The 67,076-nt window shown below is 57.5% G+C and overlaps 4 protein-coding genes across 5 annotated transcripts; 2 read left to right on the top strand and 2 right to left on the bottom strand.

The window, feature by feature from the left end:
* Positions 1 to 43,635: 43,635 nt before the first annotated feature.
* Positions 43,636 to 45,860, top strand: SYF2 (SYF2 pre-mRNA splicing factor). The gene is made up of 7 exons (XM_054171014.1): positions 43,636 to 43,732; positions 43,813 to 43,920; positions 44,273 to 44,398; positions 44,631 to 44,748; positions 44,862 to 44,952; positions 45,443 to 45,541; positions 45,627 to 45,860. The coding sequence occupies exons 1-7, from the start codon at positions 43,673 to 43,675 to the stop codon at positions 45,790 to 45,792; spliced, it is 768 nt and encodes a 255-aa protein (XP_054026989.1). The 5' UTR covers positions 43,636 to 43,672; the 3' UTR covers positions 45,793 to 45,860.
* Positions 45,861 to 46,866: 1,006 nt separating this feature from the next.
* Positions 46,867 to 52,437, bottom strand: RSRP1 (arginine and serine rich protein 1). Of its 2 annotated transcripts, none has more exons than XM_054171008.1 (6): positions 52,219 to 52,437; positions 51,945 to 52,000; positions 50,010 to 50,633; positions 49,145 to 49,299; positions 47,840 to 47,920; positions 46,867 to 47,400 (listed from the first exon to the last, which is right to left on the bottom strand). In XM_054171008.1, the coding sequence occupies exons 1-6, from the start codon at positions 52,305 to 52,307 to the stop codon at positions 47,212 to 47,214; spliced, it is 1,194 nt and encodes a 397-aa protein (XP_054026983.1). In that variant the 5' UTR covers positions 52,308 to 52,437; the 3' UTR covers positions 46,867 to 47,211. The 2 variants fall into 2 exon arrangements, with proteins under 2 accessions (XP_054026983.1, XP_054026982.1); XM_054171007.1 differs by having other exon boundaries at positions 47,840 to 47,923; positions 52,219 to 52,436.
* Positions 52,438 to 52,613: 176 nt separating this feature from the next.
* Positions 52,614 to 56,141, top strand: TMEM50A (transmembrane protein 50A). Its single transcript, XM_054171015.1, has 7 exons — positions 52,614 to 52,713; positions 53,052 to 53,163; positions 53,574 to 53,686; positions 54,009 to 54,076; positions 54,221 to 54,313; positions 54,946 to 55,006; positions 55,695 to 56,141. Exons 2-7 carry the CDS (start codon positions 53,071 to 53,073, stop codon positions 55,738 to 55,740), a joined length of 474 nt encoding a protein of 157 aa, XP_054026990.1. The 5' UTR covers positions 52,614 to 52,713; positions 53,052 to 53,070; the 3' UTR covers positions 55,741 to 56,141.
* A 1,862-nt stretch (positions 56,142 to 58,003) lies between these two features.
* On the bottom strand, positions 58,004 to 65,490 carry RHCE (Rh blood group CcEe antigens). Its single transcript, XM_009908456.2, has 10 exons — positions 65,358 to 65,490; positions 64,402 to 64,588; positions 63,816 to 63,966; positions 62,572 to 62,713; positions 61,612 to 61,772; positions 60,643 to 60,780; positions 59,725 to 59,855; positions 58,847 to 58,926; positions 58,385 to 58,458; positions 58,004 to 58,099 (listed from the first exon to the last, which is right to left on the bottom strand). The coding sequence occupies exons 1-10, from the start codon at positions 65,488 to 65,490 to the stop codon at positions 58,073 to 58,075; spliced, it is 1,224 nt and encodes a 407-aa protein (XP_009906758.1). The 3' UTR covers positions 58,004 to 58,072.
* Positions 65,491 to 67,076: the final 1,586 nt, after the last annotated feature.

Raw genomic sequence — 67,076 nt, 5'->3', positions numbered from 1 at the left:
CTGGATTCATCCCCTCCCATCTCCATTCCAGCCCTATGCAATGCCCATCCCTGGCTCTTCGTGGTGCCTCTCCAACACCTTCTGCTCACAAGACTCAAAGGCAGGGAGAAGCAGTGATGCAGGCTGACATCACTGATCCACCTCAGAAGGCCACAAAACCTTCTGAGTTCTCCAAACCAGGCCAAAAGCTGGTCTGAGGTGATGTGTCTCCAGATGACCTGTGGCATTTTGCTCTTTGGGTAGAGGTTGATGATCACCCTCCCTGCCAGCTGCTTGGGTTCAGGCCAAGCCATCTCTCAGGACCACAACCAGCTCAAGCTCTTGGTCCTGAACCACATCAGGAAGGGAAAATTCAGGGTGTGTAGAGCCCTGCCTGGCACCTCAGCAAGCATACAGCTCCTCCCCAAAAAGGTCTCAGCACACACCTGGGAGCTGTGGTCCCAGCAGCTCCAACCCACCCAGTTCACCCTGCCTCCAGGGAAGACACAAGAGGACAGCAGCTGTGGAATGAAGGTGGCTTCAGCTTTGGGCAGAGGAGATCCTGCTGGGGGTGGGGACCAAGCAGAGGAGAAATCTGAGGAGAAGCAGCCTGCTGTGATGGGTGGTTTGCCCATCCTGAGGCAACCAGGAGGGAAGAGAGTGTGGTGTGCTGGGTTGTGCAGAGAGAGCAGGAAGAGCAGGTTGAAGAATTCCCTCACCCAGTGGAGTGCTCTCTTTAGCAAAGCTCTCTGTGTGTTTGCATGGCTGGAGCACTACAGATCCACATCCACTGTAAGCCTGAATGCAGCTCTGGTCCCTCAGCTCTTCCCCCCTCGCAAACCAGTTTCGCTTTTCAGGAGCAGTTCACATTTCTGCTCCTCAGGCTGCACCCTCCCAGCACCCAGCTGCCAGCCTGGATCAACCACATCAAACCAACCCAACACCACTCAGCCCTGGCCCTTGCCAGCACTGCAACCACGTGGGGCAAGGGGACAAAAGAGAGGTAAGGAAGAAGCCATCCACCAAGCCTGGACCAACACAGAGCTGGCCTGGAGCACCTCAGAGCCAGCGGAGAACCCCAGCGGGGCAGTGCCAGCAAAGCCCCCTCAGAGCCAGCTGAGCCACCTCAGAGCCAGCTGAGCCACCTCAGAGCCAGCTGAGCCACCTCAGAGCCAGCTGCTGGTTTGCTGCTTGACAAGAAGGAGGAATAACACAAATGCAAACCCCAAGAACATTTCCTGCCCCCGAGGGACGGAAGAGCCTGGGCTCTACTCACCACGCAGCAAGGCGGAGGAGTAGGAGGCGAAGGAGGTGAAGATGCTCTTGGAGGCCATCCCCCGTCTCGTCCTGGCTCTTGTTCCCCTGGAGGAGCTGCTGACTGTTGGGAGGAGGAAGAGGAGGGATGGAAGAGGCAGCAGCAAAGGGGGAAGAGGGAAGCCCAGTGGGGGTGCAGGTAGCTGTGGCTGGCTGGTGGCTCTGTGGTCGGCGCAGCAGAGCCTCCGGCTCGGCATCTGCTGGCTGGGAGAGCAGCATCACCTGATCCGTGGCGTCAACAGCCCCAGCCCGAGCCCTGCAGCTTCGGGGTGCTGGCCCTGGGGGGGTTCTTTGTCTTCCAGCTGCCTTTTTTCTCCTTTAACTGGGAATCTTATGGTTTGGTAGCTGGTGGTTCACAGGAGGCTGGCTGGGAGTGGCGGCTGGGTGAGAGACAGGGGCGGAGGGGACATCGCTCTTGAAGTCATCACATTGGTGCCTTAGAAGACACCAAGAAAGGAGGGAGAGGAGGAGGATGAAGGCACTGGAGCACTGCCCTGTGAGGAGAGGCTTGGAGCCCTGGGGCTGTTCAGTCTGGAGAGGAGAAGGCTGAGAGGGGATTTAACAAATGTCTGTCGGTATCTGAGGGCTGGGGGTCAGGAGAGAGGGGACAGGGACAGGCTCTGCTCAGCTGCACCCTGGGACAGGACAAGGGCCAGGGGGTGGAAACTCCAGCACAGGAGGTTCCACCTTGCGCTGGGCTGAAGGTGGAGAGACTCTAGAACGCTTGGAAGGGACCTCCAAAAGTCCACACACCTCAGCATGAGGAGGGACTTCTGCACTGGGAGGGTCCCAGAGCCCTGCAGCAGGCTGCCCACAGAGGCTGTGGAGTCTCCTGCTCTGGAGCCTCTCCAGCCCTGTCTGGATGTGTTCCTGTGTGACCTGTGCTGGATTCTATGGTCCTGCGCTGGCAGGGGGGGGTTGGACTGGAAGATCTCCAGAGGTCCTTTCCAACCCCTAACATCCTGTGCTGCTGTGAGCCCTTAGGTCCCTAACTGGGTGACTGAAGCAATATCAATCTACAGGCAGTGGGTTTCTCCCTCCAGCTGCCTTTTCTCCCCCATTCTCCACTTGTCTGCCTCCTAAGGCTGAGCTGCACACAGCTCTCCAGCTCCCAGCCCACCACAGACCGAGACTGCTTCCATCTGTGTGGATGGGTGGCTCCTCTCCACAAGGATTTCATCTGCATTAGTATTAAGCAAAAATCTGAAGCACATGCAGCAGAATAAACACCACTGCCTGCCAAAGGGGGGACTGGGGAAGGTGGAGAGGCTCCTAGAACGCTCAGGCTTGGAAGGGACCTCCAAAAGTCATCCAGTTCCAACCCCCTGCCACGGGCAGGGACACCTCCAGCAGCCCAGGCTGCTCCTCATCCAGCCTGGTGCTGAACACCTCCAGGGAGGGGACAGCCACAGCCTCCCTGGGCAACCTGCTGCAGACCTCTCCATGACCCTCTCCAACACCCTAGGCTGAGGCTGGTGCCCGGCCAAGCCTGGCCAGGCCAGGGCTTGCTTGCCCCAGCCGCGAAGCCGCAGCAGCGCATCCCTGCTCCACCGCCAGCCCCAGCAGCCAGCCCCACGCTGGCTCAGCCCGGAGCCATGGGAAAGGAGGCATGTGATCAGCTCCAGAGAAACTGCCCTGGCCCGGGAACAACCCAGGGTTGTGTCCAAGCTTCACCCCAGCCCTTCCTTGCTGGCGCCAGGGCGCCCTGGGAACGCCCAGGGCTGGTGCCCAGCGCCCGGCTGCGCGGAGCCGCACGGGCAGGGGGGCACCACAATGCCACCCTTGTCACCCCTCTGCTGCTGCAGCAGTGCCTCCTGACCCCGGAGCGGGGATGGGCCATGGGAGCAGCCCTTCACCCCTGCCTTGTCCTTCCTGTGTGTCCCAGGCCGCCCAGGGGGGTGGTGGAGTCAGCACCCCGGAGGGATTCAAAGGCTGCCTGGATGTGGTGCTGAGGGATGTGGGTCAGTGGTGGTGGTGGTGGCTGAGCAGCAGGGGTAGGATTGTGAGCTCCAGGCAAGAGGTTGAACTTGGTGACCTCAAAGGGTTCTATGGTTCCCAGAGGGTGCAAGGGAGAGCAGCCCAGAGTGTGAGCCCTGAGTGCACCTGGGCTGGGGAGCAGCGGGAGCCAGCGTGGTGGAGCTGCTGTCCAGTGCCTGCAGGAGCAGCTGGGGAGGTGCAGGCAGAGCGATGCTGCACTGGGTCTGGGGACTGCCCACAGAGCTGCCCACAGCCCAGGGATGGAGCAGGAGGAAGGAGAAAAGGAAAAGCAAACTTAAAAAGGGACCAAGCATCTGAGGCAGCTCAGTGGTACCTTTGGGTGCAGACCCAGTGCCTGTCTGGACACCTCCAGAGTCCAGAGGGGCTTTGGGGGCAGAGCTGTTGGCAGGGGTAGAGGGACAGGACAGGCTGGGCAGGCTGTTGGCAGGGGTAGAGGGACAGGACAGGCTGGGCAGAGCTGTTGGCAGGGGTAGAGGGACAGGACAGGCTGGGCAGGCTGTTGGCAGGGGTAGAGGGACAGGACAGGCTGGGCAGGCTGTTGGCAGGGGTAGAGGGACAGGACAGGCTGGGCAGGCCCCTTCCCAGCCCTGTGTGCCCCCAGCTCTGGTGGTGCAATGCCAGCAGACCCACGGGGCAGGGAGCACCCAAGCTGTTGGCAACCCTCTGCCACTGCACCGCAGGCACCCAGCAGGTTCTGGGGTGCTTTATGGGGTGCAGGACATGCAGCCCCCCCCCAGAGAACAGCAGGAGAGAGGAGGGCTCAGGCAGGACGTTGGTGGAGGCCAGGGGACAGCCCGGCACGGGCTGGGGTTGCGCCACGGCTGGGTCACGCTGCAGTCACACACCAGCAGGGCTCGGCCACACCATGCCCTGCACCCGACCCTGGGGTCACAGACAGGCACTGGGCAGGGCTGCTGGGGCTCCAGGGAGTGACAGCTCCATCCCAGCACACTTCCCACCCCGGCAAGCCCCAGCCCCTGCCCATCATTGGAGCTAAAGGAGGATTGATGCAATTTCAATCAGGATGAGCCAAAAGAAGTGGGGGCTCAGCAGGGCCCCATGGGGCTGAAACCACTCTGCTGCCAGACCCACAGAGGGAGAGAAAGTCTAAACATCCCTCGAACCTCAACCCATCCACAGGGGCATGAGGGAATTCCCTTTCCTTTTGGGGTTCAAACACAGCTGCCCATTGCTGAGGCACCCAGGGGAGCCTGCAGAGGTCACCCACCCGTGCTGGCTGCACCTCTCACACAGGGTGATGCAAACCCCAGCAACAATTTGTGGCAGAGAAAGTGAATTCTGGTGTCTGCCCTGTGGGCCAGGAGCAGCCTGAGGTCCACTCCCAGCTGTTCTCAGTGCTGTGGTCCCACCAAGCCTTGCACCAAGAGCAGAGGGTGGTCCTACAGCAGGGGCCGGGGGGGCTCCATGCATTTCATTTTCAGAGTCTGTTTTGCAAGACTGGGCATTGACAAAGAAAAAAATGAATCATTTGGAGGGCTTGGGGGAGACTGCTGGCACCCTCCAGCCCCCACTGCCCTCCCCAGGGGACAGGGCTGGATTTTCCTCACTAATCAGCAGCAAGAATTCACCTGAGAAGCTCTGAGCAGGAGGCAGCTGGGGCTCAGCCAGGGGCAGGGATGAGAATGGAGGTTCCCAGCAGGTTCAGGGTGCCAGCAGGTTCAGGGTGCCAGCCTTACCCCCACGAGGGACCTGCTGCCCTCAGCAGGATGTGCTGGGCTTGCATTTGGTGGCCAAGTGCTGCTGGTCTCTGCGTGGGCTGCAGCTCGGCGCCGTGGAGCTTCTGAAGTGGTTAGGAAAGGCAGTGTGGTCCCCCCAGGCTGTGGGCTGGGAGGCATTTGGCACCTTGGAGAGGGAAGAAAAAGGAAAGAAACAGAGCAGAGCAAGACACTGAGATGTTGCCACCCCTGGAGGAGGTCAGCTTGGACTAGGGTAGCCTTGGTGGGTACCAAGCAGGGGTGATGGAAAGCCTCCTGCATGCCCAGACCTTGCCTTCCTAACCAGCTCTGAACACAGTGAGGCCAGGGGAGAAAAGCTCAGCCAGGGCAAAGAGCTGAGGCTGAGGCATGGCCTTCAGCTGCCCTGCAGCAGCAGGGGGAGGTGGTCTCTGCTTTGAGCTAAACCTGGGGGAATTTGGGGGGTCCAAAGTAGCAGTGGTGCAGCCAGCTGGGGTGAACTGTTGTTAGGGTGGTGGGTTGGGATTCAAGGAGCTGGGGGCTGACACCCAGCCCAGCCATGGCCTCAGGCATCTGCTCCCAGAAATAAGATCCTCCCCAACCCCACCCTGCAGAGAGCATCCCTGAGAGCAGCATGGGATGGAGACCAGGATGGGGTCAAAGCCCTGAGTCCCAGGAGGGTTTGACCATGACCCACTCCAGAATCCCAACACAAGCCTCCAGCACAGCCCCTGGTTCTGCTGGGGGTAGGAAAGGACCTGAGTCCCTCCTGGCTAGGGGGAAAATGCCAGTAACAGACAGAATTTCTCAGCAGCTGGTCACCAACCCTCCCCTGCCATCCCCATTTCAAGCACCAGGTTTCAGTTCAGAGAGGGAAATCTTTAGCAGGATTACTACTGAGTTACTCACTTTCCTCCAGAGAGGAGAGATTCAAACCAGAAGAGCTCCTGCTTGAAGGCCAGGGATGCATTTAAAAGGATCCAGCCCGTGCCTGGGGTCTGTTCCCACTCACACAGCACCTCCTTTGCTAAACAAAGCAGCACTGCCTCTGCTTCTTCCTTTCCCCCCTCCTCTTGTCCTTTCCCCCCCACCCCTCCTTGGCAGCTGTTTCTCTTGATCACATCTGTAGCAAATCTGCTGCTAATCCCCCACCAACGGTGCTGAAGAGGGTGGAAGAAATGGAAGAGCTGATCCCAGCCCCCGGGATGTGGCCGGGAGGGAGGGGAAGGTTCTAACAGGAGACCCTGCTTGGGGCAGGCTCATGGGAGAGACCCCAGCTCCAACCACCCCTTCCCATGACTCCAAGTCCGAGGGCCCATGGGATCCAGCTCCACCTGCCTCAGGGAGCCCTGGGGAGCTGGCTGCAAGCACACAGAGCTGCAGCTCCAGGCTTTGAGTCGTTGCTTTCATTCCGTTCCCCTCCATCCTGCCCCCGGTGGTCTGAGCCCTCAGGCACCCTGCTGCGGAGCAGGTCAGAGAGGGCTTCTGCATCCCTGCACCCCTGGCTGGGAGGGGATGGGGAGGTCCCACTGCCCTCCTGGCCACCCCTGGCTGGGAGGGGATGGGGAGGTCCCACTGCCCTCCTGGCCACCCCTGGGGTGTCCCCCGCTGCACCCCAGCTCACAGCCCTCCTGGGCAGGAAGCACAGGGCAGCTCCACATCCCACTGCTTCCAGGCTGTCACTGTGGCACCAAGGGAAGGTTTGGGGTTGGAAATGTGCTGCTTTGGGCCAGGCACCTGGCAGCAGTCGGGGGCAAGAAGGCAGCAGTGGGCAGGGGGCTCCTGGGGGCTGGTTGATTGGTGGCTGCTAGAGGAACTTCTTTGTTTGGCAGCAGGAAAACAAGGGTCAGACCTGCCTGCTCCTGGTGCCAAGCAGAAACAATCCTGCTGCAGGTGGCTGAGACCCACTGCTGTGGGTGACTCAAACCCTAAGGGCATCTTTCAACCTCAGGAAAAATGCTGGAGGACCAAGCTGGGGTGCCCAGGGGATGCCAAAGCTGCGTGAGGCTGGGCTGAGGACCTGCATTTACTGGGCAGTGGAATATCAGCCAGCTCCTGCTGGCCCCAGGGATCTGCCTGGAGCAAGGAGCATCCTTCCAGAGAGCAGCCAGGACATGAGGACAATGTCCTCCCTACAAGCTCTGGGGTTCCTGGGAAGGGTTTGAGGTCTCCATGAATGACTGAGGATCCCTTTGAAGGTCTGGGGGTCCCCAGGAAGGGATGAGGTGCCCAGGAAGGATTAGAGGTCCCCAGGGAGGGCTGAGGTCCCCAGGAAGGGCTGAGGTGCCCAGGAAGGGCTGAGGTGCCCAGGAAGGATTAGAGGTCCCCAGGAGGTGCTGCTGGTCCCCAGGAGCCACAGAGGTCACATCCAAACTTTGCCTTCCATGCCCAAAGTGCTTCACCAGAAGCAAGAGGCACGGTGGGGGTGGGTGACAGGCGGGGGGCAGCTCACCCACCCCTCAGCTCCCATCACTTCCCCACCAGCAGCAGCTTTCAGAGAAAGCCTCCAGCCCCCTGCTGCCTCCTCCGGCACCTTCTCAGAAGGGCCTCCCTGCACCGGCTGCTGTCGCTTACTGGAAGGAGGTGTGGAGAGGGCCCCTGGCAAGCTCCTTCCTTTCTCACCACTAGCTGAGGGCTTTGGGGGTTTTGTTTTTGCTTCTTTTCTTTCCTTTTTGTTTTCACTGTCGAAACCTTTCGAGCAAGGGCTCAGCAGTGTCACCAGAGAGCCCGGGGCGGAAGCAGCACCGCAGGGCTCCTGGCACGAAGGTGCTGCAGGTGATGGGGACAGAGGCAGAGCTGCAGGCAGCGCTCCAGAGAGCCCCAGAGTGGCCTGAGGTGGAAGGGACCATAAAGGTCATCTGGTTCCAGCTAGTCCCACGGGCAGGGACACCTCCTGCTAGTCCAGGTTGCTCAAAGCCTCCTCCTGCCTGGGCTGAAATGCTTCCAGGCATGAGGTGTCCACAGCTGCCCTGGGCAAGCTGCTCCAGTGTCTCACCAGCCTCACAGCAAGGGACTTCTTCCCAAAGTCTAATTTGACAGGGGGTGGTTGGAGTGAGGTGGAGCTTGGTCTCCTGTCCCTGGTATCAGCTGATAGAAGGAGAGGAAATGGCCTGAAATTGTGCCAGGGGAGGCTTAGGTTGGAGAGGAGGAAAGAGGTCTGTGCTGCAAAAGAGGTCAGGGATTGGCACAGGCTGCCCAGGGAGGTGGCAGTGTCCCCTTCAGGGAGGTGGTGGTGTCCCCTCCAGGGATGGTGACTGCACCACCTCCCTGGGCAGCCTGTTCCAAGGACCCTGTGGCCACCTGGGGCCATGGTGGTGCTGGGTCGATGTCTGGGACTTGATCTTGGAGACCTTTTCCAAGCAGAAGCCATTCTCTGCTTGCATGAGGCAGTGGTGAGCTCACACTGGGAGAAAAATCCCCCCCCTGAGGTGTAGTGAGGGGGAAGGGGGGAAAGGGGAAGGCGTGAGGGAGAGGAAGAGGCCGAGGGAAGCGATGCTCGAGCAGCAGCAGGCTCCAGCCACGGCTCACAGCAGCTATTTAAAGAGCAGACCGTGGGAACCTCCGTCAGACCTGTGGTTTCCCTCAGTGCAGGGACTTGAGTCTTCACTGCCACTGGGTGAGTCACAGGCAGAGCAAGAGAGAAGGGGAGAGAGAGAAAAAAAAAAGAGAGAAACATCAAAAAAAAAAAAGGCACAAAATCCAAAGCTCAAAGCCCAGCTCCCCAGCCCTGGCAGTTAGAGCTGCAGCCTCTGAGGACCCAGCACAATTAGCTCCAGCTCAGCAGTTCAAGGTCAGGTCTTTTAAAAGGAGGAAGTTCCAAAGAGGGAGGTTTGGGGTTGGTTTTGTTCTTTTTTTTCACCCTCCTCAAACAGGAAAATTGTTCCCTGCCTCGAAAAACCAAAGAGAGAAACCCCAAAGCTCTTATCTGGAACTGCATCGCATGGGGGGAGGGGCAGGAGGGATGCTAAGGGCTCCTCTGACCTGCTGAGGATCCTGGAGGGGACCCTGGGTGGCCCTGGGGCCTTGGGCAGATGGAGAGGTTGAGCATCCCAAGCCTCATCCCAAGGGAGGGACATCAAAGGTCCTGGCCACCAGCGTGGGGCTGAGTCGCCTCCCAGAGCCAGGAAGCCTGAGGTGGCCCTGGAGAAGCCCAGCTCTGCCCAGCTCTGCCCAGCTCTGCCCCCATGGGGAGCTGAGCAGGGTCGGGGGGGGCACGAAAATGGACCCCCAGGACTTCTGTGCCCTCCAGAAGCCCAGCTCTGCCCTGCTGAGGCTTCCAGCCACTGTCTTAGGAGCGAGGGAAACTGAGGCACCACCCAGCTGTGCTCAGCAGCATCTTTATAAACCTGGGTGGCTGTAGGCTGGAGCAGCCCAGGCTGCTGAAGAGGCTTTTGTCTGGGTGAAAAAATACACCTTTTGGCTCTCTCAGTGCCACTGTGTGAGAGATGTGAGAGGTGTGAGGTCCTTTGAGCTCTGGAGCCTAGGAGCAGGACCAAGCAGGTGGCTTTGAACAGTCAGGAGCCACAGAAGGGACTGGGAGATAGGGCAGGGACAGTGTGGAGACACCCATGGGGTCACAGGGACTTCAGTGGATGCTGCTGGCACACACAGGGGGCAGGGGCAGTGCTGGGGGGGCAGGGGGAGCATCTCTGGGTCTCCTCCTGCAATGAAACCTCTGGGAGGCTGAAGTGCTGAGTTCTGGTAAGTGGCTCTGAATCATCTGGGAAGGGCCTCTGCAGGTGACTCAACCTGGGAGGGGAAAAAAAAGCAACAAACAAATGACAAAGGCACAACTCAGTCAGGTCTGGGGGTACCAGGGGGGAGGTCAGGGCACCTGTGGCATCGTGCTGCTGGCAGGTGGTGGGGACTCCAGAGCCAAGCCAAGGCCAGGGCAGCAAACAGGAGCTGGCTTTTCCCCCACCTGCCTTAGGTGGAAGAATCCACACAGCCCCCAGCACAGACTCCTGACCACGAGTGAGAAGTGCAGGAGAAGACACTGAGGGTGCAGAGCCCAAGCAGCAGCTCAGAAAGGGGGTGGGGGAGGAATGCAGAGCAAGGTTTGCATTCAGCGTGGCAGGAAGAGCTCCACTCCAGGCACCCACTTCACTAAGGGGTTTCATTTCATTTCATTCCATTGAACACCTTGCAGGGCTGAGGCTCCTTCCCACCAGGCCAAGGAGAAACCCAAACCTCTCACTGCAAGCCCTCGGGGCTGGGCTTGGGCGTCCCTGTTGGCACAGGCGGCTGAGCCACCGCGGGATGCCGTGAGGGGACACTGGGGAGAGGGGCAGAGGGAGCTGTGGGTTCCAGGTGGGGACAGGGACAGCAGCTTTAGTTCTGCACCACCCAGGAGGGTTCAAAGCCCATCAGCCACAGAGGCTGCTGAGCTCTGCAGCAGCCCTGCGGTGACACCGAGGGAAGGGCTCAGAGCCACCTTATCTGTGACCCAGATAAGTGATGTGAAACCAGCCTGCTGCAGGGGACAGCCAGGTCACCCCAGGCACAGCCCTGCCACCCCTGGGCTGCAGCCATGCTCCCTGCAGCAGTACAGGTCTGTGGGGAGCCCCAGCCCTCACCTGGGGGGTCCCTCGGGGGGGACACCGGTGCCACTGACACCAGAGCAGCGTGGAGATGGCTTTGCACCACCTCTGCCCCCACACCACCCGGGGGGGGGGTTTGCTTGAGGAACCAGAGAGGGGGTGAAGGAGATGGAGGAGCACCCCCAGAACAGGGCCAGGCTGCGGGCAGGACCCCAGGGCTGAAGCATTCTCCCCCATCGAGAGTCCCAACCTCTGTCACCTGCTGTCCCCGCGGGCAGGAGGAAGCGGAGGAGGAGGTTTTCCCCCCCTGCTCCAGCAGACAGAGCCTCTTCTGCTCAGCGATGTGGCAGACACAACAGAGCAGCTTCCGGAGCCGGGGGGCAGGGGGGTGTCACAGCACGCACCCCCCCTGCCCCAGCAGAAGTCTGCATCCCGCTGGGGAAGTCGCCGGCGGCTGGTGGCCCTGGGGTGGTTTGCAGCCTCCGACACGCTGGGGTAGCCACATGGGAAAGGAAGATGCAGGCGGCAGGGAGGATGTGGCTTGCCACTGCCCCCTGTCCTGTCAGTGGCCGCCACCGGGAGGAGCCCAGCCCCAGGCTCCTGCCCCCAGCCCCTCAGCTCTTGCTGACCCCTGCTCAGCTCCCCTCTGGGGCTGTTCTCCTCCAGGCTCTCAGCCTTTCCTCCTCACAGAAACACTCCAGGCCCCTCAGCATCTCCACTGCAGGGCAGGATTTAGTGACAGCCTTGGTGGTGCTGGGTTGGACTTGACCATCCTGGAGGTCATTTCCAGCCTACACAAGTCTGTGTCTGTAAGAACCTCATCAATGCTTGCAGCCACCACCAGGGCAGCTCCTTGATCACCAGCTCAGAACTTTTCATTAGCAATGACTTATTGAAGAGGGATCCAACCCTTCTGCCTGGCAGTGCTTTATTAAGCCATCAGGAGCGAGCAGCAGCTAATGCAGGCTGCATCCACAGGGCTCAGGACTTCATTAGCCATGGATTATGATGCCACTGGTAATTAAATGCTCAGTGCTTTGAAATACAGCACAGCAAGCACTGGTGGCAGGCACTGAGCGGGAGGAAGGGATCAGGGAAGGCTCCTGTGAACCATCTGTGCCATGCTGCCCAGAACATCTTCCCATGGAGAAGAGAAAACTCCAGGGGGACCTTAGAGCTGTTTTCCAATGCCCAAAGGCATCCTCCAGGAAGGCTGCAGAGGGACTTTTCATCAGGGAGTCTGGAGACAGAGCAAGGGGGAAGGGTTTGAAGCTGAGGCAGAGCAGGGTCAGACTGGAGCTGAGGAAGAAGTTCTTCAGCAGGAGGGTGGTGAGGCTCTGGCACAGGCTGCCCAGGGAGGCTGTGGCTGCCTCCTGCCTGGGGGTGTTCAGGGCCTTGAGCAGCTGAGTCTAGCTGAGAGGTGTCCCTGGGCATGGTGGAAAGGATGGAGCAGATGACCCCTGAGGTCCCTTCCAACCTGAGCCACGCTGTGATCCTATGAGAGCAGGAGGTTCATGAGGTGGTGCAAGGCAGGGAAGGGAACCAGCAGCTCCCCGGTGCAAAGCAAGCTGCAGCAGGAGCGCTCAGCGTGGCAGGAAAACAAACCCAAACCCAGCCCAGGACATCCCAGTCTGCAGCAAAACCTCCCAAAGCCACCACTGGCTCCCAAGGTAGAAACCTCTAATGAAAAGCCTCATTAAGAGTAGACTTCACCCCAACCCCAGTAATGCAAAGCCAAGCAAGGAAAGAGAAACCACAGTCCCCACCAGGCCAGCCTCGCTGGGTCGGGGCAGTTGGGTTTGTGCTTTTTCATTAGGCTCTCTCCCTGCAATAAGTAATTTTCCTTAATGCCTTGAACCACTCTGGATACCACTGTGGTGTGCCTGTGGCCAATGTGAAGTATGAGGAGGTCACAGCTGATGTGTCTCCTCCTTGGGATGGGGTTTCATTAAATGGGAGTGACCACAGAAGCGAACGCCGGAGCCCGGCAGCGCTGCCCACTAATTGCTTTAGTGTGCTGCTGGTACCACCACAATTTCCCTTCCTTGGTATTGGGATGTTGCTGCTCAACCCAATGCCCTTCATCAGGATTGGAGGGAGATGTGGCTTCATCATGTCAGTATGGCTGCTCCTGGGTCTTGGCTCTTCCCCCAGGGCTGAGGAGAGGGACAGAGCCCTGTGCAGGAAGCACCTCAGTGCCAGGCGACCAGCACTGCCTGCAGCACCTCCAGCTCTGTCCCCCACCAGGGTGAGTGGCTGTGAAGTGACTTGCTGGTGGCCCTGCTCAGCAGCACAGCCCATTGCAGAGTGTCCCTGAGCCCATTTCCCAGGTGGGGCAGGCAAGGAGCTGCCCAAGGGCACCCCACAGCCTGGTGCACGTCTGGGACAAGGTAAAACCCATGAAAGCTCCCCAAAAACAGGGGCTCCCAGCGCTGGCAGAAACCCAAACACCTTCAAGGCAGGCAGAGCTGAACAGCCCAGGCCAGCCCTCCACAGCAGAAGAGAAATCAGGCAAAGCTCCTCCACAGCCAGGAGAGGGAATGGCCTCAGGCTGCACCAGGGGAGGTTTCTGTCTGGACATTAGGAAAACTTTTCTCTGCAAGGGTTGCCAGGCACTGGAACAGGGAGGTGGTGGAGTCCCCAACCCTGGGTGTGTTTAAAAGCCATCTAGATGTAGTGCTTGGGGATATGGCTTCATGGTGGACTTGGTAGAGTAGGGCTCATGGTTGGGCTCAGTCCTGAAGATCTTTTCCAACCTAATTGCTTTTATGATTCTATGAAAATGAGGGACAGAGGCCAAAGCCCTCCCCACCAGCTTCAGTCCCACTTGAGGCTGCTTGGAATCCTCTCTGCTGAGCTGGGTTAGGGTTTGTTTTGCTTTGACTAAGTCAAACCCCCTCTACTCCCCTCTGCTGAGACCCCACCTGGAGTTCTGCATCCAGTTCTGGAGCCCCTAGCACAGGAAGGATCTGGAGATGCTGGAAGGTGTCCAGAGAAGGGCCATGAGGATGAGCAGAGGGCTGGAGCTGCTCTGCTCTGAGGACAGACTGAGAGAGATGGGGTTGTGCAGGCTGGAGAAGAGAAGGCTCCAGGGAGACCTAATTGTGGCCTTCCAGGATCTGCAGGGGGCTACAGGAAAGCTGGGGAGGGACTTTTGAGGGTGTCAGGGAGGGATAGGACTGGGGGGGATGGAGCAAAACTAGAAATGGGTAGATTCAGGTTGGCTGTGAGGAAGAAGTTGTTCCCCAGGAGGGTGGTGAGAGCCTGGCACAGGCTGCCCAGGGAGGTGGTGGCAGCCTCCTGCCTGGAGGTGTTTGCAGCCAGGCTGGAGGTGGCTGTGAGCAACCTGCTGTGGTGTGAGGTGTCCCTGCCCATGGCAGGGGGCTTGGAACTGGCTGAGCCTCGAGGTCCCATCCAACCCTGACAATTCTATGATGATTCTGTGATCCTAACCCCCCTCTGCTCTGCTCTGCCCTGCAGCTCCTCCTCCTCACCCTCCCTTTGCACCGAGAGGTCCTTTTCAAACCGCCTGCAGCGGAGGCCTCGCTGCGGTTTCCAGGGCACTTTCTGTTTAACTTGCATTAAAGTCTCACCAAAGAGTTACAAGTGCATTAGTGGTCCTGCTCCCAAATTGCTGTTCTAACCTTTGTCCCCAGCCCATCCATCTTGCTGACACCCATTAAAATGAGCTCATGGTGCTGTTTTTATGGCCGGATTAAGTGGTGTATCTGTAGCTGGGGCGGCTGGGCGAGGGCGTCGCGCTGCTAACGATTCCTTTATTGATCTTTAATGATTTCCTACATTAGGACAAGCAACATTAAGCCCTCCACAACATGCTCCAGGTCCTGATTGACTAAATAATTCACTGCAGCAAACTGTGATCACATAACTGCACATTCCTCCTTTGTGTTAAGGAGCAAGGAGCGGGAGGGAGTGGAAGAGGCATAATTGTTGTACGCCCTGGTAGAAGGCAGAGAGTTGTTGCCTCCAGACAGATTCCTCCCAGCTCTCCTCACCCTAGTGCCAACCTACCCTGAGAAGAAACTGTTCCCATCAGGGGTTGGTGATCTGCCCCAAATCACTCACTGGGAGAATCAGAGAATGGTTTGAGTTGGAAGGGACCTAAAAGCTCATCCAGTTCCTGCCACCTGCCGTGGGCAGGGACACCTCCCACCAGCCCAGGCTGCTCAAGACCTCATCCAGCCTGGTCTTAAACACTTCCAGGGATGAGGCATCCACAACTTCTCTGGGCACCCTGTTTTCCAGTGCCTCACCACCCTCAGGGTGAAGAACTTCTTCCTCTAGCAGACTGTCATGGAACCATAGAATCATTTTGGTTGCAAAAGACCTCCAAGGTGGCAGGGAGGTTGGCACCAGCTGATCTTTAAGGGCCCTTCCCACCCAAACCACTCTGTGATCATCAGGTCCAACCTTTGCCCAGCTCTACCAAGCCTGGTGCTGAGCCAGTGCTTGCTTATGATTCCCTGATTCTCTGGAGGTCTTCCCATGCCACCAGCAGGTGGGAAGGCTTAAAGGAAAACTCTTGCCAAGCCCAGCTGTTGAGGAAGACCTGGGGCCACAGCCAGCATGGGTGTCCCTGGAGGCAGAGCACTCTGCCATGCAGGCAACAGACAGAGCAGTGCCAGGACCGTGGCAGTGCCCTCTCACCGGGGCATGACTGCAGCTACCTTGGGCCTGGCAGCTTCACAGCACCAGCCAGCTCCTCTCCATCCAGCTCCCAGCCACCAAGCCCTGGGGAAGCCCTTCCAAAGCCAATTCTGCAGCATCACTTCACTATTTCCTCGGTTCAACCTACCCAGCAGCTCCTTCCACTGCCAGCACGCTGAGGACCGAGGCCAGGATGGGGACAGCTGCTCGGTGCCAGCCAGCAGCCACAAACCCAACCACGTGGCTCAGGATGTGTTGGGGGTCTTGGGCACTGGGGGAAACCTGTCTGTGACCTCCAGCCCTCCTGTTTGGGGTCTGTGCCCTCCAGCCCTCCTGTTTGGGGTCTGTGACCTCCAGCCCTCCTGTTGGGAGGCAGCAGGGACCCCACCGCCGTGCAGCTAACTGGGGAAAGCTCTGAGTGGTGTGGGTCAAATCCTTCTCTGGTGCTGGCACGCAGCCAGATGAGGCTGGGCATGCCACAGTCTTCATTAGCATAACTGGTTGCAAACCACAGCTCTTGACCTGAGACTGGAAATGATTTCTTCATTAATGGAGATGTCAGCAGTGGGGAACCTGTGGTTTCTAATGACACAGCCATCTGCAGCCAGTGCACCAACAAACTGCTAAGGAAACCAAATCCTGGAGCCTTCTCCCCTCTCCCCCAGCTCAACACAGCCATTTCCCCCTCCCCTTCAAATACAAGGTGATGCTTCTGAGGTCCTGCAGCCAAAGACTTGGCAGGAAAGCCCCTTCCTGATGCTATGACCAGCACACAGAAAAGACTTCAGGATGTGACCTGTCTTGGTGACCCCACAGAACACAGCCAGAGGGGCAGACAGGTGTGGGGTGGTCAATAGGAGCTGCTCTGGGGACCTTGGTTGTGACTAACAAAGTGCTTTAATGATGCTCCTGCCCCCAGTGCCCCAGATAGGTGCTGGGGGAACCACCTGTGTGTGCTTCAGGGGCCAGGGGCTTTCCTGTGGCTTTTCTAAGTGGCCTAAAAACTCAGAGCAGACACCAGGGGCACTGGTGCCAGAGGAGCCTCCACAGCCTGTGCCCTCCCTGACCAGCAGTCACCTGGTGCTGAGTCCACAGGAGCTGATGGCTTCCCTGGGTGATCTCAGTGCCAGGGAAGAACGGCCCAGAAAAAGTCTTTCTTCAAGCTCTGGTACAGAGCCTAACAAAGGAGGCTGCTTGGAGGAGCCCAAATTAGAAGCCTGGGAGAAAAAAAAGACAGGTTGAGGCTCTAAACAAATAAACAAAGTCAAGCAAGAGCTCATTTGCATCCCTCAGCCCTCAAACAAACCGCAGTGGCTATTCTCGGCTCGAACGCAGGGACAGCGTCCAGCACCTGGACTCAACCCTGCTGCCGGGGTGCCCCTGCCCTGGGGTAAGCGCTGCCCCGAACACCGGCCCGGCCCCTGCCTCTGAGCCCTCCTCCAAAAGCCCTGCCCAGGGCCAGTTCCACCTCTCCCACCCGGCCGCGGCGGCTCCCGGGACGAGCTCGCTGCCGCAGCTGGGAACTGCAGGAGCGAAGCCCCGCGGGCTGCGCTGGGTTTGCGCCGTGCCAGGCAGAGCCGCTGCAGCCTGGCACTGAGCTGGGGGCACTGGGGGTTTGCTGTGGCCCCGTAGGAGAGAATCATGGAATGGTAGGGGCTGGAAGGGACCTCTGGAGATCATCCAAACCAACTCCCCTGCTCCAGCAGGGCTCCCACAGCAGCTTGCCCAGGAGCACAGTGGCCAGGGAGGGGTGGAAGCTTTCCAGACGAGACTCCACAGCCTCTCTGGGCAGCCTGCTCCAGGCCTCCAGCACCCTCACAACAAAGAAGTTTCTCCTCATGTTGAGGTGGAACCTGCTGGGTTCCACCTTGTGCCCATTGCTACTTGCCCTGTCCCTGGGCACCACTGAGCAGAGCCTGGCCCCAGCCTCTTGCCTCCCATCCTTCCTCTCTTGCTGAGCATTGCTCAGCTCCCCTCTGGGGCTGCTCTTCTCCAGGCTCTCAGCCCCAAGGCTCTCAGCCTTTTCTCCTCACAGAGCTGTCCCAGGCCCCTCAGCATCCTTGCAGCCTCTACTGAACTCATCACCTGAGCATCCTAAGTGTGCTTCAGAAATGAGAGTCAGTGTCTGGCCTTGTGGTCATGGGCAAGGAGTGGAAAAAAGGAAGGGAGAAGCCTCAGGCTGTGCTCAGGAGAACAACCTCTGCTTGTGTCACTTACTTTTCTGGGTGAGTTTTGTCTTCCTTTAAGGCCACCCCGGGGTGGCTGAGCGTGCAGGGCAGCAATGCTGCAGCTTCAGGAAGAGAAAATGGGTAAGAAACCAACCAACCAACCAACCAACCCACCCCCCTGGCACTGAGTGCTGGGACAGGCTCAGTAAAAAGAAATAAACCCAAAGCATTTTTGTTCTGCCCTGTACCTGCTGCACTGGAGGTGCACTGGAATCAAACAGACTCTGGAGGAGGGTGGGTCAAAAAACCATCCCATGGGCAGAGCAGTCATTAACTGTCCCCTGGGGATGGCCTCCACCAAGGCACTGCTGAGCAGAAACCCAATCCCGTGGGGTTTTCACCCAGGAAAACCTCACTGGTGTGTGGGCAGGACAGGCAGGCAGGATCCCTGCCCCAGGAGAGGAGAGGATGCTGTTGGTGGCTGCAGGAGCCTCGACTGCGCTTCCCATGTGGCTTCAGAGCCCTGAGCTGCTGCCAGCCCTGGCCAGTGGCACTGAAGCCACAAATGGCCCTGCCTGGTGGCTCCTGATGCCCCATGGGGTGCCACCGGGGTTGGGGACATTGATTGCTGTCACAGTGCAGCATCAGTCAAAGCCCTGTGGGACAGCTCATGGTGAGCACAGCCTGGGCACCAGCACCACAACCCTGTGGGCACCAGCGCTGTGCCCACAGTGCCGGTATGCATGGTGCCAAGGGACCGTGGCAGCAGGCGCGACCCCATCCCCAGGGGTGTGAAGGGACCCGGCTCAGCCCACCTGCAAACCCCACCGAGTCCTCAAGGAGCTCCCAGCGCTGTGCAGGAGCATCCTCGCTGCTCCCAGCTGGATCCTGTGCTGGGGAAAGCCCCAGCAGCACTCACCGGGAGTCAGTGGGAGCAGGCTTGGGGTTCTCGCCCCACGGGGCTCCCACCCCAAGGGCCACCCCAGCTCCAGCAGGCACCCATTCGCCCCGCACCCAGCAGCGGAGCGTGGGGCTCTGTCTCCCTCTAGTGAACAGCGCTCCGGAGCAGCTGCAGGAGGGCATGCGCCGGGCAGGGGCAGCCCTGCGTGCGGCTGCAGCCCCCGGGCCAGCGCCTCGTCCCCTGGCTGCCCTCTGCTCCCCGCGGCACTGACCAGCGACGCCACTGCCCTGCAGCAACCCTGGCAGCAGCACTCACAGGACGCCCAGCAGGTCCCAAAGGGGGAGGAGGAGGTCCCCAGGTGGAGGCTGCCATCCTCTTAGGGCACAGTTAGGGCAAAGAACCTCAAGCAGTCACCCACCTGGAGCAGCACCCGGGGTTTGTCCCCTGCGGTGACAGGAGAGCGAGAGTTTGACGGTGTCCCCAGGCACCTCCTGCATCGACTTTCCCGGTGTGTCCTGTTAAACAAACACTCTGGGCAGGGGTCCAGGGTGACTTCTTCCCCTTGCCTTGCAACATCTCCTCCACTGATATATCTATTATTCATTTATTTGTCTATTATTCATTTATTCACTGGGAATTTAGAGGCAAGCAAAAAGGCACTCTTGGTCGTTTTGCTATAAAAGCATTTCTGAGCCTCCCTCCCTGCCAAGGCAAACTTAAAATACATTAATGACCCATTACAGGGATGGGATCTGATGCCCTGCTTATATTTAGGAGCCTCTTTGGAGATTCTGAAATTGATATAAATAAACAGGGGCTGGTTGTTAATGTGCTCATTAAGCACAGGGTGGGCTGGGATGAGGAGCACAGGGATTTTCCACTCCGAGCTCCCCCAGGGCCCCACTGATAGGAGCTGTTAATGCCTAAAACCAGGGGACCAGCCAGGCTCTGCTGCCCTGGTGGCCAGGGGGAATGGTGCCAGGGAGTGCCACCCCCAAGACCACCCCCAGATCACCAGGAATCATGGAATCATTTTGGTTGGAAAAGGCCTTTAAGATCATCAAATCCAACCATCACAGAGCCACAGAATCCATCACAGGATCCTGTGCTGCTAGCACAGGCTGGCCACAGCCATGGCCACCAAGCTGCCCCAAACTCTGCTCTGCTTGCTGCAGCAAGAAAAGCACCAGCACAGGGGTTGGGTCCCCACAGCCCTCACAGTTTGGGGGGGGCAGGGGCTCCTCACTTCTCTTTTCCTGTTCCCAGCAGTGGTCACCCCCTGGGATGGCCTTTTCCTGCTTCCCCCTTTGCTCCTGGGCCCGAGAGGACGCCGGTCCCCAGCTCTGCAGGTGCCCTGACCTGATGGCTTCCCCACTCCCAGCAGCTCCTGGGGCGTGGGCAAAGGCAGGGCACCCTCTGCCGAGGGCTCCTCTTCTCCCTTGCCCAGGGGAACCATCCCCAGGGATCATCCAAGGCTGCTCAGCACAGCAAGGGCACAACAGGGCCACGGAGAACCCAAAACCTGTCCCTGGCCACCAGCTCAACTTCCCTGGGCTCCACCAGCTGAGCTCAGAGTGCACAGGGTCACTGTCACCCACCACACAGCCACCTCTCGGGGTTGTGCTTTGAGACAAAGCCAGACAAGGTGGTTTGCAGACCTCCTACTTCTTCTTTAGCGTCTCAGCTCTTCTCCCACTTCCATAAGCAGCATCCTCTCTGCTCACGGGCTCGCTGAAAGCTTCAGCCCACCGCCCGGCGCACCTTCCAGAAGAGCAGGTCAGCTCCAAGCATCCCTCATGTCCAGGAGGAGCCCCCCCAGGCCAGGAGGAAGAATGGAAGCATGGAATGGGCTGGAAATGAAGGCTTGTCCCAAGCCCTGGGGTCAGCTGGAGAACCTTCTCCTCCGAAGGGGCTGGATCAGGTGTCCCCACGCGGCCGCCCTCGTCCGGTCACGAGCCCCAGCGGGGCCGCGCCGGTGGCGGAGCCAGGAGCAGCTGGGAGCGCAAGGCCCAGGTTGCACAGCCTGGCCTGAGCCCCCAGGCTGCCGAGATGAAAAGCAGCAATAAACCCCGCAGCAGAGCTGCCGTGGCCGGGCGGGAGCCGGGGCGCGCGGCCGCCTCTCATCCCGGCCGTGAAACGGAGCCCCCGCAAAGGGCAGGGCCTGCGCGGCACGAAGGGCTCAGTATGGAGCGGGGCTGCCCCTGCCCGCAGGCCCTAAGGGCTCCCTGGGGACACCGAGCTCTCCCTGGGTGCCACACACTGACCTCGGCCCAGACCTGCTCAGCCCTGGCTGCACCTCGGGCTGGGCCATGGCACAGGTGATGCTGCCGCAGAGCATCCCCACAGGCTGCCCACCCCCACATGTGCCACCCATCCCCACGTGTGCCACCATGTGCTGGTGGCATGGACCCTCTACAGGACACCCATCCCCACGTGTGCCACCATGTGCTGGTGGCATGGACCCTCTACAGGACACCCATCCCCACGTGTGCCACCATGTGCTGGTGGCATGGACCCTCTACAGGACACCCATCCCCATGTGTGCCACCATGTGCTGGTGGCATGGACCCTCTACAGGACACCCATCCCCATGTGTGCCACCATGTGCTGGTGGCATGGACCCTCTACAGGACACCCATCCCCACGTGTGCCACCATGTGCTGGTGGCATGGACCCTCTGGGTGCTTCCATGGCAGCTCCCAGCAGTTGCAACCCCCCCAGCACCTTAGCCTGGAGAAGAGGAGACTCAGGGGTGACCTTATTGCTCTCTACAACTACCTGAAGGGAGGTTGGAGCCAGGCGGATGTTGATCTCTTCTCCCAGGCAGCCAGCACCAGAACAAGAGGACACAGTCTCAAGCTGCGCCAGGGGAGGTTTAGGCTGGAGGTTAGGAGGAAGCTCTACACAGAGAGAGTGATTGCCCATTGGAATGGGCTGCCCAGGGAGGTGGTGGAGTCACCATCATGGGAGGTGTTCAGGAGGAGACTTGAGAGGGTGCTTGGTGCCATGGGTTAGTTAGGTGTTGGAGGATGGGTTGGATGCGACGATCTTGAAGGTCTCTTCCAACCTGGTTTATTCTGTTCTATCTTCTCTTTCCTCTGCCCTCCACACACTCATTTGTCTTCCTCCTCTGGGGCTGATGAACTGTACTGAATCCCCACAGTGGGCACAGAGCCTCTGGACCACAGCCAGGGCCGGGCAGAATCACAGCACCATGGAATCATTTGGGTTGGGAAAGATGTTTGAGGCCATCAAGTCCAACCATGAACCCAGCACTGCCAGGTCACCATCAAACCACATCCCTCAGCACCACACCTCCGCAGCTTTTAAATCCCACCAAGGATGAAGACTCCACCAGGTCCCTGGGCAGCCTGCTCCAAGAGATGTTCATTTGTTACACTGGTGAAACACATTTAAAGGAAACCAACCCCCCCGCCCCCAGCAACCCCAAACCAACCCAAAACTCCTCCCAAGCAACCCCAAGCCCTCCCCAAACAAATGGCAGCAGCATTCCTGAAGGTCCCTTCCCAACCCCAAACCATTCCATGATTATGGAAAGGAAAAAAAAGGGAAAGGAAAGGAAAGTTATTACTGGCTGCAAACTTTCAGGCTCCTGAGCAAGGCCTTTCATAGGTAATTTCTCTTGTAATTAACATCTCTGGGGTTAATGGATCTGAGTTTCAGGGCATAAAGAGCTGCATTGTTAGCAGCCCCTGCTCCTGGCTGCGTCCATCCAGGCTGGGGCTGGAGCCACCGGGACCTCTCCGCTTTCATCTGCCATTAGCATCAAGCCAGCTGTTAGAGCCAGGAAATTAAAACTATTCACTGCAGTAAAGTTTGAACCTCGGTGGTTTTTATTTGACATCCCATGACTTATGGGCTGGACTGGATCCCCCGGCTCTGATCTCTTGGATTTATGAGTTTGGAACAGGCACCGAGCGAGCGGCGGCCGCCAGAGCCCAGCCGCTGGGCAGGGAGCGAGGCACAGCCCCGAGGTGCCCTCCAGGGCTCCTGGCTGGGCAGGCGCAGGGCTGCAGGCAGCTGGGTTCGCAGCTCAGCGTCTCTGTGCTGCCTCTGTCCTCCAGGAAGCTCTCTGCTGCCGTGAGCGATGCTCTGGTTGGCGCTGGTGGTGCCATCCATCAACAGCTCCGGGCAGGGTGGCCAGCGCCGAGCAGAGCGAGCCAGGGAGACGTGGGAGAAGGGATGGGGATGCCCTGGAGGAAGGGAAGCAGGGAATCACCAAGTGGTTTGGGTGGGAAGGGACCTTTAAAGCTCACCTAGTCCAACCCCACTGCAGTCAGCAGGGACAGCTGCAATGAGAGCAGGCTGCTCAGAGCCCCAGACAATCATAAGCTGTTGAAGGGACCTTAAAGCCCATCCAGTTCCAGCCCCTCTGCCACGGGCAGGGACACCTCCCACCAGCCCAGGCTGCTCAAGGCACCATCCAGCCTGGTCTGAAACACTTCCAGGGATGAGGCATCCACAACACCTCTGGGCAACCCCACCTCCCCACCCTCACAGCCAAGGAATCAATACTGCACCCAAAAGCTGGGGGAGAGTTCACAATCCCTGCCTGAGCTGCCCCTGCAAGGCCAAGGAGCTTCGTGCTGCGGGAGGGGACCCCAAGGCTCAGGAGCGCCGAGGAGGCTGCCCGGGGGCTGTGGCAAGAGCATCCTGGATTCCATCAGGCAAAGAAATGCTTCAGGGATGGATTTTTGCCTCCATCCTTGTGGCTCCTACAATATCTTCACAAGCCACAATGTGCCCTTAATCCCACAACAAAATCAAGTCAAAGAGCAATTAATATTCTGATACCTGTGGCTAGCTGAAGTGATATAGAGCTGAAGATTTCTTTTTCCATTTCACTCCAACTGTGGTTTTGGTTTTTTCCAGCCATTCTCTGGTCAGTGGTTTTAGGGGCACCAAGGTTCACTTTTGTGGGTAACCTCCACTGTTAGCTGTTGATTTAATTAACTCAGGCTCCTCTGCCTTCTTGACCATACCAACCCCAGCAGGGCTGGATTTCAAACACAAACCAAGAGTACTTCTCAGGGCTGTAAGAAAGAAAAACAAACCCAAACCAAACACAACAAGCAAAACCAAACCTGAGAAACTGAAGAAGATGACTCTGACCATCTGGACTCTGCAGCTCCTGGGTGGCAGGGCAGGTTGCCTGCTCCTCAAGTCAATCAGCAAGAAGCATTTGTGACTTGTTTGGCCTCAGCAGGAACCGAAGTGTTAATGAACTTGTTCGACAGCTAAAGGTCAAGGCATGACCATGGGGCTGCTCCCAGAGGCAGCACTGAATGGCAGAGCCTCTGCAGAGACCTCTGAGTGCATCCCTCCCCCCCCCCAAAAAAAGAAAGAGATCTTCTGGACTGGTCAGGCAGGGAGACAACCCTGGAGCCCAAGGAAAGGACCCTGGGTGAGGGAGCCCTGGAGCAGGCTGCCCAGAGAAGTTGTGGAGTCTCCTCTAGAGACTTTCAAAACCCACCTGGACATTGAGATCCTGGGCAAGCTGCTGGGGGTGCCCTGCCTTAGCAGGGGGGGTTGCACTGGGTGAGCTCCAGAGGCCCCTTCCAGCCCTGACCATGCTGGGATTCTGTGACCTGTGTTGCCTCAGCACAGCCCCACAGCACCTGCAGCTCCAGCTCCAGCTGTGGTTGGGAGGAGAAGACACCACTGGGTTGGGAGCAAGGGGGAAACAACTGTTACCTGCATCAGCATTTGGCCACAGATCTGAACCCCAGTTTGGAACAGCTCCTCCAGGCTCCAGCCAGCCAGGGGCCAGCCCCAAGAAACCCCCAGCAAGACCTGAGGACATCCTCCAGCCTCCGCCGAACCTCCCTGACCTTCGCCAGCAGCCCAAACCTCCTCCAAGGGATGGCCCCAGGCAGGTGCTGCCTTGTTTTTAGCAACCTCGTTGAGATCTAAATTGATTTGTTATTTATCCAACTGACAACAGAGAGGGAGGGAGAGAGGGAGGGAGAGAGGGAGGGGGGGAGGAAGAGAAAAAAAAGAGTCCTAACCCCGTGCGCTGGGGAGATTGGATTCCTGTATCACTGTCAGCTGCATTAACTTACTTCCTGGACCTAAATTCAATTAGGGCAGCATTCCCTAGCATTAATAAATCAATAGCAATGCCATTTTGATATATTTTTGAATGTCTTTCATTATATATTTTCAGGGCAGGGATTAGTGCTTGAATTGGAAGTTAATGGGACGTGACAAGGCAAAGCAAAAGCTGGGGAGGCAGAGCCCCAGAGCCCTGAGCTGTAATTGCTTTGTGTTGCAAAAGGTTGTGGTGGGGAAACAAAGGCTGAGAGGGAGATCTCATAAGCAGAGAAACATCCAAAGGGTGGAGGTCAGGAGGATGGGGCTGGGCTCTTCTCAGCAGTGGCCACTGATAGGACAAGGAGCAGGGAGCATAAATTAGAGTCCAGGAGGTTTCACCTCAGCTGAAGGAGAAACTTCCTCGGTGTGAGGGTGCAGAGCCCTGGAGCAGGCTGCCCAGGGAGGCTGTGGAGAGATTCTTCTCTGGGGAGATTCCAAACCCACCTGGATTTTGTGCCCCTGGGCAAGCTGCTGTGGGAGCCCTGCTGGAGCAAGAGCTTGGATTAGATGATCTGCAGAGGTCCCTTCCACCACCACCCCCCTGGGCTGGGATCCTAGGATGTGCCTGGATGCATTCCTGTGTGCTCCGCCCCAGGTGATCCTGATTTTGGCAGGGGGGTTGGACTTGATGACCTCTGGAGGTCCCCTCCCATCTGTGAGTCTGGGATATTGGCATGCAGAAAAGGCAAAACTGCTCCTCAGCTTAACCTGGGCTTAACCTCCCCACAGCCAGCTCAGCCTGCCCTTGGCTGCGGTGGGACAGCAATCCCTCGACAGCCTCCACAGCAAAGGTGAATCTCCCACACCTCCTCCTCCCCATGCCCCAGCCTGCTGCCTCTCAAATTGATCAGGACAATCCTGCTCTCAGTGACTTGAATCCTGTCCATCCATCACTCACTTTGGTCCCTTCCAAAACATTAGTGAAGCCATTTCTCAGAGCAGCTCTGGCAGACCATAAACCAGGCACCTTGAGCGACTCTTAAAGGTCTTAAAAGCCTTTGCCAGTTCTGAATGGCCTGAGGGGAGCCATTCCTGCTGCAGCTGGGGATGAATCAAGATGGGAAATAATCAGATATCAATGGGGTTGCAACTCTGCTGCCTTCACCTGGGAAGAATGAAAAGGTGCTTGGCCCTTCCAAGCAGGAGTGGCAGCAGCTACCTCTGGAGTTTTGGTGCTTTAGAAGAGGGGGGAAAGGTGGAGTCTGAGGTTTGTTTGTGGCTGTGTCCCTGAAGAGCTGTAGGAGCCTGGATGGGGGACAGAGGGCCCTGACTGCTGGCAAGTTCCAAGTGTCTGGGGGCAAAGGGAAAATATGGAGGGATTCTCTGGGTGGTTGTGTGCAGGGAGGTGCTAGGTTATGGCTGCACTTGGTGATCTGAAGGTCTTTTCCAACCAGGTGATTCCCTGATTCTGTGATTCTCCATCTCCCATCCTGGCAGCAGCTGAAGGATGCCCACAGCAAGCAGTGGTGGACTCTGAATGCTGCTCTTGGCCAAGCTCACTGCCACTTCTGGGGAGAGGAAGAAGTTTCACTGAACCTGCACCAAACCCAACTTCCTTCTTCACCAAAGCCCTTCCCTCCCCACCAGAACTGTTGGTCCTCCAACAACAGCCATCCTCTTCCACCACAATTCTTCCTCCTCTATCAGCTCTCTTCTTCCTCCACAAAAACCTTCATCCTCCAATAAATAAAACATCCTCTTTCACCAGAACTCTTTTTCCTCCATCAAAAAAGCATCCTCCTCCACCAGGAACCTTTCTCCTCCACCAGAAACCTTCCTCCTCCACCAACATAAACCTTCCTTCAATACCAGAAACCCTTCTCTTCCACCAACGTAAACCTTCCTCCTCCACCAAAAAGCCTTCCCCTCCACCAAGAACCCTCCTCCTGCACCAAAACCCTTCCTGAACTCAAACTTCAAAGCATCACAAGAGCCCAACCTCTCCTTTGTCAAGCAAATCAAGGCCCCAAGTTGCCTTCTGCTGTCCATAAAATCTAAATATGCTATTAAGAGCCATTAAGAGCCAGGATTTGCCCTTTGAAACCAGGTGGTTTCACTTTCAGGGGCACCATCAGCTGCAAGAGAAAAAGAAAGGGGGTGGGGGGGGCTATGTGGATTTTTCCATAGCTGACTTGGAATAAAAGAAACAATGAGTGGCAGGAGCCCAGTAAAGTGCAGCCCCAAGAAGGCAGCTCCAGTCCCATCTTTTGCAATTGATTGGATCCTAGGCAGGTGCTGCTCTCAGCCAGGGCTTGAACAAGGGGAGGAGGGATAAAAAAGTGCCATGGGGTTGATCAAAACCATTTAGTCCTGACCAGAACAGCTACTTCTTTTCCCAAGTGGATTCCAAAGCCTCATCAAAAGGCACTGCAAAGGAGGTGACCTTATAAAGCTCAGCTCCTTGTGCCTTTGGGGGCACTTCAGCTTGGATCACACCAGTCAGTGAATGGTTTTGCCTCCCTCTGGGTAATGAAAAAGCTAAACTGGGCTTAATTCCAGCAGGGACCCAGCTTCACAGGCAGGATCCAGCCCTCCCAGCCAGCAAAGTCTCCCAGACACCTCCCTTTGGGCTGGGCTGCCCTGTGGTCCCTTTGGCTTGGTGAAAAGCCAGATGGAGACATTTGGGGCAGATCTGTGGCTTGCCAAATTAAAAAGGGCATTTTCTGCCCTCTTCTCGGTGACTGTAACATGGGTGAGGTCCTGGAGGGGGTGGAAAGTTGGCTTTAGTGGGCTTTCATTTGACTTGGACATGGAGACTGATGACACCAAATTGATGTTCACTGAACACCAGGGTCAGGGAGGATTTCCCACCTTGGTCACAGGCAGCACAGCCTCCTGGGTGGGCTCCACTCATCTTTGTTGGTAGCAACTGCAGCTGGACAAAACACAGCCAGAATAAGATCCAGGCACTGCTAGCAGCACATCAAATCACCCAAGGAAATCAGACCCTGCCCACCAAGGAAAGCTGGGGGGGGATGTGTGACAGCCACCCTTGGCCACGCTCACTCACAGAGTCACAGAGTGGTGGGGGTTGGAAGGGACCTCCAGAGCTCACCCAGTCCAACCCCCTGCCAGAGCAGGAGCAGCCAGGGCAGGGCACACAGGGACACATCCAGGTGGCTTTGGAAAGTCCCCAGAGAAGGAGACTCCACAACCTCCTGCCAGGGCCACCCAAAGGTCCCAGGTGTTGCTAGGGTCTCCTCTCCTGTCCATGCCCCCCCTCACAGCCTGCCCACTCCTTGTCAGCCTCCTTCCAGCAGGCAGCTGACCTCCATCCACCCTGCACAAGGTGACAGCCAAATCCCAGGCAGCAGCTCCAGGCAGCTGCCCACCCCAAGCACAAAAAGGATTTCCGGTGGTCTTGTTCAGGCTCAGAACCCTTCACATCCCCGTCCTGAGCACTCAGCCCTGGCACTGCCTCCCTCTGTGCAGCCCTGTCCCAGCTCCACCTGCCTCCCCCACCTTCGTGCCAGGTGAGACCCCAACAGCAACCACCATCCGGGGCTGGTTTCTGCTGACTTCCTTGTCTCACCCCAGCACTAAGCTCACTCTGGGGAGAAGGAGAAGAATCAAGAATGGCTCTGCCCAGATACTTTGCACAACCTTTAAAAAAGCAGAAGCCTCACTTGCACAGGAACGTTCCTCAGGCAGCCCAGACAAGCCCCAAACCTCTCTGCCCACAGTCTTGAGCAATCAGCCTCCATGGAGACCTCCTCTCCCCATGCTGCAGTGAGCCAAGCACAGCCCAGCTCCCAGGCAGGCTGGAGGTTTGCTTCTGCACCCAGCTGCTCTAAGGTCCTGTGTCGAGTAGGGCTTCATCCTGCCACCAGGGCACGATGCTGCTGCTGCTGCTGCTGCCTCACTCCCAAGCCAGGGGAATGGAGGAGGAGATGGGGAACAGGGGCTGGAAAGCTGGAAGAGCCCACATCTGCCTAAGAGATGTTGGGTGTTTCCTGGGTTTAATTAATTAAAGCTGGAAAGAGAAGAGCAGAGAGAGTCAGGGCTGCCGAGCCCCAGCACCGGTGCAAAGCCCCCACGCACAGGCAGGACACTCAGAGAAGGTTTGATGGCTGTGGTGGTGCTGGGTTGATGGCTGGGCTGGATCTCAAAGGTCTTTTCCCAACCCAAACAATTCCCTGCTGCTTTAAGGTGTTTGCTAACCTGAGGAGGAATCAAAGCAAATGGAAATACTTCAAACATTCCAGAAATAACTCTGGCAGTTGCTGAGTTTCCACCAGGATCATGGAGGCTGCTCCCCTGGCAAGCCACCAAAAGCTGCTCTGATCTCACCAGAACCAATGCAGCCAACCTGCCACAGCTGCAGCATCTCCTCAGCCTCTCCAGCAGCCTTCCTTGGAGGATGCTCAGGCACGGCAATGTCAGAGCTGCACCACCGGCAAGCTCACCTCTCGCCCGGCCCCGTGGCCATCACCACCAGGGATGCTTCAGATCAAGATAAGAAGGTTTCTGCAGCAGGAGCCAGCAGGCCTAGGAGAGGAGGCAGCAGGAAGAGTCATGCAACCTGCAATCTGACCATAAGAGGGTGGAGGGAGGTGGGGGGTGGCCTCTCCTCTCAAGGAACAAGTGATAGGGCAAGAGGAAATGGCCTCAAGTTGCACCAGGGGAGGGTTAGGTTGGACAGGAGGAACAATTTCTCTGCTGCAGGAGTGGTCAGGGACTGGCAGAGGCTGCCCAGGGAGGTGGTGGAGTCCCCATCCCTGAAGGTGCTCAAGAAACCTGTGGCCACAGCAGCTGGGGACGTGGTTTGGTGGCCAAGGTGGTGTTGGGTCCATGCTTGGACTCAGTGATCTCAGGAGGCTTTCCCAACCCAAACAACTCCATCACTCTAACTGCTATCTGACACAGGGGGCTGTGGGCTCCATCCTGGGCTGCTGCTGCTCTTGAAGCCACGTGAGGAAGCTCTTGCCAAGCCCTGCCCAAGGCTGCTTAACACACGGAGTATCTTTTAGCAGGGCTGGCGCTGGGATGAGCTTGGAGGCCCTTTCCCAACCTTAACGATGCTCTCTCCATTATTTGTCTTTACCCCAAAGCAAGCTCTCCTGCCCTTCCCTGGGGGGGGGGGGGGGAGCCTCCCTTTCTTTCCAGCAGGGCTCATTTCCATGGCCAAAGCCACCTCCCCCCCTACCTCCTGCCTTTACTTCAGACATGACCTTTTGATTTCTCGGCTAGAGTGTAAATTACATGTCGCCAGCATAAAATATTAAATCCAATTTATATTTAATTATTGATGTTATTATGTATTCCATAGTAATGGCAGCAGGAGGAAAAGAAAACCCACCCCACCCCCCCCCCTCCAACCCACCCCACCACTAAATAGCTTGGTTGCATTAGCAGCTTCTTGAGGTTAGATATCTTCCTCCGTCCCTTCTTTACCAGGAAGATTGATGGGGATGGGGAAGTTTGTAAATAGTCTTCCAGAAATATTTTATCTGATGATTGTGCCTATAAAAGGGAGCAAGAGAGGAGGGGGGAGTGGGGGGGAGAAAGGGCCTTTTTAAACCACTACTAATTATTTCTTCAGCTAAAGGGCAAAGAGCTCGGAGAGCTGCCTCGTGTCTAATGCTCTCCGGCAAGCCTGCTGCAGGTCAGCAGCTCCAGCCTGTAGGCAGGGATGGGGCCATGGAAACCAGGCTGGGTTTGAGAGTGATAAAAACACAAATGGCAGCAGAGAGCCACAGTGGTTTGGGTTTTTCCCCCCCCCCCCCAGCAGTGTGTTAAACACAAGTTTGACATTTTTTACTGAACTATGAATCGATTCTCCTCCCGCCTGATTAAGTTAATTTTCTCCCCATATATATTTCATGCCCAAGCCACCCGAGGCATGGGGGGCTTCATCCTGCTGCCTTTGCTCCTGTGGGCCTCCCTGTGATCTCCAGGGGATTTATGGACATCCAGTGGGGATGGCCTGGTGGGGAAGAGCTCATCCCCACCACCACGAAGTTCAGGGATTCATAGAAGGGGTTGGAAGGGACCTTAAAGCTCAGCCAGCTCCAGCCCCCTGCCATGGGCAGGGACACCTCCCACCAGCCCAGGTTGGTCAAGGCCTCATCCAGCCTGGTGCTGAACACCTCTAGGGAGGGAGACATCCACAACCTCCCTGGGCAACCTGTTCCAGTGTCTCCCCACCCTCACTGTGAAGAATTTCTTCAGCCACCCAAGTCACCTTGACCCCCACCCCTGTGGCTTGGTGTCCTCCAGAAGACAAGAACACCACCACCGACGCCTGCAGTGCCCTCACCCCCCACCAGCCTCCTCAGCACAATAAAAACCACATTATCCCCCTCCCTTCCCAATCCAAATCAATAGGCTAAATGGAGAGAATCCAACTCAAGAAAAGTAAAGAGAAATCATCCAGCTGGGGGCTGACAGGAGGCCACTAAGTGGCTCCAATGTCACTGCACTGGGTGACAACCTTTGGGACTGGCCAAGCTTTGGAGGTGAGGGGGAAAGTTCCTGCAGCCCAAGAATGCCATGGAAGTGCTCCTGTGAGACAGGAAATGGCCTGAAACTGTGCCAGGGAAAGTGGAGCCTGGGGATTAGGAACAGTTTCTTCCAAGCCTGGGCCAGGGCTTGACAACCTTTGTGTGGAAGAAATTGTTCCTCCTGTCCAACCTCAACCTCCCCTGCTGCAACTTGAGGCCATTTCTTCTTGTCCTGTCCCTTGTTCCTTGGGAGAGCCCAAACCCCACCTGGCTCCAGCCTCTTCTCAGGGAGCTGCAGAGAGCAGAAGGTCTCCCCTCAGCCTCCTCTTCCCCAGGCTGCACACCCCCAGCTCCCTCTGCTGCTCCTCCCCAGCCCTGTTCTCCAGGCCCTTCCCCAGCTTCACTGCCCTTCTCTGGCCCTGCTCCAGCCCCTCAGCCTCCTCCTGGAGATGCTGTGTGGAACAGTTCTGGTGCCAGGGGTTTGACCCAGACCCTTCTCACCCTTCGAATTGTGCCAGCTCTGAACTGTGGGGCTGGCCTTCGTTTCTGAACCCACAGGACCCCAAAGGGGTTCAGAAGGAGCCAGAGCAGAGCACAGCACTGGGTTTGCACCCATCCCACCCTGCCACGATGCACGAGAAGGAAAAAATTGCCCCAAAGGAACCAAGAGGCTGAAGCTGCTTCGTGCATCCCAGGAAACGTGCTGGCTGCTGGAGGAGAGGAGCAGCCACCCGTGCTGGGCGGCTCTGCAAGGGCTGCAGGGCCACAGCCCCGCGGTGGGGCTGGAACCGAGAGAGCAGAGTGAAGTACTTGGTCTTTACATCGATTTAAATGCTCAGCTCTGGGCTTTTCGCTGATTTCCAGCGGCACAGGGCAGTTGGGAATTTCAGGGCTGCGTGTCCCAGCCCCCGGATGCTGCTGGGGATGGCTCCTTCCCTTTCAGCAGCTCCTGGTTCCCAGTATAAATCATCCTCCCCGCTCCCGGGGAGCTCAGCCAAGCTCCCTGGGTGTAGAGGCAGCTCCGCCTGCCCCGGGCGGGGCTGCGAGCGGCGGCGATCGATCAGCGCCTCCGGCTCCGGGAAGGTGAGCGCGGAGCATCCTCCTCCCATCGCATCCCACCCCAGCAGCAGGCTCTGCCCAGCTCCTGAGCCAACCCCTTCCCACTTCTCATCACCAGCATCCACTTGTTGGGTTTGTTTGGTTGGGTTGGGTTTTTTAGCTGTTTCCCCTCTCCTCCATGGGGTCCAGCAGCAGGGCTGGTGACCCCCAACCTCCCCCCACTACCCCAGCACCCAGCCCTGCTCTGGTTACTCCCAGTGCCCAAACCCTCCCTCCCAGCTGAGCACTGGGTTGTGTTGTTAATTAAAGCAGGCTGTCAGGCCCAGCAGATTTATTTTCTCTGCCCTATCTTTAGCAGTAAACAGCACTCTGAGAGCTCAGACCACGGCAGATGGGAGCAGCTCCTGAACAGGCCTTATTTTGTTCCTTGTTCCCCTTGATTTCCACCCTTTCCCATTCCCAGGAAGGAAGCAAGTGCTGTGCCATGCTGCTCCCATCCCCACCCACCTGGGCCCCCTCAGCACCACGATGACCCCTGGGCACCCATGTGCCTTAATTACCCCCCCTCTGCTAACGAGCCTTGGCTTTTTACCCTATTCAAGGGCACATTGCTGGCTCAGGGGCAACTTCTTGTCCACCAGCAGTCCCAGCTCCCTCTGCCTGGAGCTGTTTTCCAGCAGGTCAATCCCTCACCTGTGCTGGTGCAGGGGGTCATCACCGCAGGCCCCTCTCCAGCTCTCCTGGTATGGGAAGTCTGCTCTAAGGCCGCTCTGCAGCCTTCTCATCTGCCCATTTCTCTCCTAGAAATAACTACCCTGGGCAGGACTCCATGTCCCTGCTCCCCTCCACCAGCTCCCCTCAGCCCTGGGCAGAGCAGAGCCTGGGAGAGGCAGCCACGGACACACAGCTCCTTCCAGGAGCTCCACGAAACCATCAAGGAAGAGCTTGAGCTGCCCAGCTTGGAGGAGCAGTGGTGGAAATGCTGCTGCTCAAGGGGAAGCAGAAGACAGCCAGCCCCCAGCTTGGGCTTGGAAGGGAGGAGAGACAGCCCAGGGGGACGGGTGGGGAGGCTGCGGGGGGCTGAACGCCCAGGGGGGACTCAGCGCTCAGGCTCCGGCGAGCACAGGCTGCATCCCGCTCGCTCCGTACAGCCCCATCTGGGCTCCGGAGCTTCCCGGGATGGGATGAAGACGTTTCCCCCTCTCCCGCCTCCAGGGCTAATTTTACCACGTCTGGCCGGAGCTCTCAGCCCCTGGTTCTCGTTACACCCCCTGCCGAGCACCAGTGCCGGCACGCAGCATTTTTGCGAAGTTACAGGGTAGCAGAAATATCCTGGGTTTGTTTTCCCTTTGGACACTCTGTCGCTCTCCCAAAGCTGGGGGGGGGAAGGGGGAGGGGGAAATCGTGAAGTAGCAAGAGGGGAAAGACAGCCAGAAAGCAAAAACCCACCCCAAACAACAAACCCAAGCACCACAACCCACCCGGCACAGATCAGACAAACACATAAATAAGCTCTGCTCTTCGGGGGCTGATCCTGCTCCAGAGAGGAAGGAGGAGGAGGACAGGAGGAGGGAAGAAATTCCAAGTGAAAAAACCAATTAATTTGGGGGTTCTTCATTAAAACAAATAACTAACCACTCCCCAAATCCACACACGAGGTGGCACAGCCCCGCCGTGCTCCAGCCCTGCAGGCACCACTCATCAGCTGCAACTCCCCAGCCTCACCTGGGGGTCCCTGACCCACGGTGTGGTCCTGTTTGGGGGAAAACCTCCACATTTCCCCCTCCCTGAGTGGAAGGTGGCCTGTGGCAGGGGGACTTGGAACTGGGTGGCCTTTAAGGTCCCTTCCAACTCAAACCATCCTATGGATCTGCTTGGATGGGGCACAGGAGCATGGCCCTACCTGGTGCCACCACGCTGAGCCCTGGGGCAGGCAGCACAAGGGAGGGAGATGAGGATGAGCTGAGGGTGGTGAAGGGCATCTGGGAGAGGGAGAGCAGGGGGGGCAGAGGAAAGGCAAGGAGCTGGCGTGAAAAGGAAAGGTCTGGCCCCAGAAGGAGGGTAAATGGCACTGGTCAGAAGGGCTAAACAGGTGCTCAGAGGGTGCAGGGGAGGAGCTGCTGGGAGCAGCAAGCAGGACCAGGAGCTGTTGCTGGTCGCTGGGCTCCGCAGAGCTGCTGGGGCCGCAGCAGCCCAAATTCCTGTGCCTGGCACATCCTCAGCCTCACAGCCCCAGGAGCGGAGCGGGAACCTGAAACTGAGCTGCAGTGGAAGGAAGCAGGGACAAGGCTCACACCCTCGAGGTTTTCCCCGAAGGGAAAAAGATGAGGAACGGGACGGGGCGGGGAGGAGGTGGAGAGCACAAAACGCTGCGTTTTCCACCGAAGGAGAGGAGTCGAAGCCCTGGCAGCCCTGGCCGCTGCGTGGCCGGGCGCAAGGTGGGCGCCGGGAGGAAACGGTCCCCGCGGCGGCTGAGGAAGCTGCGGGGCCGGGGCTGGATCCGGCGCAAGTCCTGGTTAACACATGTCACAAAACTGAAAGCCAAATGGAGAAGGAAACAGAAGGTGACAGCAGAGATACCGTGACTAACGGGATCTTCCCGGGCCGCTTAGAGGAACTGCCTTTGCCTTGAGGTGGTCGGGGATGTGCCGGGGAGCTGCGCGGTGCTGCAGATACCATCAGAATGCCACCCAGGTGGTTACGAGAGTGACAGATAAAGGAGCTGAGCAGGAACACGTTTGCAGAAGTGACACCCACCAGGGCTCAGCTCCAGTTTTCAGCCAGACCTGGTGGTTTCTCTGTTTGCTCTCCCAGTGAACAGCCAACCCCCACACCAACCCCCCCAGATCCCCCACAACCAGAGGGCTTCACAAATCCAGCCCCAGACTAGCACCTTCTGAGGGTTTCCTAACTCTGACTGAGGTTTTGAGGCTGGCAGAGCGTTTGGGCAGAGGTACCTGGGTGGCATCAGCAAGCCTCTGAGGGCTCCTGTTGCCAAAGAGTCACCTTTGGGGCCTGCAGTTAGAGCCATAGGATGAGAGACTGGGGGGGAAGGGAGCAACACCTCACTCTCAGCAGGGACACCTGCAGCTAGAGCAGGTGGCTCAGAGCCCCAAACAACCTGACCTGCAGTGGTTCCAGGAATGGGGCAGCTCCCACCCCTCTGGGCAACCTGGGCCAGGTTTACATCACTGTAAACAATTGCTCCCTTCTCTCCAGTCTCAATCTCCCTCTTCCAGTTCAAACCCTCCCCCCTTGTCCTGTCACCACAGGCCCTGCTCAAAAGTTTGTCCCCAGCTTTCTGCTCAGCCACTGAAGCACTGAAAGGCCACCAAAAGGTCTCATTGGAGCCTTCTCTTCTCCAGGCTAAACAACTCAGCCTGGCCTTGCAGCAGAGGGGTTTCAGCCCTCTGGGTTTTTCCGTGGCCCCTCTCTGGATGCCTTTTCACCCCACTTTACCACACTTGAACACCCAAACACTGCTGCACCAGCACATTCTTTTGCTTTGGTGCATTCATCACCTTGCACAAAGGAGAAGCAACAGCTCAAGGTGCCTCTCGAAACAAGGGGAAGCATTTCATACAGTCACAGAATCATTAAGGCTGGAAAAGACCTCCAGGATCATCAGGTCCAACCATCAGCCCAGCACCACCACGGCCACTAAACCATCTCCTGAAGGGCCATGGCTCCATGGTCTGCACTGGGAAGGGTGCAGGGACTCAGGGATGTGGTTTAATGCCCCTGGTGGTGTTGGGTTGAGGGCTGGACTGGGTGAGCCAAAAGGCCTTTTCCAACTGGAACAACTCAATGATCAGCACCACTGAGCCCTCCCAGCACCCCCAGGCAAAGAGTGCTCAGTGCAGCCCTCCCAGGACCCTCTCCCATGAACCAACTGCAGAGCACTGTGACAGACCACAGCTCAGGGAGGGGATTTACAGCCCTGGAAAGGGAGCAGACCTGAGCTTGCCTCTCCCTGCGGGACTCAACATCCTCCACGCACCAGCTTCAGATCCCGGGTTTGATCCTCTGCGAGAGCTGAGCAAACCCCAGCTTGCTCCCAGCCCCTCTTCTGCTCCTTTCACCAAAGTCTCACCATATTAAGCAGCTGAACTGCATCATCCAAGGAGTGTCAAATTGGTTTTAAATGGTTCTAATTATAACCAGGAAGTTTTAAAGTGTGTGGGTGGAAAGGAATGCAGCAGATTAATTTAATAGCAGTTACCACGGCACAATAGTCCTTCAATTAAGAGTTCTCTCTCGCTGGCTGGGGTGGAGTGGGCTTGGGGTTAGGATTATTTTTATGCTTTTTGGGGGTTGGGTTGGTTGTTTGGTGTTTTTTTTTTTCCTCTCTCTCTCTTTTCCCTGTTAATAATAAATGTCACCAATGAGAGCAGCCCTATTACTTCATCAGATGCTTTGGCATATATCTTGCGGCCCAAAGCCTTTTGTGCAGGAATAGTAGCTGAAAGGGTAATTTTATAGGGCTTAGCACTCACTTAACACTTTAGGGGCCAAAATCAGGCCTCAGAAGAAACCCAAGGAGCTGCACCTGTTTACACCCAGCAGAATCTGGCTCTGCAACCACAAAAAAAAACCCCAAACAAAACCCCACCCCTGGTGTAGTAAGTCAAGGCTTTGATATGGTGTGGGAGAGCTGAGCCCAGCTGGGGAGCAGCCCCTGGGGGTGGAGAGTGTGGGGAGCTCAGATCTGCACCACCACCACCTCCCCCCCAAACTTCTCCCACTCACCTCGTTGGTTCTTTCCAGCCCTGTGAGCTCAAATCCTGCAGCTTTGCAGGGCATGGAGGGAGCAGGACCCCCATGGGCTCCCCACAGTCAGGGAAGTGGTTGGCTTCCTCTCCTCCCCGGCTTTGAACAGCGTGGGGGTTCCCAAATCCAGGTGTGGAGACGGGAAATGACAGCTTCCCAGCACTGCTCTGCAGAGACACACAGAGAGAGGGGGTTGGGAGCTGCAGGGCTTGGGGAGGGGAGGGGGGGTCTCCTGCACCCCAGCTCCTTCCCAGACACAAGGTGCACCATGCCCATGATGTGCCCCAGTGCATCCTGGCACCAACCACTCCCTGCTCCATGGTGAGCAGCAAAATGCCTCTCACACCCCCTGGAAAAGAGACCTCGAGGCTCCATCTCTCTCCTTGGAACTCCTCTCAGTGAAGGCAGCAACCCCCAGTCCTTGATGGCTTTCCACCTCCAACTCAGGTTGGTTCTCCAGCACCCCTCCATGCAGCATCCTGGGATGAGCTCCCACCTCGTCTGGATGAGAGGCTCAGGGATGTGGACCAAAGCTGTGTACAGGGAGATGTGAGGTCATGGTTGGACTCCATGATCTGAAGGTCTTGTCCAGCCAGGGGATTCTGTGACCCTCAGCTATCCTCCAGCACGGATTGAGGAGATGCCACTCACCCTCCCTCCCACCTCCCTCTCCCTAACCCCAGCAGCGGGACCACAATCCCATCCTTCCCAGTTACTGACAGCTAATTAATTGCCACTTGTCACACTCCCCCAGGGAAGTGTCTGCCCCAGCAATCAATCCCTGCTGCTGCTGGGTTTTGGGGAGCCTCAAAGGCATCCCCACCCCACAGGGTCCTGGGACATCCCAGCGTGGCCTTGTGCCATGGCACTGGGGTAGCCACGCTGGTGGGTGGCACTTGAGGGTGGCACTTTGGCCAGGTCAGTTCTCAGCCAGAACGTGGTGAGGGGAGAGAGAAGAGGCAAAGCACCTGGGGCTGCTCTCCCACAGCATTTTTCTGTGCTCTGGCCTGCAGAGCTGCTTCATTTGGCATTCATGGTTAATGGCTGAGCTGCTCTCATCCAGGAAACTCTGCGAGGTTCCGGCTTTTAAGGGAAAAGCTGCAACCAGGCAGGGCTTGGCAGGTGCTGTGGAGAGCTGCCCTGCTCTCCAGGCACTTAAATCTCCAAAAGAAGCATCACCACCATCACCCACCCCAGGAAGGCTGTGCTTAGTCAGCCCTTAGGGCTGTGAATCCCAAACCATCCCACCCCACACCCCCAGCCCATCACAGAATCGTTGGGGTTGGAAAAGCCCTTTGAGCTCACCCAGCCCAACCATTCTCTAACTCCACCAAGGCTGGGGCTCAACCAGGGCCCTCAGCACCACAGCTCTGCCTCTTTGAGACACCTCCAGCGATGGGGATTCCGCCTCCTCCCTGGGCAGCCTGGGCCAGGCTTGGAGAACCCTTCCAGTGAAGAAATTTCTTCTGATGTCCAACCTAAACCTCCCCCAGGGCAAATTGAGGCCACTTCCTCTCAGCCTATCACTTGTACCAGGGAGAAGAGACCAGCTCCCACCTGGCTCCAACCTCCTGGCTGCAGAGAGCCAGAGGGTCTCCCCTGGAGCTCCTCTTCTCCAGACTAAGCAACCAACCCCAGTTCCCTCAGGCTCATCCTCCCAACTCAAGCTACCAGCTCTCACAGGGCCAGGGAAAGCTTGGGCAAAGCTTACCCACAGCCCTGGCACCAGGAACACCCAGCAGGACCCCCTGCACTGTTCCAGGGGGGGGAACAGGGTGGCTTTTCCATCTTGCTCACCCTCTGGCTGCCAGCATTAAAGACAAACCCTTGCCATCATCTGAACTATCTGATCAGGAGCTTAATTCAATACAGTCAGGCTCAGTTGGTTGAGGGCTGAGCATTTAGCTGAAACCCTAAGCCAGCCCTGCAGTAATTTGGCTGGGGAGGAATTGATTTTGACCATCAGCACTTTCTCATTTTCAAGAGAGTAGGAGCTTAACCAGGATAATTTCTGTTAAGCACATTACCCAGGTACTTTTGGCTGGCCAGCCCAATGATTATGTGTCTGATCTGAAAGATTATAATTGCAACCCAACAGGACACAAACAGGAGCCTGTGATTGAAAGGGGACAGGCCTGAGAGGAAAAGCCCAGCTCCTCTTCTACCCAAAACCCCCAAACAACCCTCAGGTTCCCCCTCTCTCCAAACCCCTTCATGGCTGATCACTCCCCTCCATTAGAGCTGCTGCAGTAAGGTCATATTAGAATAGAATAGAATAGAATAGAATAGAATAGAATAGAATAGAATAGAATAGAATAGAATAGAATAGAATAGAATAGAATAGAATAGAATTAGCCAGGTTGGAAAAGACCTTTGAGATCATGGAGTCCAACCTCTCACCCAACACCATCTGATCAACTAAACCATGGCACCAAGCACCCCATCCAGTCTCTTCCTAAACACCTCCACTGATGGTGACTCCACCACCTCCCTGGGCAGCACATCCCAATCTCTCTTTCTGGGAAGAACTTCTTCCTAACATCCAGCCTAAACAATCTCATCTCCCAACAGTTACTGTGAGTCTCATTAGGTCCCACGCAAGTCTCAGCTCTGCTTTCCCTCTCCCTGACCCAAAGCAGCACTGCTGCTTGCAAAGGGCTTCCCAGCACGGCCAAGCTCAGCATCCCACTGGTCCCAGCCCCAGGGCACCCAGCCACGTGGGCATCCCGAAGTGCTGCCTCTCTTTTTCCTGCTCCCAGTTTTCATCCTGGTGACAAAAGGAGGTTTGGCCACGGATCTGAGTTCCCCAGCTGCTGGCACAGCCCCGGGATGGCACCGCAGCCAGCCAGCCCCGCGGGAGCCTGGCAAACCAACCCCACATGTGCCACCCGCGCTCACCCCTCTGCTTCCCCTCCGAATCAGAGGTGGGGAAGGGTCCCCACTCTGCTGCCTGGCTGAGAAGGTCCAGCAGCTCCCCCCCTCCCCCCAGCCCAAGGGTCTGGGACCAGGAGGAGCGCAGGCTCGCCGTGTCTGCAGCCCTGCCTGGACATGATTTCTCCTGATCATCATAACTTTCTTCCGCTCCTAAAGCACCTTTCATCACGAACAGGATGGAGCGCGGCAGCTGGCGCACAGCACGGAGCGGAGCGGCGCAGGCAGCAGCGGCAGGAAGTGGAAGCGGCTCCCGCAGCTGCCGGGCCGGGGAGCTGCGCTCACGCCACCGCATGCCGGGGGCTTTATCGCAGCCCCCGGCACGCTCCCGGCTCCCTCCTGACACGCAACAGGCCCCATGTGGCAGGTTGGATGCGACACGTGGCGAGCTCCCGTGTGGGGACCGAGGGGAGGAGAGGAGCTGCCGGTCCCGGCCGCCGCGGAGCATCTTCTGCCCTCGCCGGCAGCATCCCCGCCCGGCACAAGGGGTCCAGGTGCTGCAGCCCTGAGCCACGGCAGTGGAGGGGCAAGGTGCAGCACTGCAGGTCTGGCTTGTGGCATTGCACACCCAAACCAGAACTCTGCACACCCAGATCACAGCATTGCACACCCAGATCACAGCATTGCACACTCAAACCAGAACATTGCACACCCAGACCATGATATTGCACACCCAAACCATGGCACTGCACACCCAGACATGGCACAGCACATCCACAGGTCCAGCCACAGTGCTGCACTCACAGCTCTAGCAGCCAGCTGGGAGCTGCAGCAGATCTGCCCCAGTGGGTAGGAGATGGAAGCTGCACTGCAGGCCAGAGACACCAAGGGCAGGCATTTAGGGCAGAGATGCTGATGGCTGCCCCGGCCCATGGCGGGGGCCTGGCTGTCCTGGGGCTCTGGGTGTGGTGTTTAAGTGCTACCAGTGCAGAGCAAGCTGGCTGCACCGCAGCACCTCACTGCAGCTCCAGCCTGGGGCTGTCCTCCTCCTTCACGGGTGGGAAATGTCCCCAGGCTTGGGGCTCGCTACCTGCAGGGCCTTGGCTCCTGGGGAGCACTCTGTGGCCTCTGTCACGCTGCAGCCACGATTCTAATTCCAAGAAATGACACAACCCTCTCCTCTGCCCCCTGCCCCAACTGCCTGAGCAGCCCCAGCAGCCTCAGGCCACGAGGACACCCAGGTGGCTTCGCGGGGACCCTCGGCCACACACCCTGCAGACTCCTGATAAAAGCCTCAGGTTTGCTGCAGGAGGGGGGGTGGGGGGTGGGAGATAAAGTGCTGCTCCCCCTCCTCGAGCAGGATCTTCCCCTTTGAAAGGGCCAAATATAACCGAGATGAGTCAGTTCCTCCGAGCTCCCAGCCCCTGTACAATATGGCACTGGAATTTTTCATTTCAGCACTGCAGGGGAGGCACAACTGGGGAAGACAATGGAGCCAGCTCCGACCCGGGCAGGCACTGCCAGCTCTGTGTGCATGAGAAATAAAAACAGTTTTTCATCTAAAAATAAATTAGCTGTAAGTGACAGCCAGAGCAGCTCTGCCTCTGCTCGCTGGCAGCCTGGGCAGGACCAGGCCCTGCTCCCTGCCCCGGGGCAGCTCTTTGGGTGAATTTCCTGCCCTTTCAGGCCACCTCGGGATTTGCAGCTGGACCACTGAGCCAGGCAGGCTCTCAGCACCTGTACCAGGAGCTTCCTGAGCTGGCATCGGACCCGGAAGCAAACCCACAGAAGTCAGGGAGGCCTCCTGGGCTTATTTTCTAACTGCATGATGGCAGCAAGAAGGGCAAAGAGGCTTCACCAAGCTGGGCCAAGCTGCTGCACAAACCCAGAAACCCACCCAGCTTCTGAGTGAACAGAAGGGCAGTGAGGGTGCAAGGGGCTGGTGGCCTCACTCTGGCTGAGCTGTGGTCACCTCCACGTCAGGGAGCAGAGCTGACACCTGGGGCAGCCACTGCCCAGAGCCCAAAACCCACCCTCCCCCCTGCTGCTCTCTCACTCTGCTTGCTCCTGGCTGGTGTTTGGAGGAGGCACAGAGCAACCCCATGCTCAGGTGTCACAGGAGATCGTCTGCAGGCTCCAGAAAGCAAAGAGCTGGTCCAGGGGCTGCAGGTGGGGGCTGCAGGTGGGGGCTGCAGGTGGGGGCTGCAGAGGGGCACAGCTGCTGCAGTGTTGAATGCATCTGAGAGCTGAGGGAGCATCCCTCCCTGCCCCCAGAATGTCTCTCAAGTGTGGCAACCAGGTCCCACTCGTGAGGCACATGGAGACAGAGCCCAGCACACAGCACCAGCTCAGGGCAGGTGAGCAGGGCCAGATCCTGCTCCTCTTCTTCACAAGCACCAAGCCTTGGGGCTGGGGTTGCTGCTGCAGTGGCAGCAAGATGTTCCTCAGCTTTCCTTTGCTCCTGTCATGCACTGCTCATGCTAAAACCCTCTCCATGGGGACACCTGGGACACCCCTTGCTGCAGAGGGCTCAGAGCTGGGGAGGGCAGAACCTAAGGGGCAACCTTGGGGCAGAGAGGGCAGGAGCTCCAGATGGAGCAGAGAGATACTGAGGAAGCTGTGGCCCAAGCACCTGGCTCAGGTTTTTGCCAGCACACTGCCCAGGTCACTGCACAACCACCTCAGCCCCTTTGCTGGCTGCTTCTTGCAGACATCCTTCCTCTTCCAGCACCAGTGGCCCCTTTGTCCCCAGCGTGGTGGCAGCTTGCTCCATGTGCATGGAAATCCAACAACTCCCAGCCAAGCTGTGAGGCTCTGGAGGAGGCAGGAGAGGGGGGATACCCCAAACCCCCAACCACATCGGGACAACCTTCTCTGTGTTCTTGAGATGCTGCCACCAGGGCAAGAGCAAACCTTCTGCCTCTCTCATTCTTCACCCCAGCCTGCTCAGTCTTCCAGCACTGCCTTCACTGGGCTGGGTTTCTTCTTCCTTTCTTTTTGTCCTCTGACTTGACTCCTCGCTGGGTAACGCTGTGTTTGATATTTTTAATCACTCAGCATGCATCAGAGTTTGGCAGCAGAAGAAAGTGAAGTTAAAAGAGAGCAGAGATAGTTTGTCTTTGCCCGGGGCTGCCTGCCAGCGCCGCAACCTCTCATCCCTTGTGCTGTGTTTCCCCCTGCTGGAAAGCCAGGAGCTGCAGCCGACAAGGTCCATTCAAAAGCCATCATGGACCAGCAGCGGTCCTTAACCTGCTGGATTGTTTCTTCCACGAAAAACAAAAGTTCTGAACCCTTCTGTCTTGGTTGTACAAATATGAGGACATTGCACACGCATACAGAGACGTGTCAGCAATGGAAACGGCCGGAAACTGTGCCAGGGGAGGGTTAGGTTGGACATCAGGAACAATTTCTTTACGGCAGGGGTGGTCAGGGGTTGGCACAGGCTGCCCAGGGAGGTGGTGGAGTCCCCACCCCTGGAGGTGCTCAAGAAATGTGCGGCCACGGCACTTGGAGACGAGGCTTGGTGGCTATGGTGGGGCTGGGTCGATGGTTGGACTGATGCTCTTAGAGGCGTTTTTCAACCCAAACTATGCTATGATTCTATGATTTGTGTGTGCGTGTAGCCACATCACCAATAAGCCTCACCATACGCCCGAGTGTGGCTTTGGAAGGCTGGGGAGATGCCAAGTCTGCCTCCGAGGACAGCGAAGCAGCATCCTGGCTCCTCCTCGGCATACAGAATTCAACCCCTAAAGCCCAAACCACTCCTGCAGAACACTGACGCCAGATCGCGACAGCGCCCGAGGCCGGTGCCAGCTGACGACAGCTCTTTGTGACACCGGGCAGCGGAAAGGGGGAGCTGAGAGGGAAGCCGCTGCAGCTAGCCCAGCTCCCAGGCGCTGGCGGGGAGCGGAGCTTGACTCATCTCCAGATCTCCAGGTGGATCAGCCCGGCAGGCGTCGAGCCGAGGAGGAGGACGGAGGACCGAGGACCGCGGCAACAGCCGCCGGGGGAAGCCGAAGCCGATCCCCGGTCCCCGCCGCCTGCCGAGGCGCAGCGAGACCTCCGTGCCGCTGGGGGGCGCCCAGGCGCAGCTGCCTGTGCCCCGGCGGGGCCTGCGCGGGGCCCGCAGCGGAAGTGTTCATCGTCAGCCATGGCGGCCGCGGCCGTGTCGTCGTTGGGCAGCTTGGGCACTCCCGATCCCGATGCGGGGGTGAGGCGGCGAGCGGGGAACGAAGGGGAGGGTTTCCCGGCTCCTTCGCGGCGCCGGTGGCTGACTGTGGGCTGTTTCAGGGCTCCTCGGGCTCGGAGGATGAGGCGAAGCCCGGCACGGCGGCAGCGGCGGCGGCGCAGAAACGAGAGGAGCGGCTGCGGAAGTTCCGGGAGCTCCATCTGATGCGGGTACGGGCGGCGGCGGTGGGTGAGGAGGGACCGATCCCTGCCAGCACCACCGCTGGTGCGCGGGGAAGCAAAGCAGAAGGGGCAGTGGGGGCTGCCCGGCCCGGCCTAGCCCAGCTCAGGCACAGGCCGCGGCCCGATGCTCCCTGGGAAGGTTGTGCTGCAGTTCACTGCTGCCGTCGCAGCAGCGATTCCCGTCCAGTCTAACCCCCACCCGGGGATGATTTCTTTACCCCTCTTCAGAATGCAGCGTTTTCTGCAGTGGCCTGGCCCCCTCTCCCGGGACAGGCCCCACGGGCCCTGGGGGTTCCATTGCTCCCATTTGTGTGCCCATGTTCAACCTCTCTGTGCCTAGAACGAAGCTCGCAAACTGAATCACCAAGAAGTAGTGGAAGAAGATAAAAGGCTTAAATTGCCTCCAAACTGGGAAGCCAAAAAGGCTCGGCTGGAGTGGGAGCTGAAGGTGGAAGAAAAGAAAAAGGTAAAGACCCAACTGCAGTGTCCCACAAGCCTGCTGAGCTGCTGCCCCGGTGCCTGCAGGGTGGCCAGACAGCTGTGGCAGCTTGTACAGACATTGCCCCCTCCCAGATCCCTCTCCTAACGGGGCTGCTGTGTATCTGAATTGTTGCCCTGCACTGTCAGGACCCATCTGGGTCGTTGCAGATGTGATGTTTGATGCATTGTGAACGTGGAAATGCTTTGTGCTGCCTTAGGAATGCGCAGCCAGAGGAGAGGACTACGAGCGAGTTAAGCTGCTGGAGATCAGCGCTGAGGATGCCGAGAGGTGGGAGAGGAAAAAGAAGAGGAAAAATCCAGATTTAGGATTTTCAGGTAATGGCTCAGCTGTCAGTGTTGTAGTGAATGCCTTTAGCAGTGCTTCAGCCACAGTCTGAAGCAGGAGATAAACCTTCACCCTCTCACCGCCTCTTTTTCTTCCCACCAAGACTATGCGGCCGCTCAGCTGCGCCAGTACCAGCGGCTGACCCGGCAGATCAAACCTGACCTGGAGCAGTACGAGAGGCTCAAAGAGCAGTAGTGAGTTGCATTTCAGTGTCTGACACCCTCTGTGCTGTCTCTCCCTGGTTAGCAAACAGAGACTTCAGCTAACCCTTTTGGCACCTGCATGTCCTTACATATGCTGCAAGATCAATTCATCTTGTGACACACTCTCAAAGGGCAGGGCCTGACAACCTGCACAGCTTCCTTAATGCCACTGCTGAGGTTCACCTCACCAAGCTGAGCCTTTGATGGTTGTCAAGCCCTGGCCCAGGCTGTCCAGGGCAGTGGTGGATTCCCCTTCCCTAGAAGGGTTTCAGAGCCGTGGAGGTGTGGTGCTGAGGGGCATGATTTAATGGTGACCTGGCAGTGCTGGGTTAAAGGCTGGACTTGATGACCTTAAAGGTCTCACCCAACCTGCACAGTCCTGTGATTCTCTGAGTAAGTGCCTTGAGTGGTTAGAGGCAAGCAGGGATGTCTGCAAGCCATCAGCACTGCTGTGTAACCACCGCCTCTCTCTTCTGCCCAGCGGTGAAGCTCTCTACCCCACCTCAGACAGCCTTCTCCACGGGACCCACGTGCCGTCCAAGGAAGGGATCGACAGAATGGTGGCAGACCTTGAGAAACAGTAAGTGAAGGCCCAAGGTAAACCCCAAGGAGCCCCAGGGGATGCCCTGGCAGCAGCTCCTCACCCTCTGCCCCTCGCCCGGCAGGATCGAGAAGCGCGAGAAGTACAGCCGGCGGCGGCCCTACAACGACGACGCCGACATCGACTACATCAACGAGAGGAACGCCAAGTTCAACAAGAAGGCAGAGAGGTTCTACGGCAAGTACACAGCAGAGATCAAGCAGAACCTGGAGAGGGGAACAGCTGTCTGAGCTCTCACCCCAGCAGTGCACCCGGGCAGCCCTCTCACAGCTTGGCAGCTCTGGCTCCTGTCACTGTGTGGAGCTCATGAAGCAATCTAATGAGCAGTAGTTGCTGGAGTGGGAGCCAGTGGCTTTGTGTAGAGCTTGCAGCTGGAGCAAGCAGCTTGGGCTGGTTTGTGTCTCAGTGACTTCTTCTCAGTTCAGAATAAAGTTTTGTCTCCCTTCTACAAGGCCTTGGAAGCATTGCTTTGGGTGACTGAATGCTTGAGCTGGGTGGGACCTTCGTGACAGAGGAGCTGCCTGGAGCTCCCTGTGGGCAGCCTGGCAGCAGGAGGGCCAAGCTCAACCCTGGGCAGAGGCTGTGCAGGGGGAGATTGAGTATGGGGAAGAAGGGGCCCAGGGAGGTGGAGTCCCCATGCCTGGAGCTGTCCAAGGAATGCAGATGTGGTGCTTCAGGTTCAAGCAGCTGGGTTAGGGTTGGACTCAACTCCAAGGGTCTTTCCCCACCTTAATCAGCCTCATTAAGTTATTACCATAAGCCCCGCCCCCCCTTGGTACCTTTGCCAGCCTCATCTGGACACTTGCAGTCTCTTACAAGAAGCTTCCAGACTTGCAGTCAAAGTCAGTTTATTTTAGTGATTTGTTTTACAAAAGGAATTTAAGCAAATGCTGCCCAGTGCCCCCCAGCCACCACTGACCTTCCCCTCTGGGTGAGCCCCAGAGCACTTCAGTGCTGAACAGCAGCAGCTCTGAGCAGCCACAGCCTCCTCCCTGCCCTACACAGCAACCTGAAGCAGAGCAGAGCCTGCCCCAAGCTGAGTTCAGCAGAGACGACAGCTGCTGAGGTGCAAGGCTGTCAGCAGCAGCAACAGAGATGCCATCACAGGCTCCACATCCAGAGGGGCACCCAGGGCAGCCACTCTGGAGGCTCTCAACTCTGCACAGCCTGGGCAGAATCATCCCAGGCCCAAAATCTACTCCCAAACAGTAACAAAAAAAATCAAGACTGAGAAAGCTCAACCTGCAGACCACCACTGCCACAAGTCCTCCCCCAGCACAGCTCTAACACTTGACACAGGGAGAAGCCAGTGCAAAACTAAAGTTTATTGACTGGGAAGTAAACAATTCCACACTGTGCATGTGCAAAAGAACAGCTACTCAACTATTGGTTAGAAAAAGTTACCCACCTGGAAGGTTCTAGAGTCCATTAAAGCAATACAAAAGATTTACAAATATACACAAGACTCCCAGCTGGGGCTTCCTGGATCACTGTGCTCTAGATCTGAAAGAGAAACCTAAGACTCCAAAATTAACATCTCAAAATAAATACTCAGTATTAACAACAACAGAAGTGTCCTCAACCTGATCAGAGTTCAGATCTCACTACTGGGGGGAGCAGAGGGCTGCAGTCAGGCAGGGACACAGGCACTAACGTGCCCTGAAGGCTGCACTTTTAGGTGAGAAGTTTAGGAAGGTTTTCTTCTCCTCCTTCTTGACAGGAACCCACTGCCCATAGGGACTTCCCCCCTTCTTGTCCTCTTCTTTGGCCACAACAACTGCTGGCTCTTTAACCACATTGCTGGCTGGTTTCTGCAGCACTGGCTTTGCCATTGTGTTCTGCAAAGAAAAGCAAAAGGACTGCTTACAATGCTGGCAAGAGCAGGAACAGACCCAAACCTGACAGCCTAGGAGTGGACCCAGAGCTGTCAATTTGAAGGGGCTGGCTGTGCTGGTTACACAATTTTCACACAGAATTCAGGGAAGTTGCTTTTTGCTGGGCTCTGCATTATGCAAACACAGAACTTGAAGCCAGCTCTGGTGGGACCCAGCTCCACCGTGCTGCTCAGTCCACAGTACAGATGTGCAGCATTGTCAGGTGATGGAACATGGACATCTGTTCTAAACACACAGCTCTGGTGGCTTTGCAGTGCCCTGCTCATCTTCATCACCAAACCACTGCAGCTTGGTGCTGCTGTGAAGATGTGGCAGCTGGGACTGGGCAGCACGTGAAGCAGGGATGGAGTGCTGGACTGCCATCTGGGGAGGTCACACTTACATTAGGACTGAAAGAAATGCTCCTCTGTATGGTGGCTCTCTCCATCCCACTCCTGGCCATGTCTTCTTCAAGTCTTCTGGACTGCTAGAGAAGAGCACACACAGCTTAAGTGGGAGGACAGACCACCTCCTGCAAGGCAGTCACTAGAGTATCAACTGTCTGGTAGAGCTCTTTCAGGTATTTACTTGGAAAGTAGCTGTGAGCTACTGCAACTATGCCAAGAGATCAATGCTGAACTCCGTCTGGAAAGGAGCTTGGCATTGTTATCAACGTGCTGGTGCCAATCCAGAGGTGACCTGATGCCAGGCCCCAGTTACAGGTGACAAAGCACTCAAACATTTGACAGCATGGAGTGCCAGGGTAGAGCAGGTGGCATGGAGCTGTGCACAGCCATCCTGCAGAGCTTTGGATAATGACAGTTAACTTATCTGCAAGTGATGCAGGCCTCTTCTTCTGTACTCTCTCAACATCTGGAATATATTGCATATATTATGAAAGGGATGCCTGGGCCAATTTGCTACAGCTCTCAGCACATTTACTTCCATTTGCTCCATCTCAGGAGTTACTGCAGGTTTGCATTTACCACCAATCAGCTTGACACAACTCAAAACAAAACCAAAACCAAACCAACAACAACAAAAAGGCAAATTCACTTTCAAGCTGCTCCAGGTTTCTCCCTCCCTTAACTGCACAGCAGCTATCACCCACAGTGTCCCTTAATTACCACCAGATTTTCTTCATCATGTCTGGAACCATAGTCATGATTTCTATAAGACAGAAATAGAGTATGTAAAATGCATTGTGTGCTTGGGAATGTTAACTTCTGGGAAACAGTTTTGTTGCATAGGAAAAGCTTTTAACAGTTTTAAGAAGAGCAGAAAGAGCTGACCTTAAAAAAAAACCAAACCAAAAACACCACCAAAAACCACCACTGTTCACTAAGGCTTGGGAAGGAAACTCCTTGGTTTAAGTCAGAGATACCAAACTACTCTAATGGGTAGCATTCTACTAGGAGGACAACTCAATGCAAGCTACATTGACCTCCGCTCCCCAGGCTGGCACTGATGGCAAGCTTGCATGGACTCAGGGGATCGACCACCTGGGGAGTCCACAGTGCTGCCTGCTCCAAGGCTGCAGTGGCTGCTAGAGCAGTTTGTAGCATTTTGGTTAAGTCTCAAGTTTTTGTTCCAAGGGTTTGAATTCATCATCAGAGCCCAGAGTTTAAAAACTACAACACATCCATGCAGACAACAAGGCTCAAGAGGTGTTTACCTTTTCACTGAGAATACTCCAGCCCATACTTACCTCAGCTGACTCGCCAGCATCTCCCTGCTCTGCTTTCTCAGTTTTGATCTCTTTGGAAGGTGGAAGGATCTTCAAGCTTGCTGGCAAGACAATGTTATCTGTTCCCAGAGCTTTGGCAGCATTAGCTTTTGCAATTTCCAGCAGTTCCCTCTTGTCTGTAAGGGAAAGGGAAGAGTCCTTCTCTTAGCTTTGAATCAGTATCATAGTTACAGAATGGCCTAGGCTGGAGGTCCCTTCCAACATCCCCACATGGGCAGGGACACCTCTCAACTACACTTGGCTGCTCAAGGCCTCATCCAACCTGGCCTCAAACACTCCCAGGAAGGAGGCAGCCCAAAACCTCCCTGGGCAGCCTGTGCCAGAGTCTCACCACCCTCCTACTGAAGGACTTCTTCCTCAGCTCCTGTGTCTCCCTCAGCTTCAAACCATTCCCCCTTGTTAGAAGTCCCTCTGCAGCCTTCCTGCAGGATCCCTTCAGGTCCTGGGCAGGCAGCTCTAAGGTCCCCCTGGAGCCTTCTCCTCTGCAGGCTGCACACCCCCAGCTCCCTCAGTCTGTGCTCACAGCAGAGCTGCTGTAGCCCTTGGCTCATCTTTGTGGCCTCCTCTGGACTTGCTCCAACAGCTCTGTGTCCTCCTATCTTTACACCAACACATACCTGCTCCTGCAGGCCTACCAGTTGCTATCACTGCACCGAGTGTGCTCCATTCTCATCACAACTCATTACTCTAACGCCTGTTTATAACCCCATGGAGATTTCCTCCCTCCACGTTGCTGGTACAACACAAAGCAAAGGGGAGCACTTGGCTGGCTAGACACAGACTGCCTGTTGTGAGGCTCTGAAGCCAGGAAGTCCCCAGGCCCTACCTTTTTCACTCAGGTGGAGAGGTGACCTGCTGCGAGACCTGGTCCGGGACCTGCTCCTCCAGCTCCTGTAAGCCTCGCGGTAGATGGTTCGCCCGAAGCCGTAGTACCTGCGGCCTCTGGAACGGGACCTGCTCCTCGAGTAGGACCTCCTGTAGTAGGATCTGCCCCGAGACCAGGACCTGCTGCGGGAGCGGTAGCGCGGGGGCGAGCGGCGGTAGCGGCGGTAGCGCCGGGCGTGGTAGCGGCCGCGGTACCTGGGGTAGCCGCGCGACCGCGAGCGGCTGCGGGAGTAGGAGCGCGAGAGCCGCCGCGAGCGCCGCGAGCCCTGCCGCCGGGCCCGCGACCGCGACCTGGAGCGGCTCCAGCTGCGGGAGGACGCCGAGGAGGAGCTGCTGGAACTGGAGCGGGAGCTGCAAGAGGACCTGCTGGATGACCTCGTGGATGACCGCCCGCAGCTCCTCTTGGACCTCGGAGAGGCCTCTCTCTTCTTGGGCGAGCTGAGGGTTAAGTCATCCATGCAGCCTGTCATGGCCTCGGTCTTCCGGCCCACCGCCTTCTCCAGGCGGCTGCTGTCAGAAGCCTGCTCCGCTTTGGCTGCTGTTCTGCAGTACCCAGTTTCTGTTCCTGTTGAGGGCAAGGAGGGGAAGCTCAGCACTGACATCCCCCGAGGCATTCCAGCAGCAACACCGAACAGAATCACAGAACCAAGCAGGCTGGAAGAGACCTCCGGGATCATCAAGTCCAGCGCTGTGACACAGAGGCCAAAACTTCAAGGCTAATTAAGCACTCCAAGGGTGCTCATCCAGATCACTGGCATGTTTTGGACATGACAGATTTAACACCCATCATTCCCTCTCCTGTAGTCAGTCTCCTACAGGAGACCACAGGTCAGTACAAAGTGAAGTTTTCTCCTGCAGAGGCACGGGAAGGTTCACTGCTGTCCTCCAACAGCAAGAGTAAGGAAACAATAAACAATCTCCAAGGTACACAGCAGCTTCACGAAGAAGTTCTTCCCCATGAGGGTGGTGAAACACTGGCACAGGCTGCCCAGGGAGATGGTGGAAGCTTCATCCCTGGAGTTTTTAAAGCCAGGCTGGATGTGGCTCTGGGCAGCCTCAATCATGTGGGAAGTGTCGCTGCCCATGGCAGGGGGGTCAGAACTGGATGATCCTTGAGGTCCCTTCCAACCCTGACAATTCTAGTCTTGACCTTATCACATTAAAACACGACCTGCAAACAGCTCTGCACATGCCAGAGGCATTTGGAGCAAGCTGCTACTAGAAACATTCCACCTTAGTGTAAAACGCAGCTAATGAGTCACTCGTAAAGCAGGTGCCACTCATTAGGGTTAGTACTAATCACGGAAATGGCAGTCCCGTCCCTCTAGTGGCAGCCATTTCACGGCTGCAAAGGTTTCCTGTGTTCCAGGGTGTAACTCGGGTCGTTGTGCAAGAGCAGATCTTATCTCCAGGTCTTAAAACCCTGGAGTTACGTCACCACTTTGCCGTTCCAGGCAGCTTTTTAACCACAGAATCTCTACTGTTTATCGCCCCCCCCCCCCTCGCCCCCAGCCTGGCCGACACCGTTCTAAAGCCTTGCTAAAATGGACCAAGGGTGCCAAGTTCCAGGCGAGCTTGCAGAAGCATTCCCTGGGTTACTACTACAGCTCAGGTTTCACTATCTGCTGTCTAAGCGAGGGCCAAGGTCAGCAGCGCTGTCCTGGGCACGGCTAAGAGGCAACAGCCGATGAATGCTGATCCCAGCGCAGCCCTGGCCCGGCCCCGTCCCTGCGCTAAGCCGCCCGGGCAGCAGCGGACCCAGCAGCGGGCAGGGCTCCCGCACAACCGGACCCTGCCAGGCGATCCACGCACGGTCCCCGCCGCCCTCCCGTCAAGAGGCTGACTTCTCAGGGAGAGGCTGCTAAAGGCAACTTACCGCTAGGAGCATCTGGGCAGCCCCGGGGCTGGTTCCCGTGAGACGCCTGAGCGCTCCTGGAAGGCAAAACCCACGCGTGAACAACGCGTGTCCCGCACCCCGCAAGGGCCACCCCCCCGCGCCTCAAACGGCAGAGAGGAAGGGCCTCTCACCGCCCCCAGGCAACGGCTCCTCACAGGCACACCGCAGGCACACCGCAGCCACCCTCCGCTCCCCGAGCGGCTCCCCGCAGCCTGCCCCCCAGCGCCCCCCCACCCTGCCCCATCCAACTCACTGGCTCCAGCCCGCCGCGCCCCCCGCGCAGGGGTCCTGCTCCTGTGGGGACGCCTGAGGAGACAGCCCCGCTTCGTGAGTCACCCCCATAGCGACCAGTGAAGCTCACTCCACGCAGGAATCAAGCCCCGATAGCAACGCCGGCAGGACGCAGCTCTCGGAGCGACCGCCCGCGACCGCCACCCAGCAGCGACTGAGGGCAGCCCAGAACCTTCCAGAACCCCTCGCTCGTTACGCAACGGGCAGGCAGGGCGCATGCGCAGAGCCTGGGCGGCTCCACGGCGCGCCCGCGCCGCCCACCCTCCCCCTGCGGCGCATGCGCAGAGCGGCCCCTTCGGGGACGCTTCCCCACGCGCCCACCACGCGTGCGCGGGACCGCAAGCGGCGGGGGGGGCGGCGCTCGCGTCAGCTGAGCGTCGCGCATGCGCAGTGCGCGCGCCCCCCGCGGCTGGCTGGAGGCGGCCGTGCAGCGCCCGCCGCCGGTCCCTGCCCTCAGGTAAGGCGGGGGCGCGGCGGCAGCCGGCAGCGCGCCCCGGGGACGGGCCGCCGCACCGGGGCGCTCGGCTGGGGGGGGGGGGAGGTTCCCTTTATCCCGGAGATGGCTGCTAGCCGCCGCCGGATGTCGCCGGCCTCGGGCGTGGGAGGGCGGCCAGGCCCGCTCCGGGGCTGGGGTCGGTGACCGGCGGTGCGTTCGCCGCTGGGCAGGCTCTGCCCTGGCCGAGGGAAGGTCTGGCCGTGGCAGGCGGCCCTGCGCGCTGTGCCGTGCCGTGCGCCGGCCCGGGCTGTCCCACGGCCCCCTTGGCTTTGTCATTATCGTCATTATCTCTCCCGCAGATCTTCGGAAGGCTGAAAGATGTCAGGGTTTCTGGAGAGCCTGAGGTGCTCCGAGTGCGTGGACTGGGGGGAGAAACGGAACACGATCGCTTCCGTGGCTGCTGGAGTGCTGGTACCGACTTCCTTAGCTGCTCCGGGGGCTTTCGAGCTGCCAGCTGCCCAGGGGCTCGGAAACAGGACCCGAAAAAACGACCACAGAGACCTCGTCCCTGAGTGTAGCGGCAGAGAGAGCCCCAAATTCCCTGCTGGGTGCTGCCAGCCATGTGGTAACTTACCTTTCCCAGCTGCCACCCATGTAAGAGCTCCTGGGAGTAGGCAGATTCCTGGCGTGGCCTTGAAGAGGACCTTTCCAGCCCCTACCGTTCTGTGATGAAGTTGATAGAAAACCCAGCTCTGCCCCTTGTTTCCCTTTGGTTGGAGGCCAAAAACGATTTTATACATTGACACCCCCCCCTTTATGCAGAGTAATTTCTGTGTTGTTGAAAGGTTCCTCTCCATCTTTTAACCTGGTTTGCCTGACAGTTTTTTACAGGGTGGTGGATCATCATAGATGCAGCTGTGAAGTACCCTAAGGTAGAAGACTTCAACCACTCCTACCATGCTTGTGGGGTTATAGCCACTATTGCCTTCCTCATGTAAGTGACATTTCTTGCTCCTAGAGCTTAAGCTTGGTGCCACCTTTCAATGGTGAAGCAACAGAACCCCAAACCAAGTTAATATCTGGAGCATTTCTGGTACCTTTCTTATGTTGGTGTTCACAGTGCAAAGTAAATCAGTGTGGGGAACAGGACCAAGGCTGGGGGAGGGGGGAGGAACTTTTTAGCCTTATTCCTCTTCCTCAAACCCCAACATCATCCTTTTCGGGGCAGCTTCCTGAGCAGTTCCTGCTGTTGCTTTGCCAACACTTCTGGCTTTGCCTTTGCTTACTGAGCTGTCTCTGCTGTTTTGCTGGTGCAGGATCAATGCTGTGTCCAATGGCCAGGTGCGGGGGGACAGCTACAGTGAAGGCTGCCTGGGCCAGACAGGTATGGTGCTACCAGCTGGTGATCTGGGGCCTTGGAAGGGTTGTAGGAGCTGCAGCAGGGTGTGTGCTGTGTGTCTGCACAGCTCTGGTGTGCATGCTGAGAGCCAGCAGTGTCTGCACAAGCGGTGCCTTTGCCTCTCTCCAGGTGCTCGGATCTGGCTGTTCATTGGCTTCATGATGGCTTTTGGCTCTCTGATTGCTTCCATGTGGATCCTCTTTGGAGGTTATGTTGTTAAAGGTAAAGTACAGCATGGGATGTGACCTGATCCACGTCTTGAACACCTCAGGTATTTTAAAGGCTTCCCCCTGAGGGTGGTGAGGCACTGGAATAGGTTGCCCAGAGAAGTTGTGGAGGCTCCAAGGCTGGAAGTGTTCAAAGCCAGGTTGGATGAGGCCTTGAGCAAGCTGCTCTGGTAGGAGGTGTCCCTGCCCGTGGCAGGGGCATGACTCTGGATGACTTTTAGGGCTCCTTCCAACCCAAACCATTCTGAGTCTATAAATTACTCTTGAATTTCAGAACTCAGCTCAGTTTTAACCCTTGGGTTCCCTACACCACCCTTCCACCACTCTGCCATGAGTGGAGTAGATTTATCTGCTTGGAAGTCACAAACTTCCACCCAGCCTCAGCAGGAGCACAGGTCCTGGGCACCTGGGAGCTGTGCTGATGTCAGGAACCTGCTGCAGTTTCCTGGGAATAGCTCCCAGAAGCAAAATTCCCAGCAGACTGCTCCCAAAGCCTCCAAATGAAATTCACTGAAGTGGAAGTGGTTGAGTTTGCTGAGGGAGGGCAGTGGGGGGGGTCTGAAGTGCCAGGGGTGGGATGTGCTCGCAAATGACTTCCAAAAGCTGATGGCTTCTGTCTCTTGTCAGAAAAAGCAGCAGTGTACCCAGGAATTGCTGTGTTCTTCCAGAATGCTTTCATCTTCTTTGGGTAAGGCTCTCCTCCTCTCTGCATTTTTCATGAGAACAACCCAAGGGTGCTGCAATCTGGGGGAGAGTTTGAAGCCTGGGCCGGGGTGAGTCCAGGCTGAGAGCAGCTCCGAGCAGGAGAAAGGGATCAGGGGAGGCCCCTGGGAGCCATCTGTGCCATGCTCCCATGGAGAGGAGAAGGCTCCAGGGGGACCTCAGAGCTGCCTGCCAGGACCTGAGGGGATCCTACAGGAAGGCTGCAGAGGGATTCCTCATGAGGGTGTCTGAGCCAGGCCAAGGGGCAATGTTTTGGAGCTGAGGCAGAGCAGGGTCAGACTGGAGCTGAGGAAGAAGTTCTTCAGAACCAGGGTGCTGAGACTCTGGCCCAGGCTGCCCAGGGCTGTGGCTGCCTCCTCCCTGGGGATATCCAAGGCCAGGTTGGATGAGGCCTTGGGCAGCTGAGTCTGGCTGAGAGGGGTCCCTGGGCAGGGTGGGGAGGTTGGAGCAGAGGAGCTCTGAGCTCCCTTCCAGCCTGAGCCCTGCTGGCATTGCATAAGCTGCTGCTGAAGGCAGGGGGTGTCAGGGCTGGGTGTAGGTTTCACTGCAGGCCCAGCAGCTGGATCTGCAGCACCAGAAGCTGCTGTGTTTAACACAGGAGGCCTTGGGTCTGCTGCCCTCTGACCTCCTGTCCCTCCCTCTGCTCTCCACAGAGGCCTGGTCTTCAAGTTTGGCCGCACGGAGGACCTGTGGCAGTGAGCGCAGCCGGGGAGCCCCCTGCCCAGGCTGCTTTTTAACTCCACACTCCCAACCTTTTGTAAAGCCCAGGTTTTGTAAGCCACTGTGGCTGAAGAGGAGTCCAGGCAAACTTCAGCACTGAAACTCCTGGTTCTCTCCTGTTGTTGGTTTTTTGTACTCCCCCTGTGCCCATTCAGTGTGGTCCTGCTCTTGGCACAGGTCAGCTTGCTGCCAGGGCTGAGGGCAGCCACCTTCTGCTAGGAGGTTTGCTGCAAGGCAATAGTGTAGAGGGAAACATGGATCTATGTAACCAGCTCTTTGTAGGACAGCTGCCATCCCAGACTTCCCTGAACATGCTTGAAAGCTCCCTTTTTAACAGCTATTTATGAAGCACTTCCTCTTCCTGGACAATATAACCATGTCTTCAGGTTCAGCTCTTGGTGTCTGGCTTTCTGTTTCTCATGATTTGCATCATTTTAGGACCTGTAAACTCTGCTGGGTTGGGTTCCCCCCACCCCCCACCCTGGAGTGTTTTAGTCATCCTCCAGTGACAATAAGGAAGCAGCTGGTGAGCAACAGCTCCTTGGGTTGCTGTGGATGATGGTGTAGAGGCACAGGATGAATTATGCTCCCCACAGAGCTTCCTGTTGGCCATTTTCTAACCACTGTAAGAACAAGGAAGTCTCTTTCAGAGCAGATCTCTCCTCACACCAGGGACAGTCACTACCAAGGAGAATTTTGAGCCCGTCTCCCCCTTCACCCAGGCTGGCTGCTCCAGAAACCAAGGATGAAAGGGAGGTGGAAGTCAAACATCATTCCTTAAAAGCCTTCTGCTAGAGCTCAGCCATTTGAGTGGCAAAGATCTGCTGGGCTGGTTGCAGCCCTTCCAGCTGAGCAGCTGCTGTGGCTGGGGATGTCCCTGCTGCCTGCAGGGGGCTGCACTGGATGAGCTTTCAAGGTCCCTTCCCACCCAAACCATTCCATGACTCCACAATGGGACAGTGTGGAGTGTCCAGGCTGAGAGGCACCTCCAGAAGCTGGGGGCAGCTGCTACCCCAAGCACACCACTGCCTCCCTTATGCCCTGGAAATACCAACTTGCCCTTCTTCCTCCAGGGATTCTGCATTCCTTGAAACCTGCTCCACAGCTCCTGAGCCACAGAGCTTTGCTCTGCTTAATCCCTGCTGAGTGAATCAAGGTCAGCTGCCTGGCACTGAGCACCCAGGGGCTCAGGCCCTGCCTGCAGCATTCCCTTCCTCCTCATCACTTCAGCTTTAAGCAAGTGTGCTGAAAAGATGAAACCCATCACAGCTGGGCTTTGGTTTTATTAGGTAAGCATTTTGGAAAGAGGCTGACAGCAAGCTGGGCAACTCATTTGGAACAGGGGGAACCCTGAGGCTCCCACTGCACCTACAACCAAGGGGCTGCTTGCACAGGATGCTCTGCCTGGCCCTCCCCAGGCTTGGCTTGGGCTAAAGGAGCTCAGCCAAGGCTCTGGAAATGAGTCCTGTGCCTTGGTGCCAGGCAGGCCCAAGGACTACTCCCTTAGCTTCTCCTGCTCCCCACACCTCTGGGGCAGCCTTCTGGGCAGCTGAGCCCTTGGTGCTGCAGACTGTCAGGGCCCAGCCAGGCTGTTCTGAGGCTTGCAGCCAAATCTGACCTGTGAGCAAACAGCACTGAGTTTGGGGACACTGTCCCCAGAGCTGAATGATTTCACTCCTGGCCATCTGAAGCTCCAAAGAGCTTGGCCAAGCCAAGCCATGATGGATTTTTCTTGAAGCAGTCAGGTGGCTCCCAGGAGGCTGGTGAGAGGCAGAGCTCTGGCCCTGCTCCAGCTCACTCACCAAGCCCTTGCTTAGCAGAATTAATTTAGCTGAACAAACAAGCACTTTAACACTTCACTAGGTACCAATGAGCATGGGAGCCCTGCAACATCAGACTAAGGTACATCTTCTGGCTCTCAGCCTCAGGAGCTGAAGACAGTTCAAAGTGTCTAAGCATTTGGCTTGGCAGCCATGGATGCAGCCAGCTTTGGGGCTGCTCTGGGGGTGGTTGTTGCCATGTCCTACAAATAATGAATTTAAGCAGCAGCCCAAGCAGGCAAAATGTGCTCCAGCTGGCACCTGTGAGGTTTACAGCCATCAGGGCTGCAAGGACAACTGCAACAGCTGACTGCTGCTTTATTGGCTGCCCACTGGCTCTCAGGTGCTCCTTCAACCCATCCCAGCCATGCAGTTGCTCTGGTGACAAAGAGGGAAAAGCTTATCCTGGTTCTGTCCCATCCTCAGGGCTTCTTCCAAAGCCATCCTCAAGGATTCCTCCATTCCCATTCCATCCTCAGGGCTTCTTCCATTCAAAATCCAACAGCCAAGTGGGGAAACTGTGGAGACAACCATCCTTGCCTGACCCCTGAGGTCCCTTCCAGCCTGGGCCATTCTGTGATGACCATGTGTGATTCACCCTGAGCCCCTCCACAGCTCTCAGCACCCTTGCTGACCACCAGGCTTTTCTCTCATGCAGGCTCTGAAGCAGCTGGGGGAACAGCTCCTCTCTCTTCCAACAGGGCAGCCAAAACTGCCTGTGGAGAGGAACTCTCCCCCTCCTGATTAACCCAGAGCTCAAGGTGCTCTCCATTCCCACAGGGTCCATTCACACTGAAGCTTACCTCCCAGTAACATTGGTCTTCAAAGTACTTGGACACAGGGCTGGTCTTAAACACTCTGAGGTTTAAGATGGATCCTGTTTGTAGGAACACAAAGCAGGGCAAGGGGAGGGCTGTGTGCACTGCAGGGCTCTCAGTAACACATCAACATGGACCCCAGGCCAAAACACCAGCTCAGAACCAAGCCAGAGCCACAGAACCCTTGTGGCTGGGACAGACCTTTAAGGTCATCAACCCTTAGCCAGGGCACCACCAAACCATGGCCCCTAGCACCACACCTCCATGGCTCTGAAAGCCCCCCAGGGATGGGGACTGCACCACTGCCCTGGGCAGCCCTGGGTCAGGGCTTCACAACCCTTCTGGGGAAGGAATTGTTCCTCATGGCCAAGCCAAACCTCCCAACCCACTCAGCCCCTGTCCCAGGGAGAGCAACAAAGGGCTGAAGGCTTGGTTTTCAACACTGACCTGTAAGGAAGCCTGTGATTGAGGCCACACTGATGGTCAGGCAGAAGGCTCCAACATGAATCATCACCAAGGCACCCAGTCTGAAAAGCAAAAGGAGTTCACCTCCTGCAGCTGCTGAGCTCAGCACTAAGGCTGAATGAGTCTGGATCTCCACAGCATTCCCCAGCACAGTTCTCCTCCACTCTCCCTGCAGCTGCAGCTCAGTGCTTTAAAGGAGCCAAGCAGAAGGCCAGCCCAGGCTCCAGAAGGTATTGTGTGGCTCCTGGAAACCACCACTTGGGTCCCACAGCTTCATTGACTGTGTGTCAGTAAGCACATGAGGAGAAGTGGAAGGCCCTAAGGCTGCACTGTGACTCACTCCTGTGTGAGGTGAGGAGAGCAGAGAGCTCCCTGTGGGACACAACCTGAGCTTGAAATGCCCAAATGAGAACTCAGATCCCAACAAGCAACAGAGGTTATCCTGAACTGAGCTCTTGGAGCCCTCCCCAAGGACAGCTTCCAGTTCAGAGCCCACACTGGCTTCAGTCTTGCCCCTGACTCAGAGTGAAAGCCTCATCTGAAGGGAAATGCTGATGCTGCCCCCCTGCAGCAGCCCCCAGAGCCACCCCCAGCCTTCACCTCCTGTGCCTGCTGCATTGAACAGCAGCCAGAAACAGCCAGAGAGCAGCACCAAAGGCTGAGACTAACATCTGGATCCCAAACCTGCCCAGCTCTGAACAGTCTCTCCCTGACTTGTTTGGACTTCACCTTAGATCCTCTGATGTCAAATGGTTTCTGTGTGCTGAGACTGAGGCCTTCTGCTGTAGGAGAACCCTTCTCAAGGCAGACCACAGTAACAGTTAGGTCAACTCCTGAGTTAAGAGCAGGAGCTTCTGTACCTTGGTAAATTGTCCCAGTTGTGGACCACCAAGAGAACAACCTGGGCAAGGCCTCCAAGCACTGCAGGCAAGCCAAAAGTGAAATGAACTCCAGAGGTGTCATGGATCTTGAGAGCAGGGTTCAAGCATCTCTGGGAAGAAGAAGAGGTTTCAGTGCTGCACTGGAAGGACCCAGCTTGGTAACAGCACTGGTGGCTGCCACAGAGCTCCAGCTTTGCCCCTGCCAACTGCAGTCCTCTGCTCTGCTCAAAAGGCTTCCTGGCTGCCTGCCTCAGGGCATTCCCATGCTGGGAAAGGTTTGGCAGCAGCATAAAATCAGAGAATCCCAGAAGGGCTCAGGTGGGAAGGGAGCTCAGAGCTCCTCTGCTCCAACCTCCCCATGCCCAGGGACAGCTCTCAGCCAGACTCAGCTGCTCAAGGCCTCATCCAGCCTGGCCTTGGACACCCCCAGGCAGGAGGCAGCCACAGCCTCCCTGGGCAGCCTGTGCCAGAGCCTCACCACCCTCCTGCTGCAGAACTTCTTCCTCAGCTCCAGTCTGACCCTGCTCTGCCTCAGCTCCAAACCCTTCCCCCTGGCCTGTCTCAAACACCCTCAGGAGAAGTCTCTCTGCAGCCTTCCTGCAGGATCCCCTCAGGTCCTGGCAGGCAGCTCTGAGGTGCCCCTGGAGTCCTCTCTTCTCCAGGCTGCACAGCCCCAGCTCCCTCAGCCTGGCCTCAGACCCCTGCCCTGCCCTGCTGCCCACAGTGCTCTGGCTGCAGCCCAGCACACAGCTGCCCTTGGGCTGCAGGAGGCACTGCTGGCTCCTGGGCAGCTCCTCAGCAATCAACACCCCCAAGGCTCTCTCCTCAGAGCTGCTCTCAACCTTGCAGTGTGACTTCTGCAAGCCACCCAAGCTCCCTGTCAGACCTGAGCATTACCTGCAGGCAGTAGGCCCCCAGGATGGTTAGCAGGCTGGCAAGCAGGCCCAGGACCATTGCAATCCAAGGGGACTCAATGCTGTGAGCTGTAGAACCCACAGCAACCCCTCCAGCCAGCACTGCACTCTGGATGTGGCTCTGCAAAAGAAACCAAGAAACCCAGGAGAGCTCAGGCAGCACTGCCAGCAGCCCAGGCCCCCAGAGCTCAGCATCCCCTCACAAGTGAGAGCTCTGCAGGGTGGCTCTGGGCCTCTGAAAGCTCCAAATCACCATCTGAGGTTGGTTAGGGCTCCAGTGCTCTGCTCAGGAGGCTCATGGTGATAGGATCACAGGGTGGGAGGGGTTGGAAGGGACCTCCAGAGATCCAGTCCCAGGCTCCTGCCAGAGCAGGGCACCCAGGGCAGGGCACACAGAGCACAGCCAGGGGGGGCTGGAAGCTCTCCAGAGCAGGAGGCTCCACAGCCTCTCTGGGCAGGAGCTCCAGGCCTCCAGCAGCCTCACACCAAGGGAGTTTCTCCTCCTGTTGAGGTGGAACCTGCTGGGCTCCAGCTTGTGTTGGTTGTTCCTTGTCCTGTGCCTGGGCACCACCCAGCAGAGCCTGGCACCCCCACCCTGCCCCCAGCCCTCAGCTACTGACAGACATTGAGCAGATCCCTCTCAGCCTTCTCTCCACACTGCTCAGCCCCAGGGCTCTCAGCCTTCCCTCCCAGCAGAGCTGTTCCAGTCCCTTCCTCCTCCTCCCAGCCCCCACTGGGCTCTCTCCAGCAGATCTCTGCCTCTCCTGAATGTGGGAGCCCAAAACTGGAGCCAGCATTGCAGGGGTGGTCTCAGCAGGGCAGAGCAGCAGAACCTCCCTAGAGCTGCTGGGCACCTGCTGAGTGCCAGGCTGCACTTGTGTGCACTTCCCAGCACCACTGAGAGGACAAAGCACAGCCTCCCCCCGAGGCAGAGCCTTCCTCCCATGCTTACCATCTGGAATTTCCCATCCCTTGTGGTCAGAGCAGACAGCACAAAGGCAGCCACAGTGCTGGCTGCCAGGGCAAAGTAGGTGTTGGAGATGGTTCTGCTCCTGCCCTCCACATCCAGCACCAGGTTGAAGCTTGGCCAGAACACCCACAGGAAGAGAGTGCCTGGGAGACAGAGACAACCAACTGCCACTACCTGCTCCAGGCCACAGAGGCTCCATCACCAGCTGGCTCTGGAGGCCTCCAGGCTGCCTTCTGGTGCAGGGGTTGGAAGCAGTCATGATAATAACCCCCCCAGAAAGGTGTCTCCAAGGAGAAGAATGAGACTGCCACCCACTCAGCCTAGCACTGCTCAGAGCCTGGCTCCTGGGCCTGCCTCTATCACCCTCCCCAGCCCTCCCCAGGCTTTTATCTTGCTCTCTACTGGGACCAGGCAGGGACTGCCCTTTTCTATCTCTGCACAGCACCTTGCAAAACAAACCAGCCTTGGGCCCAGCTGGGAAGTGCAGGCAGCACTGAACCAGCAGCTGTGACCTCAGCTCTGGTGTGCAGGTCCCTCAGCAGAGCTCCTGCACAGGCACAGAGGCAGCAGCTTGGCTGGGAGAGGCAGCAGGAAACCTGCCACAGCCTCTGTGCTGAGACAGAGCAAACAAACCAAGGGCCAGCAGCTGCAGCAGCAGCAGCTTGCATGGCTGGCTGAGAGCCCCCAGCCCACTGTCAGCCCCCAGCCCACTGTCAGCCCCCAGCCCACTGTCAGCACAGCAGCAGCAGCTTGCATGGCTGGCAGGGAGCCCCCAGCCCACTGTCAGCACAGCAGCAGCAGCCTGCTGTGCTTGGCTGCAGTCAGACCTGCATCTTGGATGCTAAAGCTTCAGTGAGCTGTGGCCAGCCCCCCAAAACCTTCCTCCTGCTCTCACTGCAGCCCCTCCTCCTCCCAGCTGAGATGGCCAAGCAAATGCCTTACCCAGCATGGAGAACAGCTCTGCCTTTGGGGTCCTCCTGCTCTTCTCAGCCCCTGGGGCTGGCTCAGGGAAACGTGAGGAGACTGCCAGGCCAAAGCAGGCTCCAAAGAGGTGACCCTGCCTCATGGTGATGCTGTCTGGAAGCTGCAGCAACAGAATCATCACAGCTGGGGTTCAGTTCAGGCCACAGGAGGCCTTTGGTGCAGCTCCTGCCCTAGCTGCTAAGGTGACCTCCCTCTGGGCAAGGCAATCTCACAGCCCCTCAGCCTCTGCAGGAGTTACTCCCTGGAGCTCAGCCCCACTGAACTCAGTGCAGCTCCCAAAGGCCCAAGCCAAGCACACAGACTTTGGGGCATGCTTCCATGGCACAGCACATGCAGGTCTGACTCTGCTGGGCTGGGCTCTCACTCACACTGGGAATCAGCCAGGCTGAACTGACACAGGGAGGAGGTGAAGGTTAAAGGCATTCAGTGGCGACCTCATTGCCCTCTACAACTACCTGAAGGGTGGTTGTAGCCAGGTGGGGGTTGGTCTCTTCTCCCAGGCAACCAGCACCAGAACAAGGGGACACAGTCTCAAGTTGTGTCAGGGGAGGTTTAGACTCGAGGTGAGGAAAAAGTTCTTCACTGAGCGAGTCATTCGTCATTGGAATGGGCTGCCCAGGGAGGTGGTGGAGTCGCCGTCCCTGGAGGTGTTCAAGGGGAGATTGGACGTGGCGCTTGGTGCTATGATCTAGTTGTGAGGTCTGTTGGAACAGGTTGGACTTGATGATCCTTGGGGTCTCTTCCAACCTTAGTTACTGTGATACTGTGATACTGTGATACAGTGCCTGCAGAGGTCAAGGCTTCCATCCATGAGCTGGGGATGGTCAGGACATGGGCCTTCAGGGCCAAGCAGACAAATCTAGATGCAGAGTGTGCAGGGTTTGGAGTTCCATGTCCTGCAGGTCAGGCTTCACCTCTCAACAAAAGCACAGCCACCCTCTGGGCAAGAGGAGACCAAACACTGCTGGAATCAGAGCTGCTTAGGCTGGAGGAGACCTTTGAGATCACCCAGTCCCACACCACCAAGTCCACTGCCAAGCCACCTTCCTCAGCACAATGCCTACATGGCTGTTAAATCCCTCCAGGGAAGAAGGTTCAAGCACTCCCTGGGATGTTGCTGTCAGCAGAGCACCAACCAGCAGCAGGCAGCACCCCAAAGCCCCAGGGACATCCCCCCATGCCTGGGGCTCACACCACAGTACCTGCAGGAACACTTGGCTCATCCCTCTGCTCCCATGGAAGGCTATGATCTCCACAACTGCCATCAGGATCAGCTGCACAGGATTGGCCTTCCCAAGAACAGCTCCAGTGGAGATGACCACAGCAGTCATGCTCACAACAGCCTTTGTTATTCTGCAGGGAAGCAAAACCAGACCATGCCAGGGCCAAGCAAATGCACTCCAGCCCCCCTCAGACCATGCCAGGGCCAAGCAAATGCACTCCAGCCCCCCCCCAGACCATGCCAGGGCCAAGCAAATGCACTCCAGCCCCCCTCAGACCATGCCAGGGCCAAGCAAATGCACTCCAGCCCCCCCCAGACCATGCCAGGGCCAAGCAAATGCACTCCAGCCCCCCCCCAGACCATGCCAGGGCCAAGCAAATGCACTCCAGCCCCCCCCCAGACCATGCCAGGGCCAAGCAAATGCACTCCAGCCCCCCCAACCCTCCTGAGACAGCTGCAACCATGACAATGCTGCCCCACAACCAGGCCCACAGAGCAGGACACTCTCCTGCACACAAAGCAGTCAGCAGTTCAGGGCTGCTCCAGCCCCACCAAGAGCCAGTTACCTTTTGAGGCCATCCAGCCTCTGCCCTTGAAGAAGGCCAGAGAATGCCTCTTCTGCCAGCACAGAGCACTGCACACCCAGCACAACGAGCAGGAGGTTAAATCCAATGCTGCTAAACCCAAACCTTCTGAGGAACAGGAAGGAGAAGCCAAAGCCAAACACCAGCATGTGGTTGACATCTTGAAAAGCTGCAGGAGAGAGAAGGCCAAGAGGGAGGGAGGTTACTGCTGGGGAAGTCAGTCATGCAGGGGGAAGCCCTGGTCAAAAACTCAGGGCAAAACTCCCAGCTGAGAAGCCTGCAGCTACCTCTGCAGGAAGGGCAGAGGCTGTCCTAGAGACAAGCTCTTGGATTTGGACACCTGGAGGTGCTCCCTGGGCCATGGCCACAGTCACAACCCTTTACCTGCAGCACAGCACCAAGCTGCTTTCAGGCAGATCTCATCTGCTGAGCCACAGAGCAGGGAGGCTAACACAAGAACACCCCAAGGATCAACCAGCTGCTGTTTGTTCACCTTCCACACTGGGGCCAGAGCACAATCTGCTGATCCATGCACAAACCCCATCTCCAGGGTGTATCCCACCCCTTCATTCCACTGGGTTCACTCCCAGTTGCCATCAGGCATTCAGATGGAGAGCAGTGCCAGCCTGGGCTGTGGCTCTGGAGCACAAAGCCACCTGTGCCAAGAGCTCTCAGAGGTGCCAGGCCTCAGCTCTACCTTCCTGGGAGCCAAGATCCCCACAAACAAGCAGCAGCAAACAGAGCAACAGCACAGCTGAGTGTCCCTTAAGAGCTTTGGCAGAGGTGAGTGCCCAGCAGCCCTGGGAGGGAGGGAACCCAGAGGGCACTGAAACCATTCCACTGCCCACTAACAAACCCAGAGCTGCTGAGCCCCAGCTCTGCCACCCTGCCAAAGCAGCCATGAACCCTTCCTGTCAGAGCCAGGCTGCTGCTCTTACCTGCATAGGCAAAGGTGGGTGTGTTTGTTGCACCATCTGGGATGAAGAAGTAGAAGAGGAGGAGGAAGAGAGCCTGCAGGAGGAGGATCAGCCAGGGGAGGCTGCCTCGGAAGCTGCGGTAGTGAGCAGGCATCCTGCCCTGCCCTGCCCCCACACTCACCCAAGCAATGGGCTCTGCAGAAACGTTCCAGAAGCCCAAACCAACAGAAAAGGAGGTGATGGGGGCAGGAATAAAACCCCAAGAGAGCTGATAAAGCCCAAGAGGCGTCAGCAGGGAGCAGCTCCTTATCTGCGGCACGGCAGGAGCCCAACCTGCCCACAGCTGCCAGGGCTGCACTCAGAGCCCTGCTGAGCACAGCCAGGCAGCCTGGCAGAGCCTCCTGCCCCAGGACACCACCCACAGGGCCCTTGGCCTGCTGTGGGGCTGTGCTTGCAGCCCAGGCCAGCTGTGTCCTGGGCTGCATCAGAAGCGTGGCCAGCAGGGCGAGGGAGGCGATGCTGCCCCTCTGCCCTGCTCTTGCAAGACCCCACCTGGAGCCCCAGCCCTGGTGCCACCAGCACAAGCAGGACATGGAACTGCTGGAGAGGGTCCAGGCTGAGAGAGGAGGCTTGGCCTGGGTGATCCCTCAGCTTTATGCTGACAGCCACAGGCTGGAGTCCTGTTGGTCAGTTTAGGGTCACCTGCCCTGCCTGCCCCTCCCTGCGGGTGCCACCTCTGCACCCCAACATGGTACTCAGGGTACAGCAGTGACCTTGGCCTGCACCCCAGCCCTCAGGACTAACTCTCCCCACCAGCATTATAGTGCTAGAAGCACTCAGTGTCTGTGCAAGCATGCCCTGAACCTCAGGACCTGCTGGCCCTGAGCAGTCAGATCACTGAAGGGAGTCAGCTCTGGTCCAGCCCCCAGCAGGCTCCTGGCTGTGGAACTCTGCATGGTCCCCCCCAGGCTGAGATGCCACAGGCACACAGCACTCTTCAGAGTGCTGGAGTCAAACCACTGAGCTGCACCCTCCAGATCCTTTAGCTCTCACTGAGCTTTCACCCAGAAGTGCCTCAACTTAAAACCACAGAGCTGTCAGGGCTGGAAGGGAGCTCAAGGCTCAGCCAGCTCCAGCCCCCTGCCATGGCCAGGGACACCTCACACCACAGCAGGTTGCTCACAGCCACCTCCAGCCTGGCTGCAAACACCTCCAGGCAGGAGGCTTCCACCACCTCCCTGGGCAGCCTGTGCCAGGCTCTCACCACCCTCCTGGGGAACAACTTCTTCCTCACAGCCAATCTCATTCTCCCCACTTCTAGTTTTGCTCCATCCCCCCCAAGTCCTATCCCTCCCTGACACCCTCAGAAGTCCCTCCCCAGCTTTCCTGGAGCCCCCTGCAGATCCTGGAAGGCCACAATGAGGTCTCCTGGGAGCCTTCTCCTCTCCAGCCTGCACAACCCCAACTCCCTCAGGCTGTGCTCACAGCAGAGCAGCTCCAGCCCTCTGCTCCTCCTCCTGGCCTTTCTCTGGACACCTTCCAGCCCCTCCAGATCCTTCTGTTGCCACATGGTGACTGCAAGGCACTGCTGGTTATGGCTCCTTTGGTAAGGCACAGCACAGCCCTTTTTAAAGCTGCTGGAGTGAACACTTGGGGCACCTGAGCAGGGCTGTGTGGTGGCAGCTGACTGTGCTCAGTACAGCCCTAGGCACAGCCACCATCATTTGCTGGATAAGGTGG

The sequence above is a fragment of the Dryobates pubescens genome, chromosome 20 (genome assembly GCF_014839835.1).
Source record: "Dryobates pubescens isolate bDryPub1 chromosome 20, bDryPub1.pri, whole genome shotgun sequence".
Classification (NCBI taxonomy): domain Eukaryota; kingdom Metazoa; phylum Chordata; class Aves; order Piciformes; family Picidae; genus Dryobates; species Dryobates pubescens.
The sequence above is the reverse complement of the archived record's forward strand: the minus strand, read 5'-3'. Positions and strand labels throughout refer to the sequence as shown.

Excerpts from the sequence above, each read along its gene's own strand:
- RSRP1 (XM_054171007.1), bottom strand. The coding sequence starts at position 52,307 with ATGGGGGTGACTCACGAAGCGGGGCTGTCTCCTCAGGCGTCCCCACAG. Across the intron at positions 47,924-49,144 it reads ATGCTGGCGAGTCAGCTGAG|CAGTCCAGAAGACTTGAAGA; the intron begins GTAAGTATGGGC and ends GCTCTTCTCTAG. Across the intron at positions 47,401-47,839 it reads GCATTTCTTTCAGTCCTAAT|AACACAATGGCAAAGCCAGT; the intron begins GTAAGTGTGACC and ends TTTTCTTTGCAG.
- SYF2 (XM_054171014.1), top strand. The coding sequence starts at position 43,673 with ATGGCGGCCGCGGCCGTGTCGTCGTTGGGCAGCTTGGGCACTCCCGAT. Across the intron at positions 44,399-44,630 it reads AGGTGGAAGAAAAGAAAAAG|GAATGCGCAGCCAGAGGAGA; the intron begins GTAAAGACCCAA and ends GTGCTGCCTTAG. Across the intron at positions 45,542-45,626 it reads GTGGCAGACCTTGAGAAACA|GATCGAGAAGCGCGAGAAGT; the intron begins GTAAGTGAAGGC and ends CTCGCCCGGCAG.
- TMEM50A (XM_054171015.1), top strand. The coding sequence starts at position 53,071 with ATGTCAGGGTTTCTGGAGAGCCTGAGGTGCTCCGAGTGCGTGGACTGG. Across the intron at positions 53,164-53,573 it reads CCGTGGCTGCTGGAGTGCTG|TTTTTTACAGGGTGGTGGAT; the intron begins GTACCGACTTCC and ends TTTGCCTGACAG. Across the intron at positions 54,314-54,945 it reads TGGAGGTTATGTTGTTAAAG|AAAAAGCAGCAGTGTACCCA; the intron begins GTAAAGTACAGC and ends GTCTCTTGTCAG.
- RHCE (XM_009908456.2), bottom strand. The coding sequence starts at position 65,490 with ATGCCTGCTCACTACCGCAGCTTCCGAGGCAGCCTCCCCTGGCTGATC. Across the intron at positions 59,856-60,642 it reads TGGGGGCCTACTGCCTGCAG|AGATGCTTGAACCCTGCTCT; the intron begins GTAATGCTCAGG and ends TCTTCTTCCCAG. Across the intron at positions 58,927-59,724 it reads AACTGGGACAATTTACCAAG|ACTGGGTGCCTTGGTGATGA; the intron begins GTACAGAAGCTC and ends TTTGCTTTTCAG.